Raw genomic sequence first — 72,089 nt, forward strand, 5'->3', positions numbered from 1 at the left:
ATACCAGCTATCCCAAACAATGAGATCTTCCTTTCAAGTTTCAATATATGAGATACCCTTTGGAAGATGGGTATTAAGAGTTGCTTCTTCGGAAAACTGAAACTCTTCCAAGGCTAACTTCTTTATTCAGATGAAAACCACATGGATGCAGCCATGGTGTCATCAAGGTGATGAAAAAAATAGCTTGAAAACATGTCTTGGTTCACTAAATTGATGGGTTTATGTTGATGTAGGTGGGCCTGAGGGGGCTTTGCAGTGCATTACACAGTAATAGGTAGGGGGCATGAAGGTTTACCCAATGAATTTGAACCTACAACCTAGCTCTGTTACTAGTTTCTATGTTAAGGGATTACTGTTGTGCCAGAAGTTCTTGTTTGTAGCCATCTGATCTGCATCTAGATTTTAATCTATGTATAATAATGAGCTAACCATCTAGGAAAAATATTCTCTTTGATTTGAGCATTTCTTAAGAGTTAGAAAAGTAAGTCATTTAGTTTAAAACACTTCAGTTATTAATAGCAATAACAATTAATGTTGATTCAGATTTTGATATTTGGATCCCTTGACCAACCTATGAACCACCAATTCTGAAGCAGAAATGTAAATGAAGCCTCACAAAATTGGGTTAAAGTTGGACCTTGAACAAATATGTACTGTACATTTGATATTACAAGTTAACCTTGGTATTTATAAAAACAAATAAATTAATATAGAAACCATTACTACTATACTAATATATCAACACAGGAATGGGTGTGCATGGACTAAAAATATACCTAAAAGCCAAGCTGGCTGATGGGTCATCTAATCGTACTTCTCAGGTTAATTGGGCACAACCTCATTGCTGATCTCTTAATGACTCCAAAAAACCAACCTAATGAGACCAAATTTGTATCTAGCTTCATATATACTGCAAAAATTTCAAGTTGGTTTTTTGCTCATGCAGAGAAAAAATGTTGAATTTACTAAAAATTCAAACTTTGTACCAAAAAATCATGAAAATTGTTGCAAATAGATTTAAATCATATATAAATACATTTCTATATGATTGACTCTTGACTCTTTGCATCAATTATGAATTCATTTAGGTTCATGGGTGTAGGCTATGCAGTACTAAAACTCACATATGAGATTTGTTGGCTAATAATCATTCAAATAGTTCATAATACCTCTTTGCAGAATATCTTTTGTTAACTATTGCCTTCTATTTGTGGCTACAAGAATTGTCCAATTTACCATCCACTTGGATTGAATTTTGAGCTTGTTAGACAGCTTGGATTGATAAGAAACAATAAAGTCATATAGATTAAAGGAGTGTAACTATGAACAAGTACTTGAGTATAAACTATGAACAAGTACATGTAGAAGGTGCTCTTCTATAAGGTGTTCATGTAGAAGGTGCTCTCCAAAAAACAATGTTATTATTTTGATTGATGTGGGCCCATATGCTTCCATGATATATATTTTCCATTGAGTGTAGTATGTATACTTGTGTTATTATTTTGATTAATAAAAAAAAAATGAATGAGAATGAAATTTGTAACCAAACATGTTACAAATTTTATTCATTTTTGCTGCAAAAAAATTCATTTTTTAGAAAAAAAGTGTTTGATTCGTAGTGATATTTTCTCATTCTTCCCATTTTTACTTATTCTTTTCTATCTTAGAATTTCATCTTGGGTAAGAATGAGAAAGAATGGGAGTTAATCCAAACATGGCCTTAGTGTATCTGTCGAACTTTTATTTGTAAGATATTACTTGAAGTACTCATCCAACTATGCTATTGGTTAACTTGAGTAATTTAGGCAATTGCTATGTTATTGATTACCCATGATTATGATGATTTTGTGAACCTTCGAGGGTTGATGATTAACATTTCAGCATCCTCATCTTTAAGAGTAATATGCTTTTAATGTTATTCTTGAATCATTCATGATGTATATTTCAGATATGCCATTATTCCCCCTCCGTGCTCTTGAAAGTTTATTATTTGTATTTTGTGAAACAGGGGATATATGGCATGAAAGGTTTTAAATGCCTCATTCTCTTAAAAGCATTCAAAATAGGGGGAGCAAATTCAATCTCACCCCTAAAACAAGCACTAAAAAATGTTTGATTTAGCCAAGCTACCAATCTTGGTCGAGATATTCAATTGAAGTAGATTCTTTAGATGCATAAATTTATTTTCCAATTGATATATTATGATACTTGACTATTTTTCTCTTCATATCATCTAAATTGTCTACAAGGGGAACTTTGGGAAATTGTTGGAGTATTTCCCAAAGTTATGAATGATTCAAGGGGAATATACTCATATAAATTCCTCATGCGATTCAGTGGAAGCTAAATGGTTACACTATAATTATGATATCTCAATGTTTATTAACCATTTAGTTAAATGAGCTTAAATGTTAACGTCTATTATGATTAATTGAGACTATGATAATTTAGTTTATATTCATTTTATGAATGTCATATTCATTATGTCTTGTTAAATAGTTTAAATTCATTGTACATCATTAAGACCGTGTTTGGTTCGAAGGAAAAGGTAGGGAAAGAAAGGAAAAGGTAGAGAAACATTTACATATCTTGTATAGATTTTTTTGTCTTTCCCTACATTTTACTTCAAACCAAACATAGTCTAAGTAGAAACATCTATCTAGGATATTATTCAAGAGAGCAAACTTGGTCCTCTTAACTATTTGCTATCATTTTTTTATTAATGATTAGTCATCATAAAAAAAGGGGGAAATGTTGACCCTATATATTTTGGTGATATCAAATTCATTGAGAATACTAATGTGTGTTATAACAGTGTTAAGCATGCAATTAACTTGTGTAAAGCTTATTTGAGTTCAATTATATTAAGCAATAAGCATGATTGCTACTTAAGTCTTTCATCAATTATGATGATACAAATGTCCAAATCAGACGTTCGAGATTTTATCGGGACCCATTCGATAGGTTGAGCTGATTCTCGAAACACTTGACAGGTGACAAATTATATAAACGTTTTGTATTCTTACACCCAAGACGCCAGGTAATACCCATAATGAGACACCTTGAAAGTTAATGGGCCTCATGTGGGCCCACTCTTGCTCAGATCTATCACACAGTGACACAGGGACAGCCGGACAGGAATCACAGGATATAGCGAGGAAAAGAAATTTACCAAAACATGCACGGTTATTTTAAAAATTTACCTTCAGGACATGGCTCCAAATGGTTGCTGCCTTGCTGGATCCCGAAGAAATCTGTCAAACTAGACTAGAAAAGAAAAGGAATTTTCAATTTTCTCTTCTTTCAATTTCTTGATTTTCTTCCACTCGGACTCCACAGGTCGTGGCATCGGTACTGGATTTTGAGATTGTTGTTTCAAGCTTTCATCCGAACCCTAAAGTTCCGTGCTTCCATCTTATCAGTTATTAGTCTTGTGAAAATACAGGAGGAACGGAGACGAAACCCTAGTAAAGGAAGGAGAAGGAGAACGTGCAAGGTTTTCTTCCATGGCGACGATGGTGAGCTCTGCGAGTGGCCTATTGGCGATGCTGAACGAGCAGCATCCGTTGTTGAAGCTTCACGCGCTCTCCAATCTCAACACCTTTGTTGATTACTTCTGGCCCGAGATTTCAACTAGCGTTCCCGTTATGTATGCTCTAATTTCCCTTTTTCTCTTTGATTGGTTCAAATTATTGCGAGCTTGCAGTCGTTTTCGTCAAGATTGCAGATCTCGGAACTGTCTTTTGCAGGACTTCTTAGGACCCCGAATGTGGGAGTAGAGCTTTATGATCCTTTCTTACATAAATTGTAGATACAGTTTGTTGTAAATTGGGGTCCATACTGGTTTCAAACTCCACTCCTTGATCACTTTTGCTGTTATAGAGAAGTTATCTTCAATATATACATTGCACAGTGTCCATAGTCCAAGCCTTTCAAATTTGCCGCTTCGATTATGTTGGATGGATGTGTTATTTGTTCTCATGCCGACAGCTTACTCCTTTACTTTTGTTGTATCTATCCATATGGGACTTGCTGGAGTCCCTAGGTTGGTTTACATGACAAACTACATTACACCCAAAGAAGATAAACGTTGTCATCACAATCTCCATTCCTTCAGGACCATTACAGTAATTAAAGGAAAGAGTGAGTGTGTGAAGTAAGGGACCGGTTAGGACACTTTGTTACAAATGAATAAGTAATACATTGGAATACTGTGTTTATTTATAAAATTTTTGTTTCATAGATTTCAAGTTACCAAGGTGAAGGATAGGGGAACTGGGGGAGTGTGTGGTATGAATGATCTTCATCAAATTAGTATGAAATTTATATATAGAAAATCAACATATTCATAACAAGTAAAAGAAGAAAGAAAAAAAAATCCAGAAAATGTCTTGATTGAACCCTAACAAATAAGACATAATAAAAGAAAACTAGTATATAAACCCACAAACTCAATAATTTGGTTTATTAATGTCTATTTTATTATTATACTCAAAATCATCATCTAAGCCTTATTCTTACTTTACGGGGTTGGCTACATGAATCCTGCTTCACCATTCTGTTCTGTTAGTGCCATATCCATTGTTAAATTATAAGTGCTTAAATCATTTCATACTACTTCAACCCATCTCCATTTTGGTCTGCCCCTAGCTCTTCTAACCTAGTCAATTTGTAACAGATCGCTTCTTCTTGGGTGCTGTAGGTGGTTGCCTATGCATGTGACTAAACCATCTTAGTCCACTTCCTTTCATTTTGTCACCTCTTGGAGCTAATCCTAGGTTCCTTTGAATGACTTCATTTCTGACTCTATCCTTTTTAATTTTTCCACTCATCCATCTCAGTTCAGGATTCATGACAATAAGAGTTTGGCAAAAGTTTTTAGTGCTGGCTGCGAACCTGACACAACTCCTTTATTTGGGCTTGGGACCGCAGTGTAAGACAAGCTCACACTAACAGATAGACAGAGTTATAATCTCATAACATAAAAAAGAAATATCATATAACCTTGTACAGAAATGTAGCTGCTTAAGCAAGGTGATCATCCATGGGTGCCTTGTTGCCAAGGCATTAGGGGTAGATTCGAGCCAAGCCGATCCGAATACCTGGCTATTCGAGTTTGGCTTGCCAAAACAATGTTAGGCTCGAGCTCGAGCTTGATTCGAGCTAGAGACTTCAGCTTGAATTTGGCTCGGCTCAAAGGCTTGCAAATTCGAGCTCAACTACGAGCCAAGCTTCCTATAAAAGCTAAAAATATACATATAAAAATATTTTTTATTTTACATACAAAAAAATAATAATTATAAAAGTTATTTATTATTATACATAAAAATAAAAATATTATTATATATAATAAAAATTATTTATTATATATGTATGTATATATGTATACACATGATAAATAATATGTATACATATATATGTGTGTGTGTGAGGCTCGATTAGGCTTGTGAGCCTCACGAGCTGAGCGTCATTGGGCTTGAGCTTGACTCAATTAGCAAAGGAGCCTATATATTGGGCTCGAACTCGGCTCAAAGCTTGGTTTAAACTGAACCAAATCGAGCTTTTCACGAGCCGAGCTTGAATAGCTCGTGAAAAGCTCGATTCGTTTCCACCCCTACTAGGCATTGCCTTGACAATTGTGTTTTTGTTTGATATTAACTAGTGATTTAGAAGGTGCATCCCAGGCGTGTCTAGGTGCTCAGGCTAGGCGCATTTTAAGGTATGCACCTAGGTCCTAGGCGCATTTTAAGGTATGCACCTAGGTCCTAGGCACAACACTTTCAAAAGGCGTGTGCCTGGTGCGCCTTGCACTTCAGCCCAGGTGTGCAGCCATGCGCCTTTTTATTTTTTTGCGCCTTTTTATGAACCTAATGGCTGGGCCAAACAAATCCATGTTAGGGTTTTAAATTCTTAATCCGCTTTGGTTTGTTCGTTCACTGAAGCTTTGAGAGCCCCCCTATTTGCTAATGTTGTTCATTTATTCATCCTACTAAAATATCTTCTTAAAATACAGTCAACATTATAAAATCATTTATTTTTGTGTAAGGATTAATAATTTAAGACCCTACCATGGATTTGTTTGGGCTTGCCTCAAGGGGCTTGGTACAATGGCGGCTTGTAGAATCAGGAATGCAAGATGTTTTACATCACATTAGCTGTTTGAAGTAATGCAATTGAAGAAAAAAAAAAGAGATTGTGGGTTTTACATGCTTGAAAATGTTTTATATGTTTGATTTTATTTTTAAATTTTCATTTGAATGCGCTTTACATGTTATTTTCATGTATTTTAATTTTAGATAATAGGTTTTCTAAAACATTTATTTTAAAATTTAAGTTTATATTTTTATTAATATTATGTTTAATATTTTTTAATATTTTTTTGTATTTTTTTGAATTTTCTGACCTTTTTTAATTATTTTGGCATTTTTGTATTTTTGCGCCTTACACTAATATTAACCTATCCAAATATTTTCAAGTCTCCATCATATCCATTGCTTAACAAATAGCATTTTTTTTTTATCAGTAAAAGCTTAACAAATAGCATTTTATTCACATCATTTCATGATTGAAGGAGAGTTTAGTTGAAGGAATATGTCATTGGTTATTTTCTTTGGACCTCATTTTATTTCATTTCAATGGAAATTGCACAGGAATTGCATTTTTCTCACTCTTATAGATGCTTTAAGTTTTTGCAGGGCTGGTATCACATTTTAAGGCATGCACCTTGCTTCAACCTAGGCATGGCCTCTTTCACAAGATCCACGCCTGGTGCACCTAGGTGCATGCCTTTAATAAGTTTTTTTTTTGGTTATTGTTTAACATCTTATGTGTTTTACACCATTTTATTAGTGCTTGAAAATTACCTTTCGTTGATGCTTGTGCACTAGTAATAGTTTACAAACCTTTAAAACAAAAAAAAAGGGACTTTTTGAATACCTAAAGCTCTAGTTATTGGTGATAGGATCTCAGCAAAATTGTCTATCCAAAAAAAAAAAAAAATCTAAGATAGCAAAATTTCCACTAAAGAAGCAACACCAGGACAACTGATCTGCGATCTCTAGCCATAAAACAGACTGAACTATGGCGTAAATCATACAACAAACCCCTTCATATATACAGGCCCAAAAATTTGGGTCAGTTGCACTGCCTTGTTTCATTTTTTTCATAAGCAACAGTAAATATTTCATTCAAGAAAATTGTTTATCAAAAAAAAAAAAATTTTCATTCAAGAAAATTGCCACACTGGGTTGGGAGATCAGCTAATGCTTTTGCTGATGTCTTGGCAAAACAAGGGATAAATAGGGAAACATTGTTCTGGGCACAATTGTAACTATTGTTTTAATTTCAACATTCATGTTTTCTCTGTTGTAGTTTCTGTATTTGCTGTTTGGAGAGGCTGCTCCTCGCACCTCTGAGGGGATCTTCTTGTATCTGTTCATTATTTTAATGGAACTGATGTTATTTACAAAAAGAAAAAAAAATTGCCACACTGCTCCAGAAGAAAACAGCAGGGAAAAACATATACAACAGACCCAAAGGTGATACAAGATAAGCTCCTATACACAAGGAACTCTAATTATAGCAGTAAAGGAAATTACAAATTACAACCTGGCCCTGGACATCCCCATTCAAACTGGTTCCTTGCCACCCGTCCTAGTGAAAATATCTACAAGTCCATTAGAACTTATAGGCACCCAGTCAAATGAGCTATCAATATGGAGCCCGAATATTGTGCCTGTCTCACTATGGACAATTAGTTCATGCTACAAAAGTTTTTCACGATTGAAAGAGGGCATTTTCGGTGGTGGTCCTTGGCTCCTTGCAGTAAATTCAAGAGGACATATTAGGGAATGGTTTCAAAGACCAAAATTAAAGGAAAAGATTCTGCTGGAAGTAGTTTCCTTGATAAGTCACAAAGTTTGAGGTTGAAAAAGAGGATGTGGGACTTCTTCGTAAAGGTCAATTAGAAAGTTCCTTGACAAGTCACAAAGTTTGTTTTAAGTTCTTTTCTTTCTAAGAGGTAGAATAGAATATGTGTGTGTACATATGTATGTATGTATGTATGTATGTATGTACATATATACATGTATATGCATATGTGTATGTGCGTATGTATATATATGAAAGGTAGCCTGCTTCTCTCCTGGACTGATGGAGGCTTATGTAGTAGTCAGCTTCCTACCAGAATGTCTCCTTGGTCAAAGAGCCAAGCCAGCGCAGGAAGCACGAAAACTTGTGTGAATGATGTTTTCTTCTCTGCCCTCTCCTCTCCAAAAGCCAAGAGAAAGACTGCATCCCTTTCCTTTGGTAGCTATTTTCCCAAGGATAGCAGTATACACACATATATGTTTGCGTGTGTCTGTGTGATTCAGGTCTTAACTACTTTGGAACAGCCAAAACTGATTCCAACCCAAATTATAATCAGGACACATAATACAGACACAGACCCTATAAGTGGTTTGGTTCGTTTCAGGTCTGTCCAATGCATTGACAACCCTATTGACATGCTTGAATTGTCAAGTGCTTGAAGCACTTTGGCATGATCCACTTTCATTTCCTTTCACTTTCACTTTGAATTTGTTTCATGTTTCATGCTTGTGTATTTTGATTTAAGCTAATAAGCTTAAATAAAACATTTAATTTCTCTTAAAGTTCAGGTTTTCATGTATTTTTGTTTTTATTTTTTTTTTAATTGTGCTTTACTTTGTCCAGTTATGTGTCTTGTACCCTGGGAGCTAGAAGGCTTTGTACTTTTCTTGCGCCTCTTGCTCTTAAAACTCTGGTATCACCTAAAGAGCAGCCTTCACATTTTGGCTTTGCCCAACCATTTCTTTATCATGGGGATCAGTCTAATTTGTAAACAGCTTTCACATGTACGGGAAGGATTCTTTCCTTTTTGTTTTGATTTTGCCCCTTTTGTCATCTTGATCATCATTTAAATCTTAACTCAATTCTTTGTGTTCAGCCATATAAATCTTTTTCTATAGTTGCATATTTCTAGTAGGCTATTGCTCCCCTTTCATCAGTAGTTGTATTATATGCAATTAAGGATGTAATCATATCAACAGAAAACAAAATAGGACTCTGTTGCTGCTTGGTTTTGTTTTGTCATCTTTGGGAACATTGGAAAGGTGGATGCATGTAAAGAAGGCTGAAAGTAGGCATTGCCTTTGATATGACTGTTTTTCCCCGTTTATTGCTGTCAGCATCTTTGTTTGCACTTTTAGTCATGATTGATGCATTCTATATACCTATTCTGGTTATAATGGAGCTCAGTTTGTATCAGGGTAAGAGTGAGGAAAAGATTTAATGCAATTTAACAGTTTTGTGCTTCAGTGTATTTTTGCTTTTTTTCCCCCTCCCCTTGATCATGATGTTGCTTGGTACCTTTGACTTTGTCCATAGGGAAGCAATTATCTCATCTATGTTTAAGAAAGTACAGTTGCCTATTTCAGAATGATAAGATGATTGCATTGATATTCTGTCATACTGTGGTCTCTAAGGTCTTCGCGATAACTATATCCACAGTTTTCTTGATTTTGGTTCAGTTCTTGATCCTGGTCTCTTTTTTTGAGATTTTCATTAAATGTTTTATTTGTCTTTCCTGATGTGCACAAATAGAATTGAACATACACAAATGTAAAAGTTTACTTTTTGATTTGACAAAGACATTATCATGCAATGTATAAAGCGTTTATTTCTAGGACATCTGTTATTTTTTATTGCTTCATAAGGGAGCATAAAGGGGTGATGGCGGATAAGGTAGGGGTCCTAATCTAAGATCTGGTGGTGAGCTTAGTGGACTGGAGGAGTGATTAAAGATGAAGAATATGGATGGAAAAGTAAGTAGATTGCTTGTTGTCTACCTAGTGATTTAGAAGGTGCACCTCAGGAGCACCTAGGCACTTAGGTGAGGTGCTTTTAAGGTATGTGCCTTGCCTAGGTCCTAGGCGCAGCACTTTCAAAAGGTGTGCGCCTGGTGTGCCTTGCGCTTCAGCCCAGGCCTGCGCCTTTTTAATTTTTTGTGCCTTTTTTTTCTTTTTTGAACCTAACGGTTGGGCTGGGGGCTCTACCCTTGGACCCCAAACAAAGCCCCTCGAGGCAAGCCCAAACAAATCCATGTTAGGGTCTTAAATTCTTAATCCACTCGGATTCACTTGTTTTGCTCGTTCACTGAAGCTCTGAGAACCCTATATTTGCTAATGTTGTTCATTAATTCATCTTAGTAAAATATCTTCTTAAAAGACAATTAACATTATAAAATCATTTATTTTTGTGTAAGGGTTAAGAATTTTAAGACCCTAACGTGGATTTGCTTGGGCTTGCCTTGAGGGGCTTGTTACAAAGACGGCTCGCAGAATCATTTTTTTTGAAGAATCAAGAAGAAAGAAAATTTATTAAAAGCAAAGGTTACATCCTATCACATTGGTTGTCTAGATGACACACCAACAACATCAAGCACCTACTTCAATTACAAGCCCATTACTTTAAACTGGCAATGCATCTACATTACAAGGCTGTAACACAAGTGAATTCCAGAGATTTCCCAATAAATCAACTTTGGAGCCTTCTGAATTCCAAATTATCCCAACCCCTCCTGACCATCCCTAAGCCTGTAGGTCCACCCATTCTGCACACTCCTCTCCCCAATCTCAAGTCAAAACTTTCCAGTTTTGTTTCCTCCAACAGTAAGACATCTGGTTTGGTGTTTCTAGTTAGAATTCTTACCACTTCCGCCTTTTCCATTCCTCAAACCTCTCACATCCCAACTGAGGATATTCATCTCTCTTCCCCTCCCCCCTCCCCCACTATCCTATTCCTCTTTACTCGTTTTCATCCAAATTTTCCTCTTCTTCCTCTTCCTCATTCCCCCCCCTTGTTCTTCTCTAGGATTTCTCTTTTTCTCTCTTTCTCTTCTTTCTTCTTCTGCTAAAATTTCTTGAACGCGGTTTTGGGCAAAACCTTCCCCTCCCCAGAAGACTAATCCAAGTGATTTCCCAATCTGAACCTCCCTCTATACCAATTTTTCTATATTTACCTCCCCATCTTGTATTACCTCTGAATCAATTTGACCAATTTGAGGGGAGTGCATAGTTACCTCCTCCTCTTCCCCCTCCTTTGTTTTGTTAACTTCATTCCTTTCTTTTCCTTTCCCCTCTTCCTGACTATAGTATACCTGATTGTCTCCTTTTCCTATTATTAACCGTGTTTTGCGATTCTCCTCCTTCTTTCCCTTCTCTCTATCTTCTATTTTTCTTTTTTTCTCTCCCTTTCTCCTCCTTTTAAACTCTCTTCACCCTCACTAATCTCCTTATTTAACCCTTCTAGTAGAGGAGTGTCCGGAACGAAGTATTGACTCACCTCCTCTGATCTTGGAGTTGAATCAGTATAGATGGATTCACGATTTTTTCTTCTTACCTTCCCCCTTTCCTCTGCTTCTTTGCTTACTTAGCACCCCCCTTCCTCTGCTTCTTCTTCCTCCGGAACAAACTTTTGAGAAGGGATATGCTCCTCTCCTTGTTCCAAGGAACTCCCCTGCAACCCCGTCACTTCTCCTTGTCCGTCATTAAAATTTTCCTCCCTATTAAATCCCTTTTCTTTATGCGGTTCACACTACCTGCAGCTCGCCTGAACAAGACATCCATCATCTACTTTCTTCTCTCCCACTTCTCCATCTTTTCTCCCCGCACTGTGGGTTTTTTCCGCTGTCTCTGTCTTCTGGGATTGGGCTCCTCCCCCGTTCTTGTCAGCCCTCTCTTGTCTTCTTCACCTCCCTGTCCTCTTTTCTCTCTTCCATTATCGTATATTGTCACTACCCAGATCCATTTCTCCTCTTCTTCCCCTTCTGTGAGCAGTCGATCTATTCTCAGATGATCGATCTTCTTCTCATTCAGTCGAATGTGTCTTCTTCCAGAAATGCCCCTCTATAGTCCCTCCTTTTTAAATCCCGCCTTTACTTTAAGATTAACCGCCAACCTATTTAGACTGTTAAACTTCTTTAACTTAAATCCTCCATTACCAGCTGGTGCCGGTTCCTCTCTTTCTAGCTTCTTCTCCTTTTCTTTTGATGTAATTCCTATTTTATCCCCTGACCCATTGACTTTCACCCATTTCTTTTTTTTTTTTCAATTCTTCTCTCATCCCCACCGTCCATTTGTAATCTTCCTTTCATTGCCTTTTCCAGCTCTTTCTCTCCTTTTAATTCAAAGTCTTTTGGATTCCTTGCCTTAATATTAGATTGCTTATCTTTTGGTTTTCCTTCGCCGACTTTCCAGCTTCCCAATTAGACTTACTCTGGTCTCCACTTCTTCTCACCACCGAGTGTGTGCCACATGTATACCAGCCTCCCACGTCAGCATCTTCAACTTGGGATTTTCATCCCCATGGAGTCACTTCCACTTCCGAAATCAGCCAGACACGATACCAGAACCCATCGGATAACACTTCAACTGATCTGGGCAGAAGTTCTGGTTTCACCCCTGCAATCTTAACCTCGGCCGTGTGTAAATCTTGAAGATTAATCTCCTCCAGAGCTCCTCCCAACAGCCTCACTATATTCTCCAGGTTCGACTCGTTCCAGAGATGAAAAGGAAGTCCAATCAACTTGAGCATGAAGCTTCCAGAGGTGTGTTCCATTTCATTACATAGCAGGTTCCAGTTTTGAAGCTGGATCAAGCCCTCTTCAGAATCGGATGTTGTGAAACCCCACACTCCATTGCCTACATCAAGGACTGCCTTCCTGTCTGAGAATGGCTTTAATGCTACAGCAGATCATAGTTGTCAAGGCGACTAGGTGAGGCTAGGCGACCATGGGGCGCCCAGGCGCCTAGGCGATGGAATCTATAAATATAATATCTATAGATTTCAGCCATATAATCATATCCATATATATTAATGATAGGTTTGGCTGTTAAAAACTGAAGTGAGAAGTGAGAACAATGACTGAATCAGTGAAGGGAGGAGAGGAGTATAGGGCGGAGCCCCTGTTTTTTCAAAAAAAAAAAAGATGATGATGATGATGATGATGAGTGGAGAAAGGGAGGACCAAGGAGTATAGGGGTGGAGCCCCTGTTTTTTCAGAAAAAATGAAAAAATGTCTGAGCTGAGAAGAGAGAACTCAGGACTGGTTCGACTGAAATCTGGAAAAGAGAAGAAGAAAGGGAGGACTGGTGGAGCCCCTGTTTTTTCGAAAAAAAAAGGAAAAAGTGTCTGAAATCTGGAAAAGAAGAAGAAGAAGAAGAAGAAGAAGAAGAAGAAGAAGAAGAAGAAGAAGAAGAAGAAGAAGAGGAACTTACCTGCTGGAGCTAAGGTGTGATGGAGTTGGGCTGGGCTTGAAGCCTTCGGTTCTCCTCCTGTCCAATCGAACAAAAAAAAAAAAACCCTTATGATGTAAAGAAAAAACAGGCTGTATACTTGGTCTTAATACTAAAATGATATCATGTAACCAAATTTATTTTAAAAGAATAAAACATCCAATAAATTAAAAAAAAATGGTTTTTTAGATGAATGTAGGCGCCCGCTTAAGTCTTTGGGCGGGGCGCCTAACATGCAAAACGTATGGCGTTTGGGTGAGGTGACCATGAAAAACCGCCTACTCGCCTAGGCGTTGCCTTGACAACTATGCAGCAGATTTCGTTCCTAAGTTACACACCACTGTGTCCAGCAACTTTCTCCAGTCCTTCACTTCTTTGTTGGCTACTATCACCATTCTCCTCTCCCAGATACTTTTCTCAGCCTCAAGCAATAACCTCTTTACACCCGTCGAACTAACAGTAGCTTCTCCACAAAGGGAGGAGCTTTGTTTTGTAGCTTCCTGCTTCTCATCATTTGTGTCATGTTTGGATTGTTTTGCTCAATAGGCTCCTTTGTGTTTGCGTCCTGTGCCTTGTTAGAAATGCTGTCAACCTGTAACAGGTATTGTTGTAACTTATCTGCAAAGACCAGCCATCCCTGTACCTCCTTCCCTTCCGGAAGACATACCATTTGTCTCCTGTTGTCAAAGTATTCTGTGATAGCAATGAATCATCCTCTACATTCTTTCTCAGCTCAGCTTCAAATCTCTTCCTTTGCACTTCTAGGGAATTTCTCCAACCTACTGTCCTGAAAGGGTAGGTTACTCCATCGATAAAACCTTTCAACCACAAAACAACTTGGTCAGGCAGGAGGATTGTCGCCCTCCTTTCTTTGATTTTCAGCAGGTTCCTACCTCCAGCCCTTCCAAGATCGAACATGATTCTCTTTGTCTCAACCCTCAGTTCAGCTTTCCACAACTTTTCCATCATCTATGACCCAACTTTTCGACCGAAATCAGCAGGTTCCTACCTCCATCACATTAGTAGCTATTTGAAGTAATGCAATTGAGGGAAAAAAAGAGATTGTGGGTTTTACATGCTTGAAATGGTTTTGTATGTTTGATTTTATTTTTAAATTTCATTTGAATGTGCTTTACGTGTTATGTTTATGTGTATTAATTTTAGATAATAAGTTTTTTAAAACATTTATTTTAAAATTTAAGTTTATATTTTTTATAAATATTATGTTTAATATTTTTTGATTTTTCTGACATTTTTGATTTTTTGGTGTTTTTGTATTTTTGCACCTTACTTCAAAAAGGCGTGCGCCTCACCTTGCGCCTTGTGCCTCGGGGGCAAATTGCCCCTTATGCCTTTTTTGCACCTTGCACTTTTAAAACACTGTGTCTACCAAGGAATGAGCAAGAAATCAGAAGAGAGAGGAGCTCTTGTTGTTGGGGTAAACAACAAAGAGGTGAATCACTTAGAAGAAGGAATAAGAGAGGGAGGAAAAAGAGAAACTTCTTGGCAACAACCAGAATTCACTAAACCAAACTTTATTTCAGCAAATCAATTCTTCTTGAACTCCAACAATTACAATGACTATAGACTTAATTTGTTAACTCGGATGTCCCTTTACGGATTCCAATTTGGACTAGGAAACTGACCTAAATCAACTTCCAATTGTTTTAAAACTAAGACAAATCCATAACTGATCCATAAGGACACTACAATGAGAACTCTAATTACTAAAAGAACTCTAATAACTCATTACTGATCTCACTAAGACTGACTTACTTTAAGGACTCTGGAAATTGCTAAAAATGGTAATTATCAAAATTATTATTTACCATAAATAGTAATTTCAAAATACTAATAAAAATCTAAAAAACAGAACCATGTTCTTAAGACAACACCAATTAGAGAATAAATAAAAAAACTGAAACAGTACCAATATCATATGACCCAAAAATTCCGAAATTGGCATTGGAATTGGAAAGTTGGGTTGTTTCCCTTTGAATTCTTTCCTTGTTTCTGCATCTGCATCAGAAGCTCTTTTTAATCATAATTTAATATAGTTTTGAGGTTCCTCCAAAGGTAAAACGTTTTGCACCGAACATCATTTGTATTGCAAATATTACTTATTTCTACACTTACTATTTGCAGAAATCCTGACACAGGAAAATCAGTGATCTTGCATTGGTTGCAAACATTGTATGGTAATGAATATTTGTTGTGCATGTGCGAATTTTCAAGATTGCTTCTGGATTTATGTCTCAGTTTGAATAAGAGAATTTTGCCAGCTCCATCTCAAATAATGAATATTTGTTTAGGATGTTATTTAATTTATATAAAATGAAGCCAATGATTCCTGTCCATGTTTCCTTTCATTTTTTTAAATGCTAGAGTACTAGTGTGTCATGGAGTTTTAAAGTTTCATAATTATATTTATTTATTATGTAGGAAATGTGGAATTCAATTATTTGTCTGTTTTCTTGTGTAGTGAAAGTTTGTACGAAGATGAGGAGTTTGACCAGAGGCAGCTTGCTGCATTGCTTGTGTCGAAGGTAGCAATCATTGTCTATTTTATGTTCCATGTTCTGATAATCTTTATCTCTATTTCCATGATTTAAAATGTCCCTAAATTCCATAACATTTCAATGGCATATTTCCATTTCCATGAGTAGTGACAAAATTTTACTGGAATTGACATATTCCCCAATGAACACAACCAGCACTATGTGGAATACAAGAGATAGTTTCCATGACATATTTCCATTTCTACTTCCATGGAGCGACATGAAATTTTACTAGAATCGATATATTCCCCAATGAACAACACTACCTACACTATACAGACTAGAAGAGATAGTATTATAACATAAGTTGGTGACAATATTGTAGATTGGAGTAATAATATTATTGGTTGCCTAACTTACATGATTACCACTTTGAGCTAGCTCAATATTCATTTCAAACATTAAGTTAAATGTTAGATTTTTTGTGTAATAGATTATTTCGTTGATATATTACAACCATTTACATTTTCTATGGGTTTAAATTTTGCCCTAACTCATTTTGTCATGAAGTTTTGAATCTTTAAGGTTTACAGGACAACTTCAGAACATATTCTTTTGTCTATAACCTTTGTTTCTTAGCTTTGTTAAATGATTTGGAACTAGATAATAATTTAAAAATGTGTGCCTATGCTTCTTTTATCATTTTCATAAAATACCATTCTATATTTTTGCATATTTTACAATGTTTCCACCATATCAATAATTTTTACAATATTTCCATACGATATTTCTGACATGTTTCTTATATTTGGACGAGTGACATTTTCACCGACATCAACATTTTAAATCTTGATCTATTCCTTACAATTTAAGCTTTGTATTACAATTTTGTCAAGGCAAAATTAAATTGAAAAATCCTATAAGGTGGGATTCGAATTGAAATTGTAAGGTTCAATCTGAAATGTTGGAGGAATTGTTAAACAAAATTACAAAATTACAAAAAAATGGAATGATCAATTATATAACAAATTTTATAGATAATTGTTATTCATCAGAAAAAAAAAACAATTTTTATAGATAATTGTTAACAAATAGCATTGGCAGGAGCCTCCTGCACTGGGCTGCCCTTTTTGTTAACTAACAACATAGCAATAAACTTTCCATTTTACTTGTCCACACCAATGAAGAAAACATTGAAATGATTTTTTTTTTCTGTAAGAAGATTACATATAATTAAAAAGAGACAAAAGCATTACAAAAGTCCCATGTACACCAAGGACATGTTGAATGGGAAGTTACAGCCTTACACCTCTTGATTCACAAGATGTGTTCATTTAACAAAAATTTTAATGGATATACAAATGGTTTGCCGACACATTGACATCATTACATGGTATGCAAATGTCATCATTCAGCTCCAGTGCCCCACTCCCTCCTAATCAAGTTCTTCATTTGTCAAAGATCTATTTAGAGGCTGTTCACATCAAATATGAATCATTCTTGTCCACATAAAAAATATTAAAATAATTTTTGAAAATGATAAAGTTTTTTTTTTGATAAATGAAAGATAATTTTATTAATTAGATAAAAAAGGTGTACTGATATCCTAGGAGGAGGCACGAGATGTTACCTCCCCTTAGGAAAGAATATAAACACACTGTTAACAGAAATACACTTATAAAGTAGCCCAGAACAAATCACCCCTCGAAGCCCCTTGTTTAGCCAAGGAATCAGCCATAGCATTTGCTGATCTGCTAACCAACTGAAAGTTTACAGTCATGTTTCTTGTCAGCCACTTAGCTTTCTTGAGAAGATCCCTATAACTCCAGAAAACCGTTTCTGGATCTGACAGCCAACCTACTACCACCTTAGAGTCCCCCTCAAATATCATGTGTTCCACTCCAAGTTGGTTTGCAACCTGTATTCCTTGTACTGCAGCCAATATCTCATCCCTTGTAGAGTCACCAACGCCCATTGATCCAAAGTATAGGGATAAGATGTTGCTATCATTATCTCTCAAAACCCCTCCTATGCCTGAAGGCCCTGGATTACCTTGACTACTCCCGTCAAAGTTCAGTTTAACCATTCCTTCTGGAGGAGGTTTTCATTCAGCTTTTACACTATTCTTTTTAGAGGTTGTGGAGGTGACCTTTGCCCAGCTTTTCCAAAGATCATCAAAGGAATAATTCATAAAAAGATTTGAAGTTTTCAACCAAAAAATTGTTCGTCAAGATACACTTCTTTACTTCGATTAAACTTCTTTCTTTTTCTTGGAAAATTCTAGCATTCCTCTCCTCCCAAATGGTCCACAAAATAGCTGCCCTTATGCACTTCCACATAAGTTTCCCTCTCTTTGTTGACCACCGGAAGGTAGTTGGATCAAAAAGCAAATTTACTTCGGAGGGCAAGTTCCACCTGCACCCAAACATCATGAAAACCTAATTCCAAATATTAGCAGCAAAAGCACAAGATATCATCAAGTGGTGATGGTCCTCTGTTGAGGGCCCGAGAATAGGATCTCGTCACGGGTCGGTCCACGGGGAAAACCTCCTGTTTTCCCTTGTTCCTTCCTGCTCGTGATGAACGTATCTTGGCGCCTTCGGTGATTTGTTCAAGAGATCACCAACTCTCCTAACTCACTCTTGACTGAATAATTTGATCTCATTCAATAATGGGGTCTCCTTAAATAGGAGATTACAAGAGTTCTAATCAAAGGGAGTCTCCTTGCTGAATAGGGAGACTTCCAGTTCTATCTTGCTAAGGATAAGATAAGCTAATCCTAATCTGATAAGCTACTAACAAGATAAGATAAGCTAAGCTAATCCTAATATGATAAGCTATTAACAAGATACGATAAGAGATAAGAACAATAAGATAAGAACAAGCAAAATGAGCTAATCTAATCTATATAAGGCTGCTGTTGCCGAACTGGGTAGGATGAGCATCACTGAATCCTTGCTGCTGCTGGCGGTGGGCCCGTGGCCTGTTGCTGCCGGTGGCGATCGTACGTCTTCCCGAGGAAGGCATCCATAACATTACTCCCCTCCTGGACTACGAGCTTGTCCTCAAGCTCGAAAGCTGGATATGTGGCTTGGAACTTTGCCAATGGGATCCATGTGGCTTCTGTTGGTGGTAGATCACACCATTCCACCAAGACTTCAAGGATTCCACGATTGAAACGAGAGCGAGTGACAGTTTTAGGCTGGGGGACCAGTTTGCCATCTTTCAAGGGTGGTAGGGAGGGAACTTGGTCTGGGGGAACACCCGTAAATGGTTTCATCAAGGAGATGTGGAAGACATCATGAATTTGGCTAGTCTCTGGCAATTCCAGCTGGTAGGCCACACTGCCAATCCGTCGCAGAACCTTGTAGGGCCCATAGAACTTAGGGGCCAGCTTCGGGGCAGCCTTGTGGCTCAAGGAGCGTTGCCGGTAGGGCTGGAGCTTCAACCAAACAAATTGTCCTGGATCGAACAAAAGTTCCCGGTGGTGCTTATCATAGTGGAGCTTCATGCGGAGCTGGGCCTACTGTAAGTGAATGCGGACGTCGGTGAGGAGGGCGTCGCGGTCCTGTAAGGAGTGATCGATTGCGTCCAAGCGAGTAGATCCGGGCTCGTAGGACAGCAATCGGGGAGGATCTCTGCCGTAAACGACGCGAAAGGGAGTCATGCTGAGGGAGGAATGCTAGGCTGTGTTGTAGCAGTACTCGGCCCAAGGAAGCCATTCCAACCACTGTCGAGGTTGATCGCCTACGAAACAGCGGAGATACATCTCGATAGTGCAGTTAACCACTTCCGTCTGACCGTCGGTTTGTGGCCGGTAAGCTGATGAGTAGGCCAGGGTGGTGCCGTGTAGTCGAAATAACTCTTTCTAGAAGGCACTAGTGAAGACCAGGTCTTTATCGCTGACGATGGATTCCGGCAACCCATGTAAGCGAAAGATATGTGTAAAGAAGGCGAGGGCAACCGAAGTGGCACTGTACGGGTGTGATAGAGGAATGAAGTGCGCGTATTTAGAGAAGCGGTCGACTACCACAAAGAGAACTGATTTGCCCCCTACCTTGGGAAGTCCCTCAATGAAGTCCATGGAGATGTCGGCCCAGATCTGCGATGGGATGGAAAGGGGCTGAAGGAGGCCTGTCGGGTGTAGGTTTTCCCATTTGTGCTGTTGGCATGTGGAGCAATTCTGGACAAAATCTCAAATAGAAGTCTTCATACCTCGCCAATGGAAATCAGTCCGGACGCGGTGTAGTGTTTTTTGAATGCCTTCATGGGTGGAGTTATGGATGCTAGTGATGATGGTGGGAATCAACGGGCAGTCTGCTGGAAGATGGACTCGTCCCTTATACAGTACCAACCCATCGTGAAGTGACCAATCGGGGTCGGCCGTGCCGGTCTGGATCTTCTGCAGTAAGAGCGACCATTCTGGGGACTGTGGTGCTGCCTTCTTAATGTCGTCAAACAGAGAGATCCGAGGTTGGGAAATGCTACATAGAACCATCGCGTCTTCTTCTCGCCTAGACAAGGCATCAGCTGCGTGATTAGAGGATCCCACCTTATATTCCACCCGGAAGTCAAATCCGAGCAGTTTGCTAACCCAATGCTGCTGGGGGGAAGTGGTGAGACGCTGCTCTAACAGGTATTTGAGGCTGTAATGATCAGTTTTGACGATGAACGACCGCCCCCACAAATACGGCCTCCAGTGCTGGATGGCTCGGGCAAGGCTGATTAGTTCGCGCTCATAGGCTGGAAGCTTCAGATGCCGGTCGGCCAATCTGCGGCTGAAGAAAGCGATCGGGTGCCCTTGCTGCTGTAGTACGGCCCCGATACCCACTCCGGAAGCATCACACTCGACTGTAAATTCGAGGGCGAAATTAGGTAATTGCAGGACAGGGGTTGAAGACAGTGCATTTCGCAGTGACAAAAAAGCTTCATCATCTGCGTCGTCCCACCGGAAGGAGTTTCTCTTCAACAGGTTGGTTAACGGGGCTGCCAACACTCCATAGTTTTGTACAAATTTGCGGTAGTAACCCGTTAAACCGAGGAACCCGCGTAAGGCCTTGGCGGATTGAGGTTTGGGCCATTCTGTTATAGCCTGAATCTTGGAATTATCAACTGTTACACCCTGCCCATGGATGATGTGGCCGAGGTAAAGAACCTGTCGTTCCCCGAAGGAGCACTTGGACCATTTTAGGAATAAACTGTTGGCGTAGGAGTACGAAAACGGTCCTTAGATGGTGGACATGCTCTACCCATGATTTGCTGTAAATGAGGATATCATCAAAGAAAACTAAAACAAATTTGCGCAGATGGGGCTGGAATACCTCGTTCATTAGTGCCTGAAATGTAGATGGTGCATTGGAGAGTCCGAATGGCATGACTAAAAATTCGAAGTGGCCATGGTGGGTGCGCAAAGCAGTCTTCTTCACGTCACCGGGAGCCATGCGAACTTGGAAATATCCGGACCTGAGGTCCAACTTAGAGAAATACTGGGCACCATGCAACTCGTCCAGCAGTTTGTCCACAATGGGAATAGGGAACTTATCTTTGATTGTCCGGTCATTGAGTTCTCTATAGTCAACACAGAACCTCCACGTTCCATCTTGCTTCGCCACCAACAGAATCGGCGAAGAGAAGGGGGAGTGACTTTTGCGTATGATCCCTTGGTTCAACATCGCTGTACATTGTTTTTCTATCTCATCCTTTTGTAAGTGAGGGTAGCGATAAGGCCTGACAACGACTGGTGCTGAACCCGCCACCAAAGGAATACGATGGTCGCAAGCTCGGGAAGGGGGAAGGCCCTTCGGTTCATGGAACAGATCTGAAAACTCGGCGAGAAGTTTTTCCATGGCTGCCGGTTCTGTCTGGAGTGCATGAACCTGCGGTGTCTTTTCTTTAACCCTGCAACCGTGCCATGAAACTTGCTTGCCATTCAGGTGGAAGGTCATGGTGAGTGCGCTGAACTCCCACAAAATCGGGCCTAGGGTAATTAACCATTTGACCCCGAGAACAATATCCAACCCATCCAATGAGAGTACAAATAAATCAACAAGAATTAGTTCAAAATTGACCTGTACTGGGACGTCCTTACAAATCCCTGGACTGTGAACTTTTTCACCATTTGCGGCGGCTACCTGTAGTCGCGGCCGGAGTTCCATTGGTAGTTTTAACTGCAGGGCTGCATGTTCACTTATGAAGTTGTGTGTGCTCCCTGAATCGATGAGAATGCACACCGGCTGACCTGCGATCTGTGCCTGTAACTGCATGGTCTGAGAGGTTTTAATACCGGTGATCGCATGGAGAGAGATCTCTTGTTCGAATGTGACGGGTTCCCCTTCCTCCTCCTCTTGCTCATCTATGAGAAGGCAAAAAAGCCTCTTGCATCTATGTCCTGCCGAGTAGAGGTCATCACAGTTGAAACATTGACCTCTCGCTCGGCGCTCTGCCATTTCTGCCCTGGTCAAGCGCTTGATGGGAGGAGTGACCATGTTACTGCCTGTACTTGTCACTGCTCTAGAGGTGGTGGTCGTGGGAGGCTTCATTTCCTGGCTGGTAGCATAAGAGGGGGTCGTTGCTGCTGGTCTTGGGGGCACCCACGAGTTCGGTGGACGACCCACATTAAAAATTCCGCGGCTGAGCTGCAGCTTGCGCTCAAATGCGCGGGCTAAGTTCATGGCTGTGACCAAATTTGGGGGATTCTGGTCGCACGGAGGATGCCCTCGCAAGGAGGGTTTGGAACTGTTGCTGGTATTCAGCAACTGTTCCGGTCTGTTTAAGGTTAATTAGCTCGCCCAGTGGGTTGCTGGTCAATGGGGGTCCGAACCGAAGAAGGCAATAGGATTTAAACTGGGGCCAACTGAGCCCGGGTTCTTCTTGCTCTAACCGATAAAACCAAAGCTGTGCTTCTTCTGTTAAATGAAAGGCGGCTAGGCTTACCTTGTCCTGGTCATTTGTCCGTTGATTCCGGAAGAACTGCTCGCAGCGATACAGCCAACCTAGAGGGTCTCCGTTGCCGTTGTATGATGGGAACTCCAACCTTCTGTACTTGGGGATGATGGCTGCTCCATGGCCGACGGACTGCTGTTCGTCGGAAGACTCCGACAGATCTGGCCGGCGGTCGTTAGCTGCTGTCCCTCCGTCAGAGTTCCTTTCCCTGCTGGAAAGAAACATCTCCATTAGTCGTCACAGTTCTCGCACTTCACCTTTGATCTCACAAACATCGGAGCTGGTCTCCACGAGTTGGTGCTCGAGGTCGTGGACCCTGGAGGGTAGCTGCTCCAGATCTCCCATGACGCCTTGCTCTGATACCAAGTTGTTGAGGGCCCAGGAATTGGATCTCGTCACGGGTCAGTCCACGGGGAAAACCTTCTGTTTTCCCTTGTTCCTTCCTGCTCGTGATGAACCTATCTTGGCGCCTTCGGTGATTTGTCCAAGAGATCACCAACTCTCCTAACTCATTCTTGATTGAATAATTTGATATCTCATTCAATAATGGGGTCTCCTTAAATAGGAGATTACAAGAGTCCTAATCAAAGGGAGTCTCCTTGCTGAATAGGGAGACTTCCAGTTCTATCTTGCTAAGGATAAGATAAGCTAATCCTAATCTGATAAGCTACTAACAAGATAAGATAAGCTAAGCTAATCCTAATCTGATAAGCTATTAACAAGATAAGATAAGAGATAAGAACAATAAGATAAGAACAAGCAAAATGAGCTAATCTAATCTAGATAAGGCTGCTGTTGCCAAACTGGGTAGGATGAGCATCACTGAATCCTTGCTGCTGCTGGCGGTGGGCCCGGGGCCTGTTGCTGCTGGCGGCGATCGTACGTCTTCCTGAGGAAGGCGTCTATAACATCCTCACTCTTTATCCAAGGTATTGATCTTACCATAATAAGCTTCCCAAGAAAAGATAGCAACTTTAGGAGGTATAGGCCTTAACCAAAACTCTTTGACAGGGAAAACCCCAGACGAGGAAGAAGAGCAAAAGGATTTGAAAAAAGAAGCACAAGTGAAGGAACCATTCGAGGTCAAAGTCCAGATTCTTCTATTAGGTTTGAGAGGATCCAAACACACAGAGTCTAAAAGAAGTAGAATCTTAGAGACACAGGTTGATTATTCATCCCTTAAACCTCAACGAAACCCAAAATCCCAATTTAAAGTCAAAGGAAGAACTGGAGGGGAAAGGAACCTTGAAATAGGTTTCTTTTTAAAAAGGGAAATGGAATGGAGAGAGGGAAAGCGGTATTTTACAGGTTGATTACCCACCCAAACATCCTCCCAAAAGAGAACAAAATTTCCAGTGTAGACATCATACCTTACAAATTTGAGGAAATTAGGGAGTGTGCCAAAAATTACCTTCCATGGAGTTGTGAGCAAAGTTTGTCGAGATACCCCAACATCCCAACCAGTTTCAGAGCAGCCATGGATACTAACCACCACCGCATGCCATAATCTCTCTCTCCAAAGGACACCTCCAAAGCCATTTGCCTAGTAGAGCTTCATTCTTGCTAACTACATTCTCTAATCCTAAACCCCCTTCTTTCTTGCTTCGACTCACTATATCCCACTTAACCAAATGGTCCTTTTTCTCTTCCCCTGGCTCACATAAAAAATCCCTCATAAGTTTTTCTATCCTTTTTCCTTCCCTTTTAGGTGTCCTTAAGACTGGCAAAAAATAGACTGGTAGGTTGGCAAGTGTAATTCTTTTTCCAGGTTGCCAACCTCGTTTCAAATTTTTCTACCACAGGGTTCCAAAAACGAATTTCCTTTGGGTTAGCGCCTAGGGGATGTCCTAAATAGTTTCAAGGCCACTCAGACTAGGTACACTCTAAATAAGCAGCTATAGATTCCATCACCTCCCCAGTTAGGTTTAACCCTACCACACAACTTTTCTCAAAATTGATTTTCAAGTTAGAGGCACTTTTGAAATGAATTATCACATCTTTCAAATTTCTTACCTTCATCAAGTCAAAACCCTCACAAAAAATTATGATGTCATCTGCAAATTGAAGGTGTGTTACTGGAATTCTATCTCTACCTATTCTCCAACCTCTTATTGACCTAGCCATGTCCGCTTATATCAATTTGCTTAGAGTCTTTGCAACAAGTGTAAAAAGAAAAGGGGATAGTGGATCACCTTGTCTTAGGCCCCTACAACCTGGGAAGAAGTCATTGACAACCCCGTTAACTAGAACTGAGTAATGGCATGAGGTAAGACAACCATTGATCCAATTACACCATCTAACCCCAGATCCACACTTTCTCAGCACCTCTAACAAGAATCTCCAATCCACTAGATCATAGGCCTTTTCAAGATCCAAATTGCAGACAAAGCCTTTATTACCCGATCTTCTCATCTCCTCCACACACTCATTTGCTATTAAGATCTGATCTATTATTTGTCTCCCCTGTACAAAGACACCTTGGGCTTGGCTGATGATAGAGGGGAGCACCTTTTTGATCCTCAGTGAAAGGACCTTGGCCAAGATCTTGTAAATGCTAGTCACCAAACTAATAGGTCTAAAATCTTTTGGATGTTTAGCCTCTTTTTTCTTTGGAATCAGGGCTAGGAAAGTGGCATTAACTCCGCGACTAATAACAGCCTTGTCCTCAAACTCTCTAATAACCTCAAACAAGTCCTCTTTAATTATGTTCCAACAATCTTGATAAAAACCCATGGTGAAACCATCTGACCCTGGTGCCTTGGATCCATCCATTGAGAAAATTGCTTGCCTAACCTCCTCCTCAAAATTTCTTTCCCGCCAAACTTTTTCCTCTTCTAAAAGTCTCGGCCAACTTACTTTTCCCAACTCCTCTCTAATGCCTAATGGCCTCCTCAAGATAGATTTAAATTGAGTCACAAAACAATTGGCTATCTCTTCTTGGGACTCAAAAACCGAACCATCTACTTCAAGTTTGGACACAAGATTTTTCCTCCTCCTTCCATTAGCTAATTCATGGAAAAAATTGGTGTTTCCGTCGCCTTCCTTGATCCATTTACATCTGGATTTTTGCCTCCATGAAATTTCCTCTCGCAAAAGGAGGGGTTTTCAGAGATGAGGATGGGAAGGTGCTCGGTTTGTATTCAGGTTCCATTGGGTTAGGAGACTCTCTCAAAGTTGAGGTCTATGCAGTACTGGAGGGTATAAGGAAGTCTAAGGAATTGAATATACAAAAGTTAGTCATTGAAGGGGACTCAAAGCTGGTCTTAAGTTGGTTACAAGAAGGTAGTGGACTTTGGAAATATGCTAATGAGAGGAGGGAGATTAAGTGGCTAACTAGAGGACTGGAAATCAAGTTTCAGTGGGTCCAAGAGAACAGCAAATGCATTTGTTGATGCTTTGGCAAAGCAGGGGGTGGGAAGGGATCAAATGTTTTGGGCTGTTCTGTGACTTTTTCTTTTTCACTTCTTTTGTTCTCCCAAAATGATCCCTATTCCATTCTTTTAATTTTCATCTCAAGCTTTTTAATTTTTTCTGAAACTTCACACCTTTCCACTTCACCACACTTATTTATACCCTCCACCAATCCTCAATGTTTTTCAAAAAATCCGGGTGTGTTAACCACATGTTTTCAAATCTGAATGGTCGGGGTCTACACCTAAAGGTTTCCTGTCCTAGCTCAATGGGACAATGATCTGAAGTGACTCTAGGCAAAGCTTTGGAAATCAAATCTCTCCAATGACTTCCCCAACTTTCATTAAAGAAATATTAAAATAATTAATCGTCAACTTAAGTTATTGTCCACACTCCACATCAAATATGAATAATATATGCAAAAATCATAACTCGTGATCTTATTGGACTGAAATTAGGTCTTCCAAACAGCCAAACCATCGGAATATATTGATTTAATTCTTGGATATCTTAGCTTAAAGAGGGATGCCAATAGTCCTGCTTGCGGTGGAGATCTGAATAAGGCATGGTTGCAAGTAGTTGAGGTGAAGGATATGGTGAGATTATGGAATTGGGTAAAGTTTTTGGAATCTAGTCTTGGTAGATTGTGAGTTGATGCAGAAGTTTGTTGCAGTGTGAGCATTATGAGACTAGTGTTTGGGTACTAAGTTGAGGTAAAAGTGATTTGTGGAGGTCTGTTCTTGTTCTGCCTACAGAGTAGAGAGGAAGCTTTAGCAATTGGGAATGGTTTCAGTACCATTATTAATAGGTGGTATGCTGTAGTGGGTTTCATTAGAAAGGATAAATATTTGGGAGTTCTTTGGATTAATGTTGCAGGTATGCCTCTCCACTCATGGTGTTTCCAAACCATTAAGGCAATTGGTGATGCTTGTGGTCATTTTTTGTCAGTTGGTAGGAATTATCTCATTTGGAAATTTATTACACATGAGAATATAGGGGTTTCTGATATCATTGTAGTTTGCTGGATGGTAATTCGGAGTCTGCAGGGGAGAATTATAAGTTGAGTATTGTTATTATTATTAATTTATTATTTTATTTTTTTGGATAGGAAGTTAAGATTATTCAAATTTAATGAAATGAAAGTTACTGTTTCTTATCAAAAAAAAGTTAAGGATTATTGTTGATGATGGGTAGTTGGTAGTTAAGATGGATCATGTGGATGAGGTTAGAATTGGAAACTTGTATAATGATCAGGAGGTTGTAGTTGGACAGAAGATGTCTGGTTTGGGAGTTTCTTAGTTGGAAGATAAAATGTCAGGTTGGGGTGTTGAATAACATTGAATATCTTTATTAGGGATATTTCTAGAAATTCTGTGGGGGACAAGATGTTTATTGATAAAATGGAATGGTGAAGGCTTTGCTGTGTATATCAGTAAAGGTAGTTGAAGGAGTTTCCTGGGTTATGGGGGTAGGTTTTTTTTTGAAGAGTAATATTAAAAATGTTTTATTGAAAAGAAAAAAAGGTTACAAAATAGGGGTGACAAGATGGCACCACAACAATACAAAGCAACTAAAGACCAACAAAAACACAAATGATTGTTACAAACTAAAACTCAAGCATGTTCCAAAAGATCTCCCCCAATCTGATCTACTAATTTGTTCAAACTCAGGGAACACCAGAACCCAATCTGATACATAATGCCTGACTAAAGCCACCAGCACCTCGATAGTTTTGGACAACACTCCCTGAAAGACCCATAGCAACTAATTCCAACCACTTCCCGCTGCCCCCACCCCAAATTTCTTCCTCTGGTTCATGTTCAAAGACTCCAATTTTGTTTCCTGTTAAAGAACTACCTGGTCTGTAATGCCTATTTAGCTTCTGAACACTAGTCTCTTTTTTTTTCCTTCAGACCTCTAATATTCCAACTCCCTATCCTTGTCCTTAACCCCTACCTCATCCCTGATGAAGTTAAACTCCAAGTCTTTACATATCTTCTCTCAGCACCTCCTCTCCCCTTTTTTTGTCTCAACCTTTGTTCTTTAAAAGACTTTCCTCTCTCTTATTCTTCTCTTCCCTCCTGGCTTTTTCTAACTGTTTGAAGGTTCTCCTTGCAAAATATTCTCCTCCCCAGAAAAACAAACCCAATGATTTACCCACTGTCACCTCCTCAGCCAAAGTATTAATTTCCAAACCACTCTTTTGCACCCCTTCTTAAACCCCTTTCTCCCCTTCATTGCTATCTCTTCCCCCCCCGTTCCTCTGAACAACCTTTCCTGTGCTCCTCACCTTCCTTCTCCCTTTCTGTTCCGTTGTCAAGCCCCCCTATTTTCCTTTTCATACAAGTTCCTTCTCATCTCCCCTTCCTTCCTCTTCCACAGGGACCACACCCTTCCTCTTCCTACTTCCAACCCCCACTTCACTATTCTGGCACCTGTGGTGTTCCACTGAAAGTCTCTTCCCACCATCTTCTCAACCAAGGGCCAAAGCCAAACAGTAACCAGGGTAAATACCTTTCTCTAGATGCTTGGTATCAGACCCTTCCATGCATTCTGCGTCATCTTAATCGGTCACCGACCCTGCAGTTTCTTTTTAGAAAAAAGAATGTTGGGAGAAATGGAGGGGTTTCTTTTTAGAAAAAATTCAGTCATTATGAGGTTGACAGGTAGTGGTTTCATTTGGGAAGTAATGGGTTTAGCATGGGGAGTAACCAACATTAGTCAAGTGGTTTTAATAAGTGTGAGGTAGTGGCATTTAGTAGGGTGGGTTGGGGCTGATGCAATGAATTCTCTGTTCCTGAGCAGAGGGTGCCAAGACAGGATTCTGATGTTGGGAATCAAATTGGTTCTTGGTGGGTGCATGCTAAAGATTGACACCTAAAGGGATTTTCTGTTTGTGAGGCATGTGGAGAGGCCACTAGAAGGAAAGGGATGGTGCGTCAGCAATGTTGGCAATTGTCAAGAATTTAGATCTCGCCTTTCTTGATGATTATCGGGTTGTTGATGAGAAGATTGTTAATAGTGCTGCTTTGGAGAGAGATTGTGCTAGTGGTGTGATTTCTCATACTGAAGGTTAGCCTGTGTGCTTCCTTGGTGATATTGAGACTAAAAATGTTGGTCTTTCTCAAGGTTTTGATGGGATGGTTTGTGGTGGGGAGGATTCTGATATCTTTTGTGATGAAGGGAAAAAGTTGGCGTGGTCCTTCATAAGGACAACTTCATGGTTTAGGCAGTCTCAGATCTCAGAGACAAAGACGGGTGACAATCAGATACAACTTTGATCTAGCGGTGAAGGCATAGAGGTGCCAGATGGAGTAATGAGTGAGGCGGTTGATAGATCTGCAACAGTGGTTGATGATTGGAGTAATGAGTGAGGCAGTCTCGAATAAGATTATTAGGAAAGGTAAGAGAGAAGGTAGAGTTGAATCAATGCATGGAGCAATGTGGGTTGATCGAAGTAATTGAGAAGGAACATTCGGTGGATAGAGTAGGGAAGTCTGGTGGTGATGTACAAGTAGAAACTGAGGAAGACTTAAAAATCAGAAAAGAGGAGATGGATCAGCAGGGGATAGAGTTGGGCTCAATCACTTGTAATCAAGAGCTCAAAACTTATCAAAATAAATTTTCTTAAAATATAGCTGGTGGTAGTTCAAAATTTCAAATTACAAAACAATGGACTTTTATGAGGTGCCTATTGGTAAGTTATATGTGGATTTTGGAAGATGCATAGCTATAAATTGAGTTAGTGGGTGTTAAGTAGCGAGATGTTGGTGCCATCTTTTAAAGAACCTCTAGAAAAAGTAGTAGTATTTTTTCTCAAAAATATTAGTAATTAGAGTGATGTTGGTGTTATCATTTTTTTCCTCAAAAAATATTAATATTTTTTGATAATAAAAATGAAATTTATTTGAAAATAAAGAGAAATAGAATACAAGATTGGATGATAAGATATCTCCTTGGAAAGAAGAGGTACAATCAAATTGAAAGCACTTGGACACCACGCAAAATTTCCTTGAAGAATTGTTGGCCCTAACTCAATCCAGCCCTTGAAGCCAGGCATAGATGATATCAGAGCTGAGAGCTCACGTGAGAAGGCTGCAACCTGACATGTTTATTGAAGGAGACCATGTTAGCTGGAGTTAGTTAGCACAGACCCCACAACATAACCGAATTGATTCTATGTAATAATATCTATATATTGGTGGGCAATTGTAAGGGGAGGGTGTGGAAAATCAGATCTGAAGTCCCTATCTTCTTCTTGGTTCTCTCTTCTCATCTCCATCTTTGTTCCAAGAGGGGGGGGGGGGGTCCTCAAATAACCCCTGTTAGGCAGTACCTAACATCTGGTATGAGAGCGAGGTCGATGCCAAGTACTTGAGCAATGACCATGGATTCACGAATGGATCAAATGGAGGTCGAGCTACACAAGGTGACTTCAAATGCTAAAGAAATTAAGGAGACACTATCAGTGGTGGTGGTCAGGTTCAATCAAATGACTCACAACACCAGTTGTGAAGTGGAGCAAGAGGAGTATAGCCATGGAAACATTAGGCGGAATGGAGCTTGGTTTGGTTAGAATTAAACTAGATTTTCCTGTGTTTTTGGTAACAATCCCATTCCGTGGATTTATTGAAATAAGAAGTTCTTCGAATATAATGAAACTCTTGTACCAGATCGTGTCTCCATAGCTGCAATCCACTTGGATGGAGAAGCCATCCTCTGGTATTAATGGTATCGGTGGTCTCACCCCAGAATGACTTGGACTAAGTTTACTGATGCTCTTTGTGTTCGATTTGGCCCTTGGGGGTATGCGGACTATGACGAGAGCTTGACTAGACTGAAATAACAGGGGACAGTACAAGAGTACCAAGTAGAATTTGAGCACCTGGCTACCAGGGTTCAAGGATGGCCAAAAAAGGCCTTGGTGGGATGTTTTGTTGGGGGCTTGAGGGACGACATACATCTAGAAGTGAAGACAATGCAACTGGAAACCATCCTTGCTGTTGTAGGGTTATTCCAACTGTATGAGCAGAAAATCCAAGCAATAAAGGTGACTAAGGCCCCTGGTGCTCAAGTTCGAGCCCCTCCACTGCAGTACCGCACAAGGGGGACGGGATTCTAGGTAAGCCTAACCCCCTTCTTCATGGGCTGGCTGGACCAATGGTTCCTTTTGGGAAGTTGACATGGGATGAGATGCAAGCCCACAAATAAAAAGGCCTCTGCTATAATTGTGAAGAAAACTCTGGGCCGGGTCACAAATGTAAAGCCCAACTGGCTTCTTTATTGGAGACTGATGGGCCAAACAATGATAATGAGGACTTCAGTTTGGTTCTAGACATAGGGGAACCGAGATGGGACATGACCCATTCTAGAGTTGTTCTCAACCCAAAATATGAGGGTTTCAGGGTTTTTACTGAGCCTCCATGTGTCCATACTAATTGACAGTGGTAGCACCATGAACTTCTGTTGAGACCCAAACACTCCTTCCAGAACCCACTAGGGGAGTGGAGTAGGCCACCACCCATCAGCCATTCACAAGGAGACAGAGAAGACAGGCGACAAAGCCCCAGAATTAGTTACACTCAGAGTTGGTTACTCTGCCGCTAGAGGATATTCCATCCATATTATCTACCAAAGTTAGTTACCCAGAAATCAGAGGATATTCCCTATGATATTACACCTGTAGGCCAGCTATATAAGGCCATTATCATATAATGAAAGCAATGAATGATTCTCCTTTAATTTTCTTCTCCCTAAGTCCAGTTTATTCCTTCCTTCCCTTCTCCTTTTTCTCTCCATCTTCTGTTTCAAGAGGTCAAGCCCTCCTCGAAGAGGCTTCTGAGGTGAGCAAAAACTCACCAAGTTGGTATCAGAGCCAAGTCGCAGACCAGCTATGCCGCAGACAAGATCCTCTACCATGGAAGATAGAGTCGACCAACTTGAGATTGGGTTCCACCAGGTACTGAACGAACTCAGGGATCTCAAGGTGGTCATCTCTAACCTCGTCTCTCAACAACAGTCCGATGAGACCAGTCATTCAGCAGGGGCTGATGCCTCTGCTTCCGGTAGCCAAGGAATTGGGTATTACCCCGCCGGAAAGGTCACTAAAATCAATTTTCCCAACTATTCCGGTGGAGATCCCATTCCTTGGATTTTCAGAGCAAAGAGATTCTTCGAGTACCATGAAACCCCTGCACACTAGCGCGTTGCCATCGCCTCCATTCACCTAGAAGGAGACGCTATTCTTTGGCTCCAGTGGTATCGACAAACCCATCCTCAGGTAACTTGGACGGAGTTCACGGAAGCTCTGTGCATCCGTTTTGGGCCGACAGCGTTCGTGGATTACGACGAACTCCTCACTTGACTAAAACGGACTGGGACGGTAGCAGACTACCAGCTTGAGTTCGAAAGAATGGCGACCAGGGTACATGGATGGCCGGAGAAGGCCTTGGTAGGGTGTTTTGTGGGAGGTCTCAGAGAAGACATCCGCCTGGAAGTGAGAGCTCTTCGACCAGCGACAGTCATGGCGGCGGTGGGTATGGCTCGCCTGCAAGAAGAGAAGATCGATGGTATGCGCAGAACCAACAAGCTATCCTACCCAAATGTGAGGGTTCCCCAGTGGGCCGAACAGTAACCCATGAAACAAGTTGGGGATTCTCGGAAGCCCATTTTGCCCAAGCCCACTGTGCCCTTCAAACGCCTCTCGTGGGCTGAGATGCAGGCCTGACGTGAGAAGGGCCTCTGTTACAATTGTGATGACAAGTTTGAACCAGGCCATAAGTGCAGAGTCCAACGAGTGTTTCTCCTTCAGACAGAGGAAGAACCGGAAGGGACCGTCCCAGAACACGTAGAAGACTGTGAATTGATCTCAGATGAACCTGAACCTGTTGGAGCCGAGATCTCCTTACACGCCCTCATGGGCCTCAACCCTCTTCAGTCCATGCGAGTAGAAGGAAGGTTGGTGGGCCGATTTGTGATGATCTTGATTGACAGTGGCTCTACCCTGAATTTCATCACTTGCTGATTAGCAAGGCAACTAGGTATACAACCCACTCCACTCTTTTCGATCTATGTGGCTAATGGAAGTCAGATGTTATGTGATGGTGTGTACAAGAAGGAAAAGATCCTTATACAAGGCCACTATTTCGTGGTAGATCTCCACCCATTGGAGTTCTCAGGGGCTGATATTATTCTGAGAATTCATTGGTTACGTGGCCTAGGGCCTGCACTTTGTGATTGGGCCAAAATGACAATAGATTTTTATCAGGATGGTCAGATTTGCCATCTACAAGGGGTGCGGCCTCCGAGTCCCCAAGGTGATATTGTAGCTTCCATGTTACGGGCCTCCAAGGATACTGGACAGCCCTTATTTTCGCACTTGGGCATGCAACCCACAGTTCCAACTTTAAACAATCAAGGCTATGACCAACCCACGGAAGCCCAACACGAAGCACTACGGTCGATACTCGATCAGTTTGGTGATGTGTTCAAGGAACCAAGCCAATTACCTCCACCCCGGGCCCATGACCATCAGATACCCCTTTACCAGATTCTAAACCGGCCAATGTGAGGCCACATAGATATCCCTATTTCCAGAAGCTAGAAATTGAAAAGGCGGTAAGAGAGCTAATGAACAAGGGGCATATACAGACCAACACCAGCCCATTTTCATCCCTTGTACTCCTAGTAAAAAAGAAGGATGGTAGTTGGCGGTTTTGTGTAGATTACCGGGCCCTGAATCAGATTACAGTGAAGGACAAGTTCCCAATACCCCTCATTGATGAATTGCTGGACGATTTAGGAGAAGCACAGGTGTTCTCCAAACTTGACCTGCGATCCAGGTATCATTAGATCCGGGTTCACCAGGCTGACATCCACAAGACAGCCTTTAGAACCCACGATGGCCATTATGAGTTTCTGGTTATGCCGTTTGGACTCACAAATGCCCCCTCCACCTTCCAGGTCCTCATGAATGACATTTTCAGGCCATTCTTAAGGCAATTTATTTTAGTATTCTTCGATGACATTCTGGTTTACAGCAAGGATTGGGACACCCATATGGAACATCTGAAACTTACCCTCACCACTCTAAGGGAACATCAGTTACATGCCAAAATGACCAAGTGTTCTTTTGGACAAAAACAAATACAATACTTAGGCCATGTGGTTGCAGCAGGGCGGGTCATGGCAGACCCATAAAAGATAGATGCCATCCAAAAATGGCCCAAGCCCACTACTGTAAGGGCTCTCAGGGGTTTCCTTGGCTTACCGAGTATTATAGGCGCTTCATTAAGGGGTATGGGCTCATGGCTGCCCCTCTAACGCGTCTGTTGAAGAAGGATTCTTTCAGCTGGGCTGATGAGGCCCAACGGGCCTTTGAAGACTTGAAGACAACAGTTTCAAGCCCTCCAGTCCTTACTCTTCCGGACTTCACCCAGCCCTTTGAGATAGAGTGTGATGCCTCAGGTGCAGAGATAGGGGCCGTCCTGATGCAGAAGGGACAGTCCATTGCTTACTTCAGCATGGCCCTATCAGCCGCTCACCAGAACCAGTCCACTTATGTCAAGGAGATGATGGCAGTGGTAATGGCAGTCCAGAAATGGCATACATACCTATTGGGACACCAATTTATCATAAGATCAGACCAACGAAATCTGAAGTATATAGCAGAACAAAGAGTGCACACCCCGGAGCAGCAAAAGTGGCTTAGTAAACTGATGGGCTTCGACTACCGAATAGAGTATAAACTTGGGCCCACTAACAGGGTAGCTGATGCCTTATCGCGGGTAGAGGAGCTGGCCCAACTAACCTACTCTCAGCTCAGTTTTCCCTTGTTTGAAGCTATACGACAAGAGGCAAGGTCTGACTCGCAGCTGCAGGACATTAGGGAAAAATGGAGGCAGGACCCTTCCTAGGTTGCAGGTTACCAAATTGTAGGACTAGACCTCTTCTTTAAGGGTAGGTTCGTGATTGCTCCAAATTCCAGCCACAAAACTGAACTATTGAAGTTGTTTCATGATTCCACTTTGGAGGGACATTCAGGAGTGCTAAGGACTCTAAAGAGGCTCAGCATCCACTACCATTGGGTAGGAATGTGCAAGGACGTGTTACACTATGTATCCGAATGCCAAACCTGTCAACAGCAGAAATACTCCTACAGTCTCTCGCGGGGGCCTTCTACAACCCCTCAAGATTCCAGAGCAAGTATGGGAAGACCTCTCCATGGACTTCATCACCGGACTTCCCCGTTCTTTAGGGAAGGAGGTTATCATGGTAGTAGTTGACCGTCTCACCAAGTATAGCCATTTCTCTGCCCTGTCTCACCCTTACACCGCAGCAACGGTGGCTGACATCTTCATACGGGACGTCGCAAAATTGCATGGGACACCAAGATCCATTGTCTCGGACTGTGACCCTGCCTTCCTGAGTTCATTCTGGAAGGAATACTTCCGATTGCAAGGAACCCAACTGCACCCATCCACAAGTTACCACCCCCAGACGGATGGACAGACTGAAGTTCTTAATCGGTGCTTAGAAGCCTACCTGAGATGCTTCATAGGTGAGAAGCCCAAACAGTGGGCCCACTGGCTTCCGTGGGCAGAATACTGGTACAACACGACTTATCAGTCAGCGGCTGGAATGACACCCTTCAAGGCTCTATATGGCAGAGAACCTCTTCCCATATTACCTTATGAATTTGGGTCGGCTAAGGTGGCAGAAGTAGAGACTTGCCTACTGGCAAGAGACGAGATCCTTAGACTGCTCAAGGCCAATTTGATTAAAGCCCAGCAACGGATGAAGGTCTACTATGACTCTCACCACCGCCCACTAGAGTTTCAGGTAGGTGATTTTGTCTATCTTAAGCTCCAACCTTACCGCCAGGTCTCAGTGATGAGACGGGCTTGGCACAAGCTAGCTCCCAGATATTATGGGCCCTATAAGGTGCTGGAGAGAGTGGGCCTTGTTGCTTACTGATTGGACCTCCCTGCTACCTCGAAGCTTCACCCGGTGTTTCACATCTCAGTTCTCAGGAAAGCTGTGGGGAATCATACCCCTATCTCACCCAACTTACCCCAATTTACAGAGGAAGGGGACATTTGCACGGAGCCTATCAAGATTGTGGATTTCCGATGGGTTCGGCGAGGAGGGCAGGTTGTGCCAGAAGTCAAGGTTGAATGGGCCGGACTGCCTCCAGAAGAGGCCACTTGGGAACCTTATCTAAGGCTGAATGAGAGGTTTCCCAACCTAGACCTTGAGGGCAAGGTCAGTGCTAAGGGGGGAGGAACTGTTGAGACCCAAACACTCCTTCTAGAACCCACTAGGGGAGTGGAGCAGGCCACCACCCATCAGCCATTCACAAGGTCAGTGCTAAGGGGGGAGGAACTGTTGAGACCCAACCACTCCTTCTAGAACCCACTAGGGGAGTGGAGCAGGCCACCACCCATCAGCCATTCACAAGGAGACAGAGAAGACAGGCGACAGAGCCCCAGAATTAGTTACACTCAGAGTTGGTTACTCTGCTGCCAGAGGATATTCCATCCATATTATCTGCCAGAGTTAGTTACCCAGAAATCAGAGGATATTCCCTCTGATATTACACCTGTAGGCCAGCTATATAAGGCCATCATCATATAATGAAAGCAATGAATGATTCTCCTTTAATTTTCTTCTCCCTGAGTCCAGTTTATTCCTTCCTTCCCTTCTCCTTTTTCTCTCCATCTTCTGTTTCAGGAGGTCAAGCCCCCCTCGAAGAGGCTTCCGAGGTGAGCGGAAACTCACCAACTTCATCTCTTGTACTCTGGTTAAACAATTGTGGTTGACAGTCCTACTCACCATGGCTTTCATGGTTAGAGTGGCTAATGGTGAACAGCTCACATGTGATGGCGTATGTGCTGGACTAACCCTCAAGGTCTAGAATTATCAGTTCAAGGTGGAATTGTATCCTCTGTTGTTTAGTGGCACTGATATCGTTCTCAGAATTCAATGGTTGAGGCATCTTGGCCCCGTTTTATGTGATTGGAGTCGTTTTTTTTTTTTTTGATGAATATGTGATTTGTAGTCATTTGACCATGGATTTGAGGATTTCCAGATGGGAGATTCCACACTTCATCTGCAAGGATATGATGTCTGCCCCTAGACCTGTGCACTTGGCTATGATTAGTCGAATTGGACCTGACCCGGATCTGTCTTCTCTATTGTGTTTTGGGGGCAGTATTGGGGGTCCCACTCTGTCACAAGCCGATGGGCCAAGTGGGCCAACAGAGTTTCGGCAACAACTGTACAACCTATTGAAGCACTATGAAGTGGTGTTTCAGGAACCGTTTTTTTTTTGATAAATGACAATTTTATTAGAAAATGTAGATGTAGAGCAGGAACCTAGTTATCTACCTCCTCCAAGAGTCCATGACCACCGCATTCCCTTATTGCCTGGAGCTGGGCTCACAAATTTCCAGCCCTACTGGTACCCTCACTGTCATAAACAAGAAATTGAAAGGCTAGTTCAAGAACTTTTGGGAAAGGGCTTCATACAACACAACCATAGCCCTTTCTCTTCACCTGTTCTACTAGCAAAAAAGAAGGATGGAGGGTGGAGGTTTTGTGTTGATTACCAGGATCTTAACAGTAGCTCCACTAACCCAATTACTCAAGAAGGACTCCTTTGAATGGGTCCCCAAAAGCCCAAGAAACCTTTGAGTGTTTGAAGAAAGCTGCTGTATCTTTGCCCCCTGCCTTGACACTACACGATTTCAGCAAAAAAGTGATGCTTCTTATGTGTGTGTAGGGGCTGTACTAATGAAGGAAGGGAAACCCATTGCTTTTTTTAGCAAGGCTTTGTCTGACCAAACACTTGCGAAGTCAACCTATGAACTGGAGCACATGGTGGTAGTGCTAGCCATGCTGAAGTGGCGATCTTACTTGTGGGCTGATGATTTACTATACATACAGATCATTAGAGATTGAGGCTCCTCGTGGAGCAGAGGGTACTGTCTACTAAACAGAAAAAATGGGTGACCAAGTTACTTGGGTTTAATTACGAAATAGAAAATAAGGCTGGGGCCCAGAATAAGGTAGCTGAGCATTATATAGGGTGGAAGAGCTCAGGACCATGATTGTAATCCAACCCATTTGTACCCTTGCTACCGAGTTGTAGAGTGAAGCAGCCCAAAGCCCAAAGCTGCAAGCTCTCCGAGACCAATGGGCCCAGCACCCAGAGGCTACTCTAGGCTATTCTGTTCATGGATCCACATTACATTACAAGGGGCGAATGGTTATACCTGAGGATTTGGCCCATATTACCTTGCTTCTGGAACAACAGAAGGAGGGCATTCAGGAATTCTTCGTACATACCAGAGGTTAGCAACACAATGTTTTTTTGGAAGGGGATAAGGACTTGAATGTAGGAGTTTAGCTCTATGTGCCAGCAGCAGAAGTGTGGCACCCAGCTTCCTTCAGGACTGTTGCAGCCCCTACTGGTTCCGGACCAGGTATGGAATGACATTTCAATGGATTTTGTGTCTGGGTTACTGGAACCTCAGGTAAATCTGTTATCTTGGTTATAGTTGATTGTTTCACAAAATATGGAGATTTTGTAGGATTGCCTCACCCTTACAGTGCCTCAATGGTAGCCGAAATTTTTGTATGAGAAGTGGCTCGGTTTCACGACACTCCTCGGTCCATTGTTCCAGATAGAGATTCCCTATTCATGAGTAAGTTTTGGGAGGAATTCTTCAGATTACAGGGGACAAAGTTGAAGAAATCCACCAGTTACCACCCGCAGTCTGACAGGCAAACTGAAGTATTTGAAGTAGTAAACAGATGCCTTACTTATGGTGTTTTGTGGGGAATCTCCCTAGAAGAAGTGGTTACCATGTGTTGAGTAGTGGAAGGAACCCACCACATATTATTCCTTATGAGTGAGGATCAACCTCTGTGGCTACCTTAGAAGAACAGTTATTGATGAGGGATGCTATCCTCAAGGTGCTCAAAACCAATTTGTTCCGAGTCCAACAACTAATTAAAAGGGCCTATGACCAGAAGCACAAGGATGTGGAATATCAGGTGGGAGACTGGGTATTTCTCAAACTACATCCATACAAACAAGTTTCTGTTGCTCGGCGTGCTTGGAGCAAGCTAGCACCCAGATATTTTGGGCCCTTTTAGATAATTGAAAGGATTGGGGCTGTTGCTTACAAACTGGAGTTGCCACCTGTCTCAAAGATTCGTCCAGTATTCCAGTTCAAGGGTCCTCCCTTCTAGACTTCACTGAAGATGGCTACCTGGTGACTGAGCCCAAACAAATAATTGATTTTCGATGGTCTAGAATGAATGGTAGGGTGATACTAGAAGCACTAGTGATCTGGAACAATCTTTCTGCAGAAGATGCCACATGGGAACCATACTTGAAGCTCCGGGAAGACTACCCACAGCTGGACCTTGAGGCCAAGGTCCATCTCAACCAGGAGGGGATTGTTAGGCCCAACTGGATCCAGCCCTTGAAGCCAGGCCCAAATGATATCAGAGTTGAGAGCTCATGTGAGAAGGCTGCAACCTGACATGTTTATCGAAGGAGGCCATGTCAGCTGGAGTTAGTGAGCACAGATCCCACAGCATAACCGAATTGATTCTATGTAATAATATCTATATATGGGTGGGCAATTGTAAGGGGAGGGTGTCCAAAGGGGATTCGGAGGTGGTAGTAGGGTGGCTGAAAGAAGACAAGGCTGGGTTTTAGAACTACAACAATGAAAGGAAAAAATTCAGGTGGTTGGTTAAGGACATGGAAATAAAGTATAGCTGGGTGAAGAGATCTACTAACTCGTTTGCTGATGGGTTAGCCAAGCAATGGGTGATTAGGGAATCTATATTCTGGGCTCAGTTAATTCTAGTTTTTATCACTTTGGGGGCTCTATGCTGGGGGAGTTAAGAAAGTTTATCTCCACTTCTTTGTAATTAATTATTCTGTTTGATTAATAAAAGTTTTGTTATTGATCAAAATAAAAAAAATCAAATCTCAAATCCCTATCTTCTTCCTGCTTCTCTCTTCTCTTCTCATCTCCATCTTTGTTTCAGGAGGGTAGTTCTTCAAATAAAATCTGGTTAGGTTGTACCTAACAAGAACCTGAAAAACACCAGAATGACTCTTGAGCTAAACATTGTAACCTGATAAGGCCCACTTGCCTTGGTTGTACATGGTGGTTGTCCAAAAATCACTTGAGTAAGACATTTAAAAATTAATGATAAAGATTTCAAAATCTAAATCACCAAGACATTAAAATTTCTTTTCATCTTTTTAACTCTTTTAAATTTAAATTGTGTTTAAAAATCTAAATACATGTATTTAAATCTAAACTTTTCAAAATCTGAAATCTAAAGCCATGCACATCTAAGTCATACATGTAATCATAGGCCCAGAACTAAGCCTGGCCCAGCCCAGGCCCAGAACTGGGGTCTGGGCTGGAGCAGGCCTAGGCCCAGACTAAAACCCTTAGCATAGGTGCTCCCATGCTAAGCCTGACCCAGGTTCACCCCTAGGCTCCAATACTTGTGTATTTATTTTTATTTCCTTCTTCTAAGATAACCTTTTTTTTTGGAAAAAGGTAAAGTAATTTTATTCAATGAGAAAGCCAAATACAACAAGACTCAGGCCAACTAGGCCTTCCTGAGCCCAAAACATATTACAAGAACATCCATGATTTAGTACAAAGAAGGAGAGAAACATTCTGACTTTTAAACTCCTCATTCACTGACACCCAGGAGCAAATCTTCCCCACCACTTTCTGCACAATCTCATCTGGACTTTTAGATTGATTACAGAAAATTCTATTGTTTCTTTCCATCCAAATGGACCAAAGAACAGCCTGCGGAATAGTATTCCAAACAAGCTTGCCTTTCATGCTAAGACCCTCCAATCTCCAACCCATAAACAGCTCCTTCACAGACTTAGGCATAGCTCAACACACCTCTAGTTTCTTGAAGAAATGTCCCCGGATTGAAGAGATCGGACAGTGAATGCACAAATGATCTATAGATTCAGCACCCATGCCGCATAAGACACAGGAGGGATCAGGAATCTGCATACCCCTTCTCTCCAAGTTGACCCTAGTTAGACATTTATTCAAAACCATTGTCCAAACCAGGAAGTTAACCTTGGAGGGACAAGTGGGGTTCCAAATCTGCCCATCCGGGAAGTTCTCCTGACCTGAGCTGCACATCTTAAGGAAAAGGGATTTAACTTTGAATCTACCATCTGCATTCCACTTCCAAGTCCATTCATCTTCCATACTCGTATCAATTCTTTGATTTTGAATATGCCCCAACAGACCTACATACTCCTCCACTTCCCAGTCTAGCAAATTCCTCCTACATAGGGGAGTCCAAGAGAAGGAGCCCCCAACGGTACTAATGTTATCAGCAACTGAAGAATCTTGATTCACTGCAATTTGGAACAGCCAGGGAAAAGCATAAGCCAAGGGGCCTTCCTCACACCAGGAATCCTTCCAAAACTTGATTCTATCCCCTTTTCCAACTTTAAACTTGACCCTGTTTATGAAAAGAGTACTGATCTTAGAAATACCAGCCCAGAGAGAACTGCCCCCAAATGAAAGGGGATCGAGAGTTTTCCAATTTCCCCAATCCACACCATACTTAGTCGCAATGAGGCACCTCCACCAAGCATTTCTCTCATAAGCAAATCTCCATATCCATTTGCTAAGTAGAGCAGCATTGAAATCTTTTACTTTCCTAACTCCCAAAGCACCCTTCTCCTTAGGCTTACACACTTTCTCCCACTTAACAATGTGAATTTTCTTCGCATCCTCCCATCCCCTCCATAAGAAGTTCCTTTGAAGCTGTTCCAACCTCTTTGCAATTTTATTTGGAATTGGAAAGAGAGAAAGAAAGTGTGTTGGGAGATTGGACAGGGAGCTCTTAATCAATGTAACCCTACCACCAAAACATAAATATTTAGCCTTCCAAAGAGCCAACCTCTTCTCCATTCTCTCAATGATTGGACTCCAGATTGAAGAAGAGGAACATTTTGCCCCAAGAGGCAACCCCAAATACTTAACCGGAAGGAGCTCCATATGGCAGGCCATTATCTGTGCACAATCTTCCAAATTTACAACTTGACCCACTGGGATGATCTTACTTTTGTTCAGATTGACTTTGAGACCCGTAACCACTTCAAACCAATTCAGAATTCCAAGAACTGTTTCCAACTGAGGCAGAGATGTGTCCACAAAGCAGAGGGTATCATCAGCAAACTGAAGAATATTAACTGTCTCTTTACTTGGAGAGATAGCAAACCCATTCCATAATCCCGATTCTGCAGCCTTCTTACTAAAAAGAGTGAGGATTTCCATCACACAGATGAACAACAAGGGTGACAGAGGATCTCCTTGTCTCAGCCACCTAGAACTACCAAAGAAACCCGTGGGCTGCCCATTAATTAGGCTTGAAAATTTAGAGGTCTTAGTACAAACACTAACCCAGTTTCTCCATTTCTGTCCAAAATTAATGCAGTCCAACACCCTATCCAAACAATTCCAATTGACATTGTCATAAGCCTTCTCAATGTCAAGCTTACAAACAACCCCCGGAATACCCTGTCTTCTCCTTGAGTCAATTAACTATTAGCAACTAAAATTGAGTCTACCATCTGTTTGCCTGGAATAAATGCACTCTGATTATTTGAAATAACATTACCTATCACCCCTTTCATTCTTTCTACCAAGACTTTCGCCAAGATTTTATAGAAACTGTGAAGTAAGCTAATAGGCCTAAACTCCTTAATATTCACAACCCCCTCAATTTTTGGAATAAGGGAGATAAATGTGGCATTTAGACTTCTTTGTAGGGACGCATTTGCATGAAACTCCTGGAACACCTTCATCACATCTTCTTTCACAAAGTCCCAGCACTTCAGATAGAACAGATTGGTAAAACCATCTGGCCCAGGTGATTTATCACCTTCAAGCTTCTTAATTGCTGCACTGACTTCCTCTTCTGTAAAAGGCCTTTCAAGCCAACTTTTCTGGGTCTCACTTAGTTGCCTAAAGGAGAGATTGAAGGGAAATGGCCTTATTCTTCTAAGATAACCTTATTCTTCCTAGGACAAAAAAATAAGGGTTCGTCCCCTGTATTTTTTATGTTTCTTTTCTTTCATTTTTTCTTCTTATAAGCATGTTGTTTTTCTATGTTTTATTATGAGATTTATACTTATTTCATGAGGATCATGGTAATTATTAGTTATAGTTTACTGCTGATTACTATGAATGAAGCCTAGGGAACTGCCTTATGATTTATATTTTTATTTTAAAAAACTCATCAACTTGGTGATGCCTAGATGACTAGGTGAGAAGGCCCCCCCCCCCCGGTCAGCTTTCTTTGCATTGGCTTCTTGAAAACTATGTATACATGATGATTGGCATTTTTCCTGTATAATGTTACTCAAGTTCAAGTAACAATGTTTAACCTCTAGACCTATAGGCATACAATGTTATAATTCAAAATTTGTGCTAATTTAATGACATTTTTCTCTTTATGTACATCACATGCTGGTTATACTTGTATCCACAAAAAATCAATGTTTTGTTCTTTCTAGCATTGGTGTTATTGATTTGGTAGGAATTTTGCAGTCTAAAGAGTAAAAAGTGAAGATACGGGCCTTAGGCACCATTTTGTATTGATTATTAGTTATTATTGCTTCAAATTCTATGAATTTTTGATAATCTAGCATTTATTTCTTACATCAATTATATTGGTTGTGGGAACAGGTTTTCTACTACCTGGGTGAACTTAATGACTCTCTGTCATATGCCCTAGGGGCTGGACCTCTATTTGATGTTTCAGAGGATTCTGATTATGTTCACACTCTTCTTGGTAAATGTTTTAATACATTTAGTCTGCATGCTTTTCTACAGAAGTTATTGGGTTTTGTAAACATTGATCTCGGGCTTTTGTTTTTCTCTTCCAGCTAAAGCTATAGATGAATATGCCAGTCTCAAGTCTAAAGCAGCAGAGTCAAGCGAAGAAGCAGCAAAGGTTGATTCCAGACTGGAGGCCATTGTGGAGAGGATGCTTGATAAGTATGTCCACTGTTTTTCATTTTCTTTCATGTATCATTCTGTGATGACAATACTGCAGGCATTTTAATTGCAAAGCGACAAAACAAAACACCTTGTAACATGTGTATTTACATAGATACCCTGTTTATGTTTTGTGTCAACCTGTGGGCTGTTAAGGCCCATGGTGCTAGCATTTTTCTAATTTTCTGGGTGGATATCTTACCTATGTTTCACACAGGTGCATCATGGATGGAAAATTTCAGCAAGCTATGGGAATAGCAATTGAGTGCCGAAGATTGGATAAACTTGAAGAAGCAATTATGAAGAGTGATAATGTTCAGGGAACTCTTTCCTACTGCATTAATATCTCCCATTCCTTTGTTAATCTTAGAGAATATCGTCGTGAGGTAAGGGGACCTATCATTCTTATGCAACAAAGGCCTTTAACCAAGATTTTTTTTTACATTATGTAAATCATTATGAAGCATTGTTGTTGTAGTTATCTACCAATTTTGATCATATATTAACATGGCAGATGTTTTTCCAGAAGCAGGTTTCTTATAGTCAAAATGATCCTTTTTTTCTTCTTTCTATCTATTATATGATATTTATCTAGATATGTTTCTTGATATGCATAACCGGGTAATATGCATGATTTAATTCATTAAAGTGTAAGAAAGCAATTAGCCATACTGTTTCTGGTTATAGAAGAGATGTTAAACTATTAAATGCAAACCAACATTCAGGGTTTGACCGGCAGGAGGGCAGGTTGGGTCTTTCCAGTAAGACTAGAAGGTTGATTCAATTATTTTGGAATGTCTTAGACTATCAAAACTTTAAATTATATATTATGGTTATTCACTATTTCTCTTTATTATGTTTTTTGGTAACCCAGGTTTCTCTTTAATGTGTTAAACCCAGGTTTCTCTTCTAACTTTCTATTATCTGGTAATGGATTGTAAATTTGCAACAAATGAAAATCTTTCAAATTTGGGAGAGTCAAGAGTTTTCTCCTTCAACTTTTGATGATTGGTGTTAGTCTTCTGAGCAACTTAAATACTTTCAAGCTTAAAGTATTAGTCCTGGATTGAGAGTTTTGAAGACCTTTAAAGACAAGACTTAAACCTTTTAGTCAGTCAAGTCTTCTTCTTGAAACTGTCTCCCACTCATTTCCTGTCTATGGACCTTTTTGAAATGCAGTTTGTTAAACTCTTTCCACAAAATAATGCATGCATATTTTTTTACTAAGTAAAAATTCATTAAAATTTCATTGATATCAAAAAGGATAAGCAACTGTTACAAGCATCCCAAAGGGAGGCACAAGGTGCAGCCTCACTCTTAAAGAAAAAAACAGCAAGAAATTCAAGTGTGCCCCAAAATAACTGATCCCTTATTACCCCTTGCTTAACTAAAGAATCAGCCAAAGTATTAGCTTCCCTCCCCACCCATTGTATAGCCAGATTCATATGTTGTGTTAGCCATTTGAATTTCTTCATTTCATCTCTATAGCACCATATCAGTGGATCCGGATTATTTAGCCAGCCCATCACCACCTTGAAGTTCCCTTCTATCACCAGGTTCTCCAAATTCATCTCTTTTGCTATCTGAACACCTTGTAAGACTGTACAGTTCAGCTTCCAACGAGTCTCCATTCCCCACTGGTCTTGAATAGAGTGCTACTAAATTCTTTTCCTCATCTCTTATGGTCCCTCCAATTCCAGAAGGACCTGGGTTGCCTTGACTACTACCATAAAAATTTAGTTTCAGAAAACCTTCAAATGGATGTACCCAAATCAACCTTGTTTTAACCTTATGCACTGAGCTTGAAGCCACTGAGTACCAGTTCCTCCAGGTATCTTCAAAGGAGTTCTGTCTAAACAAATCCAAAGTTAGTAGCCAAATATCTTCCATCAAAATAATGCATGCATATTTTCAACTTTGCTTAAGTAGAAATAGGGCTGCTAAGCATTGTATATGAGTTAATAACATTCTAATTCTCTTCTCTCCCATCTATTTTCTCTATTCCATTTCCTCAATCACAGCTTTGGGAGCTGCATCAGATAAAGAGTTCTAATGATGCTTTTGTAAACACCTCCATCTCTCTCAGGAAAATAAACATGATGCAGAAAGAAGTTCAGTGATGAGCTGCAAATCAAATTGGGGGAAAATCATTTGTAACCTGCAACATGTAATTATCCCACATTTTAATTGAAGAAAGAGGTGCACCAATGCAACAGAGATGCTTCACTTTAGGAGTATAATGTTGGATGGAGAGAACAGAGGATATATGTCTAAAAGACCAGAAAACTCTTATATTGAATGTTAAGGCAGGGAAATGTTGCAGGAATGAGAAGCAGAATTAAGTAGTTCAGGTCTCAAAAGTCTTTGCAAGGTTAGGAGGGGGTTTATTCGGGTTAAGTCCTATTAGCAAGGTGAAGAAAACTAAGAAAACTCTGAAGGAGAATAAAAAGGTGGTTGCTCAAATTGTTGGTAGAGACAAGTGATAGAGTTTTTCCATTAGAGTTCAAGGAGAGGATAGATGCTATAATGCTGATAGTACTGGGGTCTGGAATGGGGCATGGGTGGTTTGTTTTCGAGTAGTTGGGTTAAATTGTTTGGGGGAGTTTGTTGGGCTGAAGCAGGGAGGTGTAAGTGGGTGGGAATGGACTGTTCTTTTTTCCTTTTTCTTTTTATATTCATTATATTGGATGATCATTAGTCATGGTTTATATATATATATATTCTTCATAGAATAGATCGACCTAGTTCCTGTTCTTTTCCAGTGCACTTGCTTTGTTATCTCTACCTTTATCCGGGCTTGGGACTGGCAGTGTAAGACAAGCTCACACTGGCGGAGTTATGTATGTATATGTATATGTATATTTTTTTTTTGATTAGTAAAAAGAAAATTTCACTGTTAGGTGTTTAAGGTAACACCTAACAGCAGAAAACAAAACAAAATCCACTCATTTTAAAATCTCCATCTCACAACTTGGAAACCTCACCACCTCCTATAAACTTTCTCCTAAATCTTCTCTCTTGAGCTGAGAAAACTCAGGCAATGTCAAAATCCAATCTGCAACAGATTTGCCTACAGCCGCCACTAGTTTGTCCAGCTTCCGTTCCTTGCCTTCAAATATTCTTCTATTCCTTTCTTTCCATATGTTCCAGCAGATGGCAAATGGAAGACAACTTCAAATTATTCTAGCCTTCTTTCCTCCACTGATTCTTGGCCATGAAGAAAAGGTTTCATCAGGTGTCCTTGGCTGGTAATTCCTAACCCCAAAGAGTGCTGTGAAGAGATTCCACAAGAACCCTGAAATTTTACATGAAAGGAAGAGATGGCTGATTGATTCCTCATCTTCTTTATACATGACACACATGCTGGCCATGCTGAACCCCCATGTCTTCAAGTGATCCACTGTCAACACGCATCCATACCCACCAGCCAAGCAAAAGCTTCCACTGTAGGGGATACTGGGTTACCCCACACCCCACTGCACAAAACTGAATAACAGGGTTTTATAGTATACTTTCCATTTGAGCATTCTTTCCACCATACATCCCTAGATTTTTTTTTTGAGAGAAAAGGCAAAGTAATTCATTAAAGAAGACTGAAAGAGTTACATACAGCCTTGCCCACTGAGGCACTGAGCAAGGCACTCACCATACATCCCTAGACTTAGCTGAGATCTTCACCCTTTTCCAACTTCTTCAACAGATTTAGACACTTCTATATAATATATATACTTTCTTAGTTGGAAGATTTGCATGTGCAGACCATGGGGAGAAATGGGCAAGCAGGACATGGGGATTGGAGGGTTCTGTATTGGTCAAAAGAATGAATGTAGGGCCATTCCTTTTCATTCTTTTTTTGGTAATAAATAAAAAAGAAAACATTATTAAACAGAGAAAATATTACATCCAAAGTTGGTGATGAGGGATCATCCCAAAACAAAAAAGAGAAGTACAAGACTCTCATCTCCCAAGATCTAGATCTAAAACAATCCAAAAATTACAATCAAAATCTTCATTTGTGATTATCATTCTGGGAGAAGCAAGACCCAATCCCTAAACCTCTTTCCACATAAGAAGACAACTTGATCCCTGTGTTTTGTCCGAAAATCATTGAAAATTCCATTTTTCTTTTCCTTCCTAAATCTCCCACAAATAGCGAAAGGGATGCAACTCCAAACTATCTTCACCTTTCTACTTCCCCTCAGCACAGCCATCTACCAAAAATTTTTTGAAGTTACCTTGGTCTCCAAAATCAAGGCTGAAAAGGCTGAAGTAATACCCCCAAACATACTTTGATAAACAACAATCAACAAACAAGTGCATTGCACTTTTCTCTTTTGCCAGGCAAAGGTATCATCTCCATGCCAATTGAATTTTTCTTCCTTTAATATGATCTTGAGTAAGAATGCCAACTGAATTCCTCTTCCTTTAATATGATCTTGAGGTCAACAACCACACAAAAATTCCCACTCTAGGAGTATAGGATCCAGTTATTTAAAAGGGCACCTAGGTGCAAAGGCGAGGTGCATTTAGGGTAGACACCTCACCCAGGTCCTAGGTGCAGCCCTTTCAAAAGGCACACGCCTGGTGCGCCTTGCGCCTCAGCCCAGGCATGTGCCTTTTGAAAATTTGATGCCTTTTTGCTTTTTTTTTTGTGTTTAGCGGCTGGGCCAGGGGCTCCACCCCCGGATCCCTGTGCCATGCCCCTCGAGGCAAGCCCAAACAAGTCCACATTAGGTCTTAAATTCTTAGTTCTCACATCAAAGCTTCGAGAACCCCCCTATTTGGTAATGTTCATTCATTCATCCTAATAAAATATCTTCTTAAGAAGCAATTAAAACTATAAAATAAATATTTTTTGTGTGAGAACTAAGAATTTAAGACCTAACATGGACTTGTTTGGGCTTGCCTTGAGGGGCATGGCACAAAGGCGGCTCGTAGAATCAGGAATGTAATATGTTTTACATCACATTAGCTACTTGAAGTAATGCAATTGAGAAAAAAAGAGATTGTTGGTTTTATATGCTTGAAAATGTTTTATATATTTGATTTTATTTTTAAATTCTCATTTGAATATGCTTTACATGTTATATTTATGTATTTTAATTTTAGATAATAGGTTTTTTAAAACATTAATTTTAAAATTTAAGTTTATATTTTTATTAATATTATGTTTAATACTTTTTTATTTTTTTTTTGCATTTTTTGCATTTTTTGGCATTTTTTGAATTTTTTAGCTTTTTTTTTTTTTTGCGCTTTGCTTAGCACCTTGCCTTGCGCCTTAGGCGCAAATTGACCCCTGCTCCTTTTTTGCACCTTGCACTTTTAAAACACTGATAGGATCTCCCCCAAATCCTTATGACAGCAGATTTCTCCACCCGGTTCCTTGCCAAAGCATTATAGAAAGAATTTACTGAAAAGACACAAATCCTGCTCTCTTTTGACCGCCCCACATCCCTTCTTTCCACTTGGATTTCCATTGACTGAAGCTTTGTTAATAGGCCTGCACACTCCTCAATTTCCTAATAAAAAAAAGGGTGCCTGAACTTTGGGCACCAGACCTCTCTTCCTTGGATCACACTATAGTAATTGGCAATAAACATATTTCGCTTGTTGAGCCTATACCAAGGTTCAAACTTTCGATACACCCTGATATGCTGGGAGGGATGTATCGGGATTTTGAACCTCATGCTTATGTTTTTTTTTTAGTTTTTTGCTTCAAAATTTTAGGGGGGGGGGTAATAAGGTTATTTAACATGTAAAAATGTTTTTCAAAAACTCTTTTAAATAAGTGTGTTGGTGACCCACCGATATGATACATGTCAGATGATACAATCCAATACATAACACAAATTTGAACCTAAGTCACACAACCTACCAATACCTGACCAGTCGTTCTCCCAAAATCTAGTGTTCCTTCCATCTTCCACCTTGAATGAAGCAAAGTTCAGAAAAGCCAATTGAATCTCATGATTCCCTTCCACACAAACTCCGTAGGAGGCTTTGACTTCCTTTAAATCCCACTCAAATTCATTCACCCCATACTTGCAAGCCACCACCTTCCTCCATAAAGAGTTTCTTTCCTCTCTAAACCTCCAGATCCACTTCCCCAGAAGAGCCTTGTTAAAAGGTCTTATTCTTCTTACCCCAAGCCCACCATCTTTCTTATTCCGACACACCCAATCCGATTTCACTAAATGGTGGAAAGTGTTAGAAATGGAGAAAAGTCAGTACTGATTCCCTAAACGGAACTTACGTCATTGGAACCTGATGTCCAAAATGATTAGAAAGTTCCATGGGAGAAGTTTATGATTATTGCAGTAGGAATCCCTCTTCATCAATGGTGCCTCCAGACCTTCATTGATATCTAAAACAAATCTGGAAAGTTCAGGAGAACAATAGATCACAAGAATAGATTATGGAAGTAAATCAATTTGGCAGGGATTTTTGATGTGGGCAAACAAGCAAGATATATGCAACCTTGAACCCAAGGATTGAATATAAGTCTGATACCCCCTTGACAGTTTGACCTATGCAACCATCCCCAGAAATTTGAACCTTATCTATGCATAGGTTTTCTTCTTTTATCCTTTTAATTTGTCTTGTTCTGTTTTATTAGACTTAATCAACTGCATGCCATCACAGAAAATAACCAACCCAAATCAATATAATTACATAAGGATATATAAAATACTATTTGAAATAGTTGTATATAAACACAAGCAAGTGAAATACTTTAAAGTAAGTTGGTGGCATATTAATCTTTAATCTACCTAGTTGATGCTTAATGTCAATATTGACCAACTAGTTAAGTATGCAGTTGTTATGATCCTTAACTGACTGATCGATTAGTTGAGACTATATTGACACTGGCTGTGATGCGTTGATGATAATCTGATCAGGTGTATGTTAACCACTATATTATCTCATGAGAAGCTGATCTTCCTTTATCTTTTACTTAATAGTAACTGAAAAGCTAAAGTCATGAATACCCTTTTGAGATTTTCCCTTTTTACTTTGTCCTGCTGAATGTGTATAAACAAGGATGATTACTTAAAGTTTGTTTATGCGCATCTCATCTATTGGAGTAGCTAGAGTATGGACTAATTTCTAGTTGTAGTAAGTACTTTGATGTATTGTTCTAGCTATAGCATATATAAAGCTTGAACTATATGTTTTATGTTCAGAATTGCTATGGTCCTATGGTGACTGTTTTCTGTCTGCCTTTCTTGAGTGCATTTGATGTCCCCAAAACAAACTACAATGTTGATCAAGAATCCTTAAACCTTTAAGTGGATCTTTTGATGAATTTCAGCATCAGATATTTCTAATTCTTTAACAATTGTTTTATACAGGTTCTTCGTCTACTTATAAAGATATATCAAAAGTTGCCTTCTCCAGATTACTTGAGCATTTGCCAGTGCCTCATGTTCTTGGATGAACGTGAAGGTGTTGCAAGCATATTGGAGAAGCTTCTGCGATCTGGAAATAATGTACTCGCACTTTATTTCCTGGTGTTATTGCTTTAATTTTCGGTACTTGGCTATTAAAATGACAATGCACTAAAATATGATTTGCAGGATGAAGCTTTGCTGGCCTTTCAGATTGCATTTGATCTTGTAGAGAATGAGCACCAAGCATTTCTCTTAAATGTGAGAGGTCGCCTCTCTGTTCCAAAATCTCGACCTTCAGAAGCAGTGCAACATGAATCCAGTGTAACAGATTCTGGTCAAAATGGAAATCCTGTTACTGGCAATGAAAATATTACTACCCCATCAGAGGATGTCCACATGGCAGATGAAACTCATGGTCCCAATGGGAATGCACATGAAATGGATCCAAATGAAGAGAGATATGCCAAGAGGCTAGCAAAAATCAAGGGTATTTTGTCTGGGGAGACATCAATACAGTTGTCGCTACAGTTCTTATACAGCCATAATAAGTGAGGCACCTGAACCCGTATTTCTTTTCCTGTAACCTTGATGTCTGAAGAATGATTTCTAGAAGATTCTCTTGAATGTTTTGAGAATATACCTAATACTTAGGCTGTTATGATTTTGAATATAGGTCAGATCTTTTGATACTGAAGACTATAAAGCAATCGGTCGAGATGAGAAATAGTGTTTGCCACAGTGCTACGATCTATGCTAATGCAATTATGCATGCTGGAACTACTGTGGACACGTTTCTCAGAGAGAATCTGGTAATTTGGATTTCTTTCTCTTCTCCACTTGATTAATCCTTTGCTATCTTGCTCCCCTAACCATGAAAGTTGAGATAAATTATTTACGACATACTGTCTCAAATTTTGTGGCTTGGCAGGACTGGCTGAGTAGAGCCACAAACTGGGCGAAATTTAGTGCTACTGCTGGGCTTGGTGTCATTCATAGAGGCCACCTGCAGCAAGGGAGATCACTTATGGCACCTTACTTGCCTCAGGGTGGGGTTGGTAGTGGTGGTGGCGGTGGTAGTCCATACTCAGAAGGTGGTGCACTTTATGCTCTAGGTCTGATCCATGCCAACCATGGTGAGGGCATTAAACAATTCCTTTGTGATAGCCTGCGCAATACCAATGTGGAGGTGATAGTTTTGGAAACATTCATTATCCTTTCTTGGTCAGGTCTTGTAGATCACTATCATTCTTATATTGAATGTTTCCTGATGTGCAGGTGATCCAACATGGTGCATGCTTAGGTCTTGGTTTGGCAGCTCTAGGAACAGCAGATGAAGATATCTATGATGATGTCAAGACTGTTCTTTATAATGACAGTGCTGTGGCTGGTGAAGCTGCAGGCATAAGTATGGGTTTACTCATGGTTGGAACTGCAAGTGAGAAAGCAAGTGAGATGCTTACATATGCACATGAGACGCAGCATGAGAAGATTATTAGGTGCTGTCTTGGGATCTTCAGTTGAGACTTCCAGTGATTAATATTTTTGACTAGATTATCATGATATTCAAATATTTTGCAGGGGGCTGGCACTGGGAATTGCTCTTACAGTGTATGGAAGGGAGGAAGAAGCAGACACACTGATTGAGCAAATGATTCGTGATCAAGATCCCATACTGCGTTATGGTGGAATGTATGCTTTGGCACTGGCTTATAGGGGAACAGCTAATAACAAGGCCATCCGCCAGCTACTGCATTTTGCTGTATCGGATGTTAGTGATGATGTAAGGAGGACTGCTGTTCTGGCCCTTGGTTTTGTTCTTTACTCTGAACCAGAACAGGTTGGTGTTCCATAACCCTTCACAGTTTATCTCTGTCCCTATTTTTTGATTACCATTTGGAAAATTGATCTCTCTCTCTCTCTCTCTCCCCCTTTCTCTCTAATTAGCCTTCATAGTATCTGTACTCCGAGCTCGACCGGAAGCTTTTTATTCTTCTGAAATCTCAATTCTGGTTCAACTTATTCTTGGCATGCAAATAATGAACATTTTGATGAACTCATTTTATCTGGAATAATACTGTATTGACATTGTTTAATGGTATGAGTTACTATTATGAACTGGAGATCTTAATTCTTAAATATGACAACTGACCTTCATATGCCCTGTTTGGGCATTCATTTATTTGTCTCTGCTGTATTTTTTAGTGAAGGTTGCTATTAACTTCACATGGATTACATGTAGAACAACTTTACATGATAACCAGATCAACAGAATATCAACTTATTTTAGATTTCACCATGCTCTTGAATTTGCAGACTCCTCGAATTGTTTCACTGCTTTCTGAGTCTTACAATCCACACGTTCGATATGGTGCGGCATTGGCAGTAGGAATTTCCTGTGCGGGTACTGGTCTGAGTGAGGCCATATCTTTGCTAGAGCCGCTTACATCAGATGTTGTGGATTTTGTTCGTCAGGGGGCCCTCATCGCTATGGCTATGGTCATGGTCCAGATTAGTGAAGCTAGTGATTCTCGCATAGGAACATTCAGGTATGGTCATTAGTGATTCTCGTGTATAAGCAAATGCATAATTTTTCTGTAATTTGCATATGTTGTCCCTTTCATATTTGTCATCATTTCTTCTAGGCGCCAACTAGAGAAAATAATTCTGGATAAGCATGAAGACACAATGAGCAAGATGGGAGCGATCCTGGCTTCTGGAATTCTTGATGCTGGTGGAAGAAATGTAACCATCAGGCTGCTTTCTAAAACAAAGCATGATAAAATCACTGCTGTTGTTGGACTTGCTGTCTTTAGTCAGTTTTGGTATTGGTATCCCCTTATCTATTTCATCAGCCTTTCATTCTCCCCCACGGCATTTATTGGACTTAATTATGATCTGAAAGTTCCAAGGTTTGAGTTCTTGTCACATGCAAAACCTTCCCTGTTTGAGTATCCTCGACCAACTACTGTGCCCACCACAACTTCATCCGTAAAACTTCCCACAGCAGTTCTGTCAACATCTGCAAAAGCCAAAGCTAGGGCTAAGAAAGAGGCAGATCAGAAGGCTAATGCTGAAAAGTTATCAGGGGAAGAATCTGCCCCAGTTAGTACGAATTTGGGAAAAGGCAAATCATCTAGTGAGAAGGATGGGGACTCTATGCAGGTAAATTAGTCACTCATTGCTGTTGCTTGGTTTTCCTATTATGCATCTGCCTCTAGTAATGAGGACTTGATAATGTCCATTGGCAACCAGACAATCTATATTGTTGGCAAATTGGAACATACCTGCACCCATATATAGGAGTTCAGGTCAGTACCTGATTTGAAGATAGCATTGGGCCAAGACCCATTGAAATTTTAACAAATGTTCAACCCAAGCATGCCCAAGTTGTACACCTACCCATATATGCACTTAATTTTTGGTCTTTGTATCTTGCACAAATGCTAAAAAGATCGAAAGATCTGATGTAATGATAACTGTCATAGATGGCCCAATTGAAATACATGGAGCAGCAGTGTGTTTAAAATAGTTACTTCTTTTTATGATAGCCTCTATTGATGCTAAGACTGAAAAATACTGTTACGGTGACTCGTGCTAGGCAAGTCCTAAAAAGACATACAACACTGCATTTGGTTTCTGAGGGAATTATGGGAAAATTCTCGAGGGATTTCATAAAATGCCTCAAGGACTTTCCCACAACTTTCTCAATTTCAATAATGTCTACAGAAACTGAACACAACTTTTACAGAATCTGATAATAGACAGAAATAACTGTTGCTCAATTTCAATAATTTCTACAGTCCCCTTTTGAGCAATAGTGATTCTGCAGATGAACACCAAAAAGTCTTGTGGTTTTAGAATATGCAGAGACTTCCATCTGAAAGCCATGATCAGAGAGGAGGAAAGTCGCATGCAATGTGAAGTCCATGGTTGAATACTCAAATCAATTGCAAAGTTGACATTATGCTTTTTTATCCCAGGTTGATAGCACATCAGAAAAGAAAGCAGAGTCTGAGCCAGCTTTTGAAATTTTGACAAACCCAGCCAGAGTGGTTCCTGGTCAGGAGAAGTTCATCAGGTTCCTGGAGGAAAGCAGATATGTTCCTGTGAAGTTGGCCCCTTCAGGATTCGTTCTTTTAAAGGACCAAAGGCCAACTGAACCAGAGGTACTCTCTCTCACCGACACACCTTCATCTATGGCATCACCAGCTGCAGGAGGACCAGCGACAGGCCAGCAGGGGTCAGCATCAGCAATGGCTGTTGATGAGGAACCTCAACCTCCTCAACCTTTCGAGTACACAACATGATTGTGGTCTTGGTTCAAGTACTTAATTTGGGGATTAAGGTCTTCCTGGTACTTGTCTGGACGAAGGAAGCTGCTTTTTGCGGAGAAGGGAAATGTACTACTATGTGCAGCTATGCCATTCTTTTCCTTAATTGTCATAAAAGGTGAGAATGGCTCTTTTTAGACAGGAATCTCGTAAGCTTCTCATGTGAAGCCACTTGCCATCTTGTTTTCATTCTTAAGCTTATGCCAAAGTGAGAGGTTCGGGGGATCTGGAGTTTGTCTTTATTATGTTTCTGGGATGTTTGCATCTTCCCTGCTGAACTTGGACATCAAGCTTTACATTTGACCAAAGGTCCAAACTCCAATCTGCCTGAGACAACGAGTAGCAACATTTTCGTGTTGTATTTCATCCCGTTTTTAAACTAGAACGGTCAAAGAACTTAATTCTCTGTTTGCTTTCATCAATCTTGCAAAGGATCGCAATTTATTTTGATTGTCAAAAGTCCCTATTTATTTCTCCTTTCCTTGGCTTCTTTTATGGTCGTCTTTTTGAGCATTTGTAATGTCTAATAATGGTGTCTGGAGTGTTAATAGTCTTTCTATATGCACCACATTTCAGATTTAGACTTCAGAGTTTGACTAAAATATGGTTGCAGAGCAATTTTATTCAGTTTGTAATTTTTTTATGTTTGCAAGATACTACATGGCGTACTCTTTTCCCACATTACGGTTGCACCTTCCACTCGTCTTAAGTTTGGCGTGTCAAGACGCTTCATCACTGTAGATAGAGCATGAACAGCCCAGTTCCCACTATGAAGACTATAATGATTACTATTTGTCTGGAGAGTGATGCTAATGTGTCAAGCTCTCACTTTCTTGCCATGTGGTTTATTCTTAAAGTCACTTAAACAAAATAAAAATAATATTAATTATTGTTATTGATAAAAATGTTTATATTAATATAACAAAGAATTTATTAATAAAAGGAATAAAATAAATTAAAAACTAATAAAAAATTATCAATTTTATACCAACTTAAGTTTCATTGAAAAATAAAAATTTGTATAGTTTAATTATTTTAAAATCAATTTAAATTTCATTTAAAAATAATAAAAAAAAAATTATAAAAACCTACTTGGATTTTCTGACAATCCTATGAAACTCCCCAATGTTTTGACCTTAACAAAAACCTCCACTATTATTTTGAAAAAAGGTGCACATACCTTCCTTAAATCATGTATGATAAGGGTATTTTGGTAACTTCAATGTCTTTATCATTGAAAAGCCAAGGAATAAGGAGGTATTTGCATTTTTTTATCAAAACTATAGGAAAGGCCTTTGCTAGGGTTATAGAATTGTTATAACAAGATGTTTTCTATAATTTTGCCTAAAAATAAAACAAAAATAATAACTAACCAATAAAAAGTAATAAAAAATTCTTTTTCAAAAAAATAATAAAAATTAAAATTAATATACAAAAATAATAAAACAAATTTATCTACAGAATAGGGAATTGACCACTCTCACTAAAGCACAACTTAGATGAACACCATTTAATTGGAAATGTGATTGGATAAACTCCGCCTTCAATTTTGCTTATAAATAAAACCCGTGCATCACATGGGTCCTGATTAATTCAACTTATTTCTACAGATGACCTAGACCCTCCATGGTGTACTTGGTAAAGTGCTTGTAAGTGATTTTGAAAATGTCGTCATAATTGCAAGGTGCCAACCAACTGGTTGGTAAGATCTCTGCTGATGGTAGTGGAAACTTGGAATCAGATCCTGCCTGCACCTGATTAGATATGCTGATTGGCACAAGTCTGCAGTCATTGTTGATAAATTGAGAGGTAACGTAACCATTGCTTGTGTTGGAAGTAGGATCCGAATCAGCCTTAGGGTTTCTAAATACTTCCATTAAATAATCTATTTCTTAAGTAGGTGTTTGGCATTGGTGCTAGGAACATTGTACCGTTTTCTCATAAAAATGGTGCTGGGCATGTGGAGTTGTAAGCATAGTTTTTTGAGAAAACGGTGCTTATTTTTTGTTTGGAACCGGTGCTGCCATATAGGCGTTTTCTGAGAAAACAACACTGATTTTGCTTGGTACCAAAGCTTCTAACAATGTTTTCAACATTGATCTACATTATCCAATGTCCAAAATGATGCCACATCATTGCACCGCTAGCAGCAACACACCATTTTCTCAGAAAACATTGAATTTAGTATTGCTCTAGACCACACCTTCCCGATTTCTCATACATGATTTGGAGCAATGTTTTTTTCTAGAAAAACGGTGCTAAACAAGAGGGCGTTGTTTGAAGCACTGTTTTCTCTGATGTAGCGCCATTTTCTCAGAAAACGGCATCGATGGCAAACACCCACTTAATAGTGTATTTGGGAGTGCAGTTGCTTATTGCTTTTCGAGGTGGGTCCCAAATGGACAGATTATAAGATACTTTCGGTGAAAAATTGCAGAGTCCAAATTCAAAGCATCCCAACAGCTTAGCTCTTCTTCTCAGCCCTCCCAAAGCGGCCTTTACAAGTTATTTACAATCACCTAAATTTATATTTAACGTTACTGGTATAATCTTTTTACCTGTTACCACCTACCTTAAAAGTTATTAGTGTGACATTAAAATAACTCAGTCTAATACCTCAGTCTAATGTTAATATGTTTGGACCGAGAGTTTCTAACATTTAAACCTATAGAAAACCCTAGGGATACATTTCTTACATCTTGTGCTCTATAATCATTCTTTTGTCAAATTATAGGCCCTTATTACTAATTCTTACCGAAAAAAGAAGCACTCATTACCACTTGGCCAATACGCCTTAATTGCACCCTACTTTGTTCCCATCAACCTCTCACCGACTGATCTGACTACTCAGGTATATGGGTTCAAGTTGGGTACACGATTTGTAGAAATTTGAACTACATCAGGCCCGAGATTCTGGGCCAGGCCCATTCAGTTTTTAACAAAATTTCAACGCAAAGCCCACCAAAGTTTCATCCCTAGATATCCAAAATATCATTTGTTGGTTACCTTTTCCTATGAAATCCGTCCATAATCCCGACTTACCTCTGTTCTCACATTTTCTTAGGATTTCACTTTTCTGGTCTCTTCATCTTCCAATTCCTATCTCTCAACATACAGATATGTATACAAATGTAACCTTTATCTTTAAACTTTTTAGTTTCAAGATTAATCTTTTTTCTCCTTTTTTCTTTTAAATAGAATGTCACTATCTGTTTTTTTTTTTTCATGTTACCAGATTTATGATTTTACTTTCTTTCTTGTAAAGCTTCACTAAACCTTTTTCAATTTCTCAATTATACCTCACGGTATTTTGGTTTTCTTCCTCTATACATCTCCAGGCATCATTCCTACTAGTATATTAAGGAAAACTTCCAAATGAGAGTTTTTCTTTTATAATCATGGCTAATCTTCCACTCAGATAAAGAGGTAAAAATTTTAGGGTAAATAATAAACTGCCATCCAATACATTGGGATAGTGACACTTTGTCACAAAGGAAAGTTCAGAGGGGCTAAGATCATCCTGAACTTTCAGCTATATAGTTTTTTTTTTTTTTTTTTTTTTATATATATATATAGAAATACCCCCCAACAGCTATAAACAACTATATAGGGGTGTATTTATGTATTTTGGTTTTGGGGAGTGGGAGAAAGAATGACAGAAATGCCCCCAATAGTTATATAGCAGCTAATTTGTGGAGGCATTTTGGGTAAAGTGATAAATAACTTTATAAAGACCAAAATACCCCTTCCACCCCTAGTACTAATACTAGGGAAAAGAAAAAGAAGGCCACTAAGTTGATAAACCCGATTTGGAAAATATTTAAAATAGAGGAGGTTCAGGGGAAGGGAAAAAGGACTGTTTGCCAAAAATGTAGGAAAAACTTTAGCTATTGTAGCAAGGGTGGTACTGGCCATTTGAGTAGACGTTTGCTCATCCATGAGAAAGAAGAAGAAGAAGAAGAAGAAGAAGAAGAAGAAGAAAAAGCAGAAGAAGAATGGAGAGAAACAACACAAACACAAATTGGGCAGGGGGGGGGGGGGGGTTGGTACTTTTAAATATTCTCAAGAGAAAATGAGGCAACAATTAACAAAATGCATTGTACATGCTGAACAACCATTTTTGTTAGCTGAAGATACTGAACTTGAAAAATGGTTACGTAATTCTATAAATCCACAATTTAAAAAAGTTTCTAGTAATACTATTGGGTTAGATGCTTTAAAAATTTTTTATTCATATAAACAAAATTTAATTTATATGTTATCAAATCTTAATTCTAAAGTTGCAATTACTTCTGATATTTGGACTTTTAAATTTAACATAAGTTATATTTGTGTTATCAGTCATTTTATTGATGAAAATTATCTTTTAAATAAAATAATTTTAAGTTTTATTAGGCTTGAATTGCCACATATTGGCCCAGCTATTGCTGTAAGTATTTTAAATACTTTACATGCTTATGGAATTAACAATAAATTATTTTTTATTAGTTTTGGTAATGCTAGTAATAATGATTCAACAATAAATATTTTAAAATCTTAATTAAAATCATGTTTAAATGGTAAATTATTTCATATAAGATGTGCATGTCACATCTTAAATTTATGTATTCAGGATACTTTAAATATTATTTCTACTCATATTTCTAAAACGAGAAATTGTATTATATATATTAAAAGTTATGGAGCAAGAAAACAAGAATTTAAATATTTATGTCAAAATTATGGTTTAAAATATAAACATTGTATATTAGATGTTAAACATAGATGGAATTCTACCTATGCTATGTTAGAAAGTTGTATTTCTCACATACAACTTCTTAGTGATTTTTATAATGCAAAAATGCCTACTGATATTATATTTGAAGAAGAATGAGAAATGACAATTTGTATAAGAGATTTTTTAAAACATTTTTATGATGCAACTAATGAATTATCGGGTATTTATTATCCGACTAGTTGTAACTGAGCTTATCAATTAATGATGATTAGTGATTGTTTTGAAAAATATAAAAAGAATCTACAATTTAAAAGTATTATTGAAATAATGGAAAATAAATTTAAAAAGATATTGGGAGAACATTTCTCCTCTTTTTTTCCTTAGGTACAATATTAGATCATACGATTAGGAAAGATGGTTTAGATATTTTACTTGAAACATATTGTGAAAATATGAATATTGAAATTAGAAATAGAGAAGAAATTAATAGTTTATTATTTGGAATATATAGTTTATATGAATTTGAAGTAATGGGGAATAATAAAAATTCTATAACTTGTATAGTTGCATCTTCCACTTCTAAACTTGAGTCCAGAAGTGGAAGAGAAAAAACTTTTTTTTTAATAAATAAGATGTAGAAATCCACTGCCTCGACAACAAGTTCATTTACTGAACTTTTACAAGCAAATTTTTCTACTTTAGGTGATTCTTCCTTCACCTCAGAGGGAATAAATAATTTTAATATTTTAGCCTAGTGGAGTGAACATGCAAAAATTTATTTAGTTCTCACCATCATGGCACGTGATCTACTAACCCCTCCGTTGTCTACAGTTCCATCGGAGTCTTGTTTTAGTACAGGTACTATGGTGTTGGACGACAAGAAAAGTTGTATGAATGATGAAAGTCTAGAGATGTGCATCTGCTTTAAAGATTGGCTGGATGCTGAAGATAGATTACAAGACAAACGAGGGCATGACACTATACCTGATGTTTCACCTGAAGCAAATGATCAAAGTCAATAACAATAGGAGAAAAATGATGAAATCAATATTTTTTGTATGCTCAATAGTTGTATAGATTTTTTTTTTCAAATTATTGTAACTTTTGTTTTAATTTTATTTAATTTATTAGATAATTTTTTAATAATGTAATTTTTTTTTATTTTAAATTTGTAACTATATTGTATTTTTATATTTTATTAATTTATTCCATTTTCTAATTTTCATATTTCATTCACCCAACCATTGTATGCTTTGTATCATTCAAATTTAAATGAAATAAAATTCCTAATTTTCTTCCAATTTGTTTTTCAATTTGAGTCTTTGCCTCTTTGACTTCTTATTTGGTTAAGTATTTTTTTTTCATTTCTTTGTTAGATTTCTTATTTTTTCAAATGGTTCCCAAAGGAAAGTTAAATATTTTAGTTTTACTTAGCAAAGTAATAAAAAATAAAAAATGTAAAAAAATACCAATCAGACCCGGTTCGGCCTACACCCAAGGTCCGCCTTGTGAACTAGCTCGGCATGGCCCAAGCCCACGGCATGGCCTGTAGCCTGTCCGGCCCAGGTCAATGGCATGGCATGGGCCTGCATGGGCTTGGGTCGTGGGCCGTGCTGGGCCAACCCCCCAAATTATCCCTTGGGAGGGCAGCACGGCCTAGGACGGCCCGCGGGCTAGCATAGCACGACCCATACTTTGTGTGGGCCTCAGGCGAGCCGGCCTGGCATGACCCGTTTTACACCTCTATGGTCAAGTGTGATGCTTTCCTACATACTCCATCTACTTTTGCAACATAGAGGGATGGTTTGGTCAATGTAGACCATATATATCAGATAGAGGAGACCCCCTAGATTAGCCATTTGTTCCCCACATTCCATTGTAGTCCCATATTCAACCTTGAGTTTTGCCCAAAGGTGTGTTTTCCGTTTCCAAAACTGAAACCAAAAACATGTTTTCATCTGGTTATTTAATATCATGTTTAATAAATTATAGATTTCTGTTTTTTTTTTTGTTATAAAAACCATTATTTTGATGGTTCCAAGACATGTATTTATACTTTTAAAACAAAACCAACTTGTTGTCACCTTTCAAAATAAAAACAGAGTTCAAGATGTTTTTGTTTTCTTGCTGATGTGGTAATTTCAAAAATAAGTGAAAACAAAAACATTCATGTTATAAAACATCCCTTACATGAATCATGTTTCGCCATTCTATTTTGTTCAGTACCATATCCATTATCACTTTGACTTCATCAAAAATTTTAATAGTTTCAAACATTTCATAGATTTTTCAATGATTTTAGACATAAATTTTGGTTGGAATTAAGAAAATAAGTTATGTAGCATATATCAATAATCATTTTAAAGGATTTTTTAAATAAAAGATAACAAAGATAAAAATCTAAGCTATAAAGAGTATTGATATAGAAAAATTTAAGGTACATAGATAAATATTGTAATGAAATTAGTAGGATAGCAAAGATCTACCTCAATGAAATACTAAAAGTTTCATGCAATTTCATGTGTTTTTGACTGTTTTTTATTTTTATTTTTATTTTTTTTGAATTTGTAATGGGCCATCCATTCAAACCAGACGGTCAAACCACTAACCCGGAAACCGGTGGCCAAATTAAGCTGTTCTAGTTCCGGATTGGCTTTTAAAACATTGTTAAAAAACACATGAATCTTTCCCTCCCTTCTCTCTTTTAAAACAATGATCAAAGTATTGGTATCGAGTATTGTATCGGACAACTTGGATATGGATACACTTTGGAAATGCATGAATATGGACGAAAAAAATGGAAACACTTAGATATGCTTGGAAAGCATATACAAATTCCATAAATATATTAATAACATCAAATTTAAAATCAAATAGTCACAAATAATGTATAAATATATAGAAAATGTACATTTTAATGGTATATATATATATATATATTAAAATATGTTATAATTAATATAGCAGGATGCATAAATATCACACAATTCTATTTTACTATTTTTAATTTTTTTACGTTAACAAAAAAGTCAACCTAATATTAAATTCTCAAATGTAAATTAAAATATCAATTAATAATTTATAAAAAATATTATTTCAATTTAAAATATATCAAATCTGTTAAAATTTTTAAGATATATACATAATACATACATACATACATACATACACACACACACACACACACACACACATATATATATATATATATATATATATATATATATGTACAAATTTTTAATTACTAATATAATTATTACATTATTGATAGTTTTGTTTCTATAGTTTTTTTTTTTTTTTAAATTAAAAACCATTTTTGGTATAAATGTTGATTATAGAGTTGATAGATTCTATTTAATATTATACTCTCAAATATTTTCTAACCATTTTTGGTATCAACTTTGTATATTATTATTTATAATTTTTAGTTAAAATTGTTGAACATAAATATATAATTTATTTGGATTACATGTAATATGTAGATGCTATATGTAAAAACATTTATTTTATTTTCAATCATTTGCACAAGAACTAAGTTTGCCTAATGGTTCATGAGTGGTGTTAAGACCCATGTGCGAGTCACCCTACTGTTTATCTTTAATTTTTAATGAATAAGCTCGCTTGTATCGATCCGTATCGTATATTCGCTCCGATATTTAGATCCACAGCTTCCGGGTTCAAAGTCAAAGATGTATCTATATTTTTTGAACTTCTGGATGACCCATCAAGCCGATGGATCCTCCACAATTAGGATAGTTATGGATCCGATTTAAACGTATTCGGGCTTAGCATTTGGGAACCCGATTCATTGCCGCCTAGTTATTAATTGCAGAACACACATCGGAGACTTTGGAGAATTTAGGAATCAAAATTATCACATGCCAAAGTTGTATTATTAAATTTAGTTGCATTAGGTGAGCAGGAATTGAATATGGGGCAAAAGTCGGTCAAAAGGATAAAAAGGGGGTTGAGTTCATGTGATGCAGGAGATCTTACCGCCCTTTAATTTACTTGAATCGAAGGCTGGGTTGGGAAGATCATGTGAGTGAAAGAGATCTCTGCTCAATGCTCATCTGAATCTCAATTCATGAAGATTGAAGTGTAATCAGCTCTGCGTTGAACACGTGGCAAACTGGTTCTCAATTTGAAGTGGCGCAATTGAACATTCAAAGTGCATCTTATTGGGAGGATCCAGTGAATGTGAAGGATGGAAGTTAGCTCTTTGACCAGTCAAGCTAAGTGCTTCTATCCTCAAGGGTGATGAAGCATTTGGCCTCTTGAAGCAAGGTTTAAAATATCGAAAATCGAGTTTGGAACAAGTAGCCAATACTTTATTAATTTATTTAGTTTTTAAGTCTCAGTTTGGAAGGAGTACAAATAAAAGGTTTAGGAATATTATATACAAGCGGGAGCAGGTATCATTACGAGATCAGTGTGTCTCATGCTATTCCAATTTTTGCTGTGAGGCCTAAGGATGTAAAATTGTAAATGAACTTTGTTATTTTTGAAGGAAATGCTTGGCTCTCTGTTGGAGATGACCTCTTCACCGCTCCTTGGTGGATTCCTAATATCTTTATCGATTGCAGAGAACTATTTTCCAAAATCTCCCATTACTCGGTGGTTTTTGTGAGATGCAGACCTGGCAATTGGATTGGGTGGATTGGGTCAAGACAGTTTAGGTTGATTTCGGGTTAGGTTTTCAAATGTTAGACCCTAACTCTAAATGTTCGGGTTACGGTTGACCCATAGGTCAATTCGGGTTATCTCAAAAAATGACTGAAATTTAAAAAATTAAAGAAAAACTATTTGAAAAATGCTAAAATTAAAGGAATTAACCTTAAAATTCCAAATATAAAATAAAAAAAAAACTTGAACATTTAACAACTTAAAGAGTAAAGACTAAATAGAAAAAATTAAAAAGTGGAAACTTCTAACAATGCATAAATAGTCCCAATTAGACTTGACAATCGGGTCAGTGGGTTGATCCATGACCCAACCCAACCCAATTTTTTTTGGGTTGGGTCAGGTCGAATCATTCTCACATTCAGATAGTTAAATATGAGACCCTAACCCTGTTTTTTCGGGTTCAATTGGGTCGGAATCACGGGTTGAGTCAACTTTTTGCCAAGTATAGTGCGATGTGATTGCAACACTCTAACCCGTTTTGTAGTAACTTCAAAATGGGCATAAATGTCAGATATCCTATACATCATTAGAGTCGTTAGAGTTCAGATTCCCCCTAAAAAATTGGTCCTCACACCCAATCCACAGCCCTTGTAACCAGACATGGGGAACATTTTCGTATTTGTATGTTGAAGGGGAAATGTTCCTAATGCATAGCCCGTGCCTCCCTCACTTGGGATATTTTGGGGGGTCGGCTCGACACAGCCCACGTCAGGTCAAATAGGTCTATAGGCTGAGCCTTGGGTTAAGCTGGGCCATGCATCAGGCCAAAGTTATTTATTTTAAAAAATTGAAAAAAAACTTAAAATTATAATTTTATATGAATTTTGATGTATACAATTGCTTTTATATACAATAATTAAATAAAATGGAAAAAAATGTTTATTTTATTAATATATTGTATACTATAATTTATATAATATATATATTATATATATAATACATATATGGGTCGTGCCATGGGCATCATGACACGATAATGTAGGTCGTGCCGGCCCGACCCACTAACTTAAAACCCCAAGCTCGGAATGACCTATTAGTCCATATATTGGGCCATGACACGGCCCATAGACCATCGGGCCAAGCCAATTCAAAATCGTGCTACGCCACGTGTGGCACAATCCAATTTACACCTCTATCTAAAAAGACCGTGAAATATAAGGACAATTTTTAAAGAGATAATTTGATTTTAAATTATCAGATACATAGACAAGTAAAAACAGGAAGAAGTTGTTGGTAAATAGCCAAAACTGCATTCGCTCATTTTGGCTCCCAGAGAAACTACCTTAAGTGAATTAAGCAAATTACTCTTTTGTATGACAAATGCTTGTGTTGTACTTACAAGTGCCAAACTGCGAATGACCATGGTTTTGACTGCATCGTTGTGAAGTTGTAGAGTGAAAATGTACGTTACGTGAGCTTTGTACTGATGATGTTGTGACGCCCATTGTTTCACCCAACATGTACATGTTGACATACCCTACCCAATGTGACGCCCATTGTTTCATCCAACATACATGTTGACAACTTGACATACCCTTCCCAACCAAGGGGGATAGGATACAATGGGGCCTATAGTTGACTGGGTTAGTTGTAATTAAGTTAAAAATAAATGCTTTTTTTCAAGTGCTTTATCTGCATTTGGCATCAACCATTTTCAAGTGTTTATTTTTTAAAATAAGCACTTATTTTATATTGGGTGTTCGGTAGTCTTTTTTTTTTCTAATAATTATTTAAATAAGCATTTGTGATTATTTTATTTTTCATTTTTTTAAAAATTTTCAAAATATACCCTTTGAAAGCACTTTAATAAATAAGTACTCTATAAAAGTACTTTCATAAAAATGCTTTCTTAAAAGTACTTTTGTAAAACTACTTTTACAAAGTTCAACTATGAACAATTTTACAAGTGGTATTTTAAAATTCAACTAGGGATAATTTTGGAAGAAAAAAATTGAATAAATATTTAAAAAAAAAGCTGGAAATTTGAGCTTAAAAAATAAGCCCTTATTTAAAATAAAAAGCACTTATATATTTTGGACTTATTTCCCAAATACCAATAAGTGCTTAATGGCCCAAATAAACACTTATTTTTAAGCACTCCCAAACATGGCCTTAATTCTATAATGAAATATAATTAAAATTTTTATGAGACTTTCTGAAATTAAACTTAGTTATTCATAAATAGAAATACAAAATAATGATATTGAATAGGATAAATGTGAAAAGATCAGATTTCATAAGGCTGCATTTGTTTTAGGTGTAAATTCAGTTTTACACTGATGGAAAATGTGAACCGGTTTAGTTGTCGATGGAAATTGGGACTAGTAGATTTTGAAAATTTACACCAATTATATTTGGTTGTCAAGGTGTAAATTCGGTGAGATGGGAGCTACTAATGAAACCTAAGATGGGAGCTACTATAGTCGACACACAAGGAGGAGGGAAGTAGAGGAAGAAGAAGAAGAAGAAAAAGGAGGAGAAGAGAGAATGAAAGAGAGACAGATGGAGAGAGAAAGGTTGGAAGTGGGTTCACAGATTTGGCGTTGCAACTGGTTGCAGTGGCGGTGATGGAACAGAGAGAAAAAAAGGGGGGAAGAAGAAGAAGAGAGAAGGTGGAGAGAGAGAGAGAGAGAGATCTCATACTACCGCTGCAACTGGGTTTTGCCACTATCGCCCTAGGTTCAGATCCACCTTGTGAGAGGGAAATCTCATACTACCGCTACCGTTGCTGGGTTTTCCTTTTAGATGTTTGATGGAGATGCATCAGCACCAGCGAGAGAGAAAAAACGACAAAAAAGAGATGTTACTTTTACACCAACAATTTCGATGTATATTTTACATCGATTATCAGTATAAAAAAATTAAAAATAAATTTTACACCAATTTACGGTGTAAAATTACACTCTTTCCAAACATACGTAAAAACCTGATTCAATTTTCCACTCTAAACAAACATGGCCTAAATAAAAATCTGAACCACCATGGTACAATATTTTCAGACTTTGATTGAGAACTTCAGAAGTTTATTATCTGGCCTTCGGTTTGTCTTTAGTAGAAGTGTAGAACATGTGAAAAGATCAGCGAATAAGGTTGCTCATTGTTTAGCAAGACATGCTACTTCTATCAGTCGTCCTTGTGTACATGGTCACAGTCTCCTGACTTTCTTTCATTTATTTACTAAGTTACCTAAACTGAGATCAATGAATGAATTTGAGCTACTACCATGCACTTAAAAAAGAAAAGAATATAATCTTTCTCTCTCTCTTATGATTTTAGTGAAGGTGGAAACCAATTTCTGTTGTCGTCACCTTAATCCAAATATAGCCTTAGGCTGTGTTTGGTTGCAATGCAATTTTATTTGCACCAGTACAAATGAATGAGAATGCAAATAAAAAAATGCAAATTTTTGTTTAATTTTATTTTACTTCATGTCTTAATTTATTTCATTATTTGTAATGTAATCAAACAAAATAAGCTAAAATTTAAAATAAAAATAAGTCAAAATTTACACTCAAAATCATTTGCAATACAAATTTATTTGCATTGCAATCAAACACGGCCTTAGGTTCTTTTTTCCCATCTTCTCTCTTTCAACTGTAATACTGCCAATGAAGGTTCCCAAGTTATAACTTATAAGAAACAGGCCGTGCTCTGTTGTGCTAGCAAAGAGAGAATTAGGGTCCACAACTGAGCTTTTTTCTACTAATGAAGTTGGCTGTATTCTTGAAAATCAGTATGATCACATGTTTTTCAATATATATATATATATATATATATATATATATATATATATATATATATTAAAAGGCCATTACCCATTGTTGGTCCCAGCTGTGACAAAAATAAAAAAATAAAAAAAGAAGAAAATTACACAAAATGTCGGTCCCAGCTATTTGAGTCTTGGGGTAAGAGTACATATCTTTTCTAACGTATATTTAACATGAAAATAATAAGAAATGATTTAAGCATTCATAATTTAATTATATATATGACAGTGAAAAGAATGGAATATGGCGAAACAGATGAGGGTATGCTTTAGACATTTATTGAAGCTGTGACTACTCGAAGCAATTAACAGCCACAACTATACCTTTTCATATCAGTGATGATGGGTTCTTTGGCATGGCAGAGGCTGTCCTTTAGGTCTCATTTGTTTATTGGTAAATTGGGGGTGAGAGTTGGTCAATGGAAAAATTGACTAATTTTTCACATTTATTTGAAAAATCGTGTGGGTTTCAATATAAATAAACTTTTCCCCTGGAAAGTATTTCGGTCACTTTCCCTTTTTCCAAGTGAGTAACTCAATTTCTCAGTAGGGTGCTGTTTGCTTTTCGGTAAACTATTTATTTAGGTAAATTATACATACTCGGATAGGTTAAGTGCATTTATCCACGTTCTTTTATTTTCCACGTAAATAAAATAATGACCATTTTAGTCATAAAAATTTCTAATTTACCACTTAGGAGATAGGTATCATTTACCCGGATAAATGATGCCCAAAAAAATAAATTTTCCTTGCTCCCCACATAAATCTGAAAAAAAAACATAGGTTTCTTGGTCAATAAGATTGTATATCCCATTGATCAAGTTTCCCCTCTATCAAAATCCCAAAAACGAACGTCCCTAGGAGGAAAAGAGGCGAAATTAATTGGAGTAAAATGCCCTTGCAAAAAGAACATGATAAGCGGTTGAAGCAAGGGTAAAAAGGTAAGAGTGAAAAATTATCCAGCCAAGTAACTTACCAATATATAAGTGAATGGAAATTTGGAACTTCATAAAACTTTTTTCTTAGGCTAACCTTGAATCCTTCATTGTTTGTAAACTGGATATGGAAATATTATTCAAACTGAAATATTTCAGCAATAATTATTTATACTCATTTTCCAATGTTCCAAAAATTGCTTCCTGGTTTTCTTGTTCAACTACCTGTATAGATTTGAGTTTCTATTGCTGAAAAGAGATCTAGTTTCAGTGAACCTGGTTCAATTAGTCACAAATATCTGGTTTGTTTTACAAAAAACACTTCCCTTTTCAAACAAGACTTTGTTCTTCTTCTTTTAATCTCTGTTTTGATAAAATCAGTAAAGGAAACAAAGATGGTGTTTGGCATCTAGGTATCTATCTGCTTTGAATTTTTGTATAATTAAGAAATGCAAAGTTAACAGTCTCATGATTATGCAATATTTCTTCAACATATAAATGTGTTTAATAGAGACATGTACTGGACTTACTAGGTGTTTAGAGTCTCAATAATTTTTTATTATTATTTCTTTTGCAATCAGAGTAGGGCAAACTTAAAGTAGTTTTGTTTTTTCGTTTTCCTATGTGCTTGATTGGAGAAACATATCAATTTGGTGTTCCTCCAATGGTTTCTCTGTAAAATATCATGGCATAAATGCCACGGCATGCAACTGAACACGATGAATGCTCAAACTATAATACCCACACATGACTTTTAAGGGTGCCGTATTGTGTCAGATGTGTTAGGGTTTTGTTTTTTAGGCTCAGTTTGAAAGGAGTACAAATACAAATTAGAAGGTTTTGCACTCTACTCCTCCTAAATTGAGCATTAGTTGTTAAAACAGTTAAAGGTTTATTTGATTCACGGGAGTAGAGGTCTTGATTCGGAATTGGAATGGCCCATGACATTTGGTTGGGCAGAGTCGGAATCTGATTCCCAGTATTTCCCTATTTGAGAGAATGGTTATTTTGTCCTCCCCTTAAGGAATGAGAATCTCATTCCAGCCTACAAGTATACAAGTGACTCCCCCAAATCCTTCTTCTCTTTAACTTGATGTCAAGCTTAATATTTTTGTTAAGGGGAATAGGAATTGATTTCTATTCTGACAACGAGGGTAAATTACAAAGACCCCCTTGTACTATGGGGTCTGTGACAATGACCCCCCTGTACTTTGTTTTGCAACAAAGACCCCCCCCCCCGGTACTATGACCGTGAGACAAAGACCCCCTTCTGTTAGCCTTCCGTCCAAAAATGCCGTTACAAAATTTTTTAATCCCCATACTACCCTTGTACTAACTAGACGAGAAAAACACTGTTCATCTTCCCCAACCTTCTAATACTACCCTTTTGTTCCTTCACATTTCTCTCTCTCCCCCGATCTCTCTTCTTGCCCTTCCCCTTAACAGCATCGGGATTGAACCCATTTAATTCAATCCCGATCTCTCTCTCCATTATTGCTTTCTTCAGATCCCAATCTCTCTCTCTCTCTCTCTCCATTTGTCTGCTTCCCTAACCAGTTCAAAACTTTCAACCCATCCTCAAATGCAGTTGGATAGGCAACTTCCGCCATCGTGAAAGCATGATAGGTTTTGGGCGTTCCAGGAGCGCCATAGCTGTTACGACGAATGTTCTAGAGGTTGGGATTTGCACCGAGAGCGGCAGATGTTGAATTGAGATCTGACAATCTGCAAGAAGTCCTAACCCTAGCCCTAGATATGGAATGAGATTCAGAATCAGCCACACTTGGTCAATCTAGATCCTCCAATTTCTTCAACAAATGCTGACATAGTTCAGAATGATCTTGGGTTGGTAAGTTCAACTCTTGCTTCTTCTTACTACTTCAATAAGACATTACAAGAATTGCTAGGTGACGTTCTTTGTGCTTATGCCGCATTCCAGAGCACGAAGGAAAGGCTATGCCTCTGCACAGTAGGAGAGTCGGAGAGGCAGAAACTAGAAAAGCAACAAAAGAT

The 72,089-nt window shown here is 38.9% G+C and overlaps 1 protein-coding gene across 2 annotated transcripts; it reads left to right on the plus strand.

Moving 5' to 3' along the window:
• Positions 1-3,198: 3,198 nt before the first annotated feature.
• Positions 3,199-56,431, plus strand: LOC104602194 (26S proteasome non-ATPase regulatory subunit 1 homolog A-like). 2 transcript variants are annotated; one of them, XM_010265800.3, is made up of 15 exons: positions 3,199-3,339; positions 3,446-3,649; positions 15,796-15,859; positions 43,939-44,044; positions 44,139-44,250; positions 44,468-44,636; positions 51,603-51,740; positions 51,828-52,189; positions 52,315-52,450; positions 52,570-52,827; positions 52,917-53,137; positions 53,220-53,478; positions 53,955-54,187; positions 54,284-54,803; positions 55,622-56,431. In XM_010265800.3, exons 2-15 carry the CDS (start codon positions 3,507-3,509, stop codon positions 55,946-55,948), a joined length of 3,048 nt encoding a protein of 1,015 aa, XP_010264102.2. In that variant the 5' UTR covers positions 3,199-3,339; positions 3,446-3,506; the 3' UTR covers positions 55,949-56,431. The 2 variants fall into 2 exon arrangements, with proteins under 2 accessions (XP_010264102.2, XP_010264101.2); XM_010265799.2 differs by having other exon boundaries at positions 3,212-3,351.
• The last annotated feature ends 15,658 nt before the right edge of the window (positions 56,432-72,089 follow it).

Source organism: Nelumbo nucifera, chromosome 3 (genome assembly GCF_055504915.1).
Source record: "Nelumbo nucifera cultivar China Antique chromosome 3, China Antique-T2T, whole genome shotgun sequence".
In the NCBI taxonomy this organism is placed as follows: Eukaryota; Viridiplantae; Streptophyta; class Magnoliopsida; order Proteales; family Nelumbonaceae; genus Nelumbo; species Nelumbo nucifera.

What these genes read in the sequence shown, in the direction of transcription:
- LOC104602194 (XM_010265800.3), top strand. Translation starts at nt 3,507, where the DNA reads ATGGCGACGATGGTGAGCTCTGCGAGTGGCCTATTGGCGATGCTGAAC. An exon ending in CTGCATTGCTTGTGTCGAAG is followed by an intron (nt 15,860 to 43,938) that starts GTAGCAATCATT and finishes TTGTGGGAACAG; the next exon opens with GTTTTCTACTACCTGGGTGA. An exon ending in TTCTGCGATCTGGAAATAAT is followed by an intron (nt 51,741 to 51,827) that starts GTACTCGCACTT and finishes TATGATTTGCAG; the next exon opens with GATGAAGCTTTGCTGGCCTT.